A 72,089-nucleotide genomic window follows, 5' to 3' on the forward strand; every position below is an offset into this window, starting at 1 on the left:
GCTGGATGGTGAAATCTATTAATCATACTTCTACAATTTTGTCTGACATGCTATTAGACGCCCAGGGTGTCACGTTGGCCGGAAAATTCTCTCCTCAGGATGACGCTGAAGATAATGGGGTCCACCTCCCATCCGTCCCCAGTCCGGAGAACGTGTAACACACACGGACTATGGAGACAGGTGGGCGAGGGAAGGAAGGGAAGGAACAGCTGGGAGAGGGATCTGGAACGAAACAAGCACACCGTCAGACACCCGTCAAATAGTGACCCACGTGTTGCCTCCCCCCTCCCGCTTTGCAGTGGTTTCTCACCTGTCACCTTCCCACCCGGGGTTTTGAGGGTTCTCTGGCCTGGCCTGCGTGTCGTTCAGTTGAGGTTCGCACTGACGAGTCACCGCAGAGCCAGGGCGGATTCGTGGGATCGAATCCGGAAGGGCAGAGGGACGCTGCCCACTGGGAGCAAAGGCCAGCACTTGAAGGTCAGTGCTTGATGCCCCCCAGAGCGCGTCCTGGATCAGGGTCACTCCTAAAAGAACGAGGAAATCGCCTCCCTGAAGGCTAAAGGAAAGAACAGGAACGGGCGCTGCTACTCTAAGCCCGGAACTCCATGGGCCGAGGAGCGCCCCAGTTCGCGCTTCCACTCTGGACCCGGTTCTCCGTGGGCAGAGGAGCGCAACAGTCCGCGCTACAACTCTGTACCCGGAACTCCGTGGGCAGAGGAGCGCGTGGAATGGATGAGGGAAGAAAACAGGAACGTGGAAGCGTCGGGGCTCACCGACGAGGTTTTCACCTTCGCGCTACCACTCTGGACCCGGTATCCTTGGGCAGAGGAGCGCTGATGTAGTGTTTCCTGGAGACTGGATACAAGGACTAGGGCAAGGCCGAGGATGCAGGGCTGGAACGTTGTTTCTGGAACAAGAGAACGAACAGGACTGGCTGGAATCATCGGCACCGCTTGGTGTTTGTTGGCGGTTTTAACCGCTGTCGCGCTCGGCGCCGAACACGTGGGGCGTGTTCTGCCGGGCGTTCTGGGAAACGTAGTTCCCCCACATGGCGGGGATGCGAGCGGTGTACTACCGGTTCTCGCCACCTGACACAGGGTGAACGTAGGGCCATTTTGCAAAATAGAGCAGCCATTGATTATCTTTTGCTTAAACATGGACATGATTGCTCGGACTTCGAAGGTCTCTGTTGTTTTAACTTGTCTGACCATACACAATCCATTCGTGCTCACATCGACAAGTTGCGTGACTTAACAGAAGAAGTTAGAAAACACATTGACCAGGGCTGGTTTGACTGGCTCTTTAATTGGTTACCTGATATACACATGCTACGCCAAATATTAGGTGGTATTTTGATTGCTGTTGCTGTTTTGATTTCTATCTGTTGCTTTATTCAGTGTATTCCTTCATTACTTCAATTCTGCACACTTGGTACTAGACATAGATCAGTTAGCTTTGTTTCATATTATTCTTCCACAGATGTTAGCTCCATTTAATGAATGTATAATAGACTGAAGTCAAGGGTGAAATGTACTGCTCGATTTTATTGTGTTGAAGGGTGATTTAGGTGACTTCAGTCTCTTTCCATTCAAGTCTAAGGGTTAGAGTAGTGTATAGAGCCTATTTATTAGGCACTTCGACATGATCCTGTGTTCTTCCCCATAGATCAGGGTTTGCATACATATCCTAGGGGATAGATTCGTTAGCATTAGGGGTATCTGTTCTGTAGTGAGGGTATTTCATGGAGCGTGCTGAATTCAGGCCTGGTAGGCCTTAAACGGGAGAGACTCCATCTTTCCTCCTGCTCTGGCAGCTTGGGATGTTTCTAGGTCATAGGCAGTGTTTTAGTTAGGAGGTGTTATTCGCTTGGAGAGAACCGGTTCAGGCCGGCCCTTATCGAAGGATTGTATTTTTCTTCATGCCGAAGACACTACATCAGGCCGGCCGGCTGGGAACGTGTCCTTGGCACGGGGAGGTACAAGAATTTGGTGGGCGGCAGGTTACGGGCTGGAATTTTCCATGAGGAAATGCACATCTATATTAGTAAAAGTTTGAGGCAGATACTGGCACTTGCTTCTAGTCCATAGGCGGCACCTGGCCGTTGGTAGTAAAGCTGCTACTTATTCCAGGGAAGACAGATGACAAACTTGGAGGTGGAGAAAAGCCGAGAAATAGATATTCCAAAGAGAAGAGAGTAGCCGATGAGGAAGAGGTCCCAGTGACTCGGAGAGGAAGACGGGAGTAAACCCGTGATTGCGGAGGTGTGACTTCCAGGCGAAGCCGAGGCGAGACGAGAAGGGAACCTAGATGACCATTGAGTGCAGGCTACATACGACCAAGGTGATGTCAACCCCTTACTATTAGAGTGTACAACTTAATCTTTCACTTTTCTTTGCAGGTTATGTGATATGTATTATGTTCCGTGAGTGTGCATGTAATAACTAAATAAAGTATTCAGTTTGTAGTAAAGCAATATGTGCTACGTGTTCTTGTGTAAGAGGGTAACCTATTCTTCTAGTCAGCTGTGACTTGACATGAACAGATGTTAATCCTGATCAGGTAGGTGGTAACTGAATAAGGGAGAAAGGAGCCCCTCGAACTGGGGAACAAGTTGTGCTCAACTAGCTGTCTTTGTGTGATCTGATATATAGTAACACTGATTCCCTTGTTGTATGTCGTGGTAATTATAGGATGAACTCGTGCTAAGGCTGCCGTCTGGGCAGGAAGTCCTGGGTCCGTTTGGGACTGCGAGGCTGTGGCTGCCGTCTGGGCAGGAAGTCCTGGGTCCGTTTGGGACCGCGAGGCTGTGGCTGCCGTCTGGGCAGGAAGTCCTGGGTCCGTTTGGGACCGCGAGGCTGTGGCTGCCGTCTGGGCAGGAAGTCCTGGGTCCGTTTGGGACCGCGAGGCTGTGGCTGCCGTCTGGGCAGGAAGTCCTGGGTCCGTTTGGGACCGCGAGGCTGTGGCTGCCGTCTGGGCAGGAAGTCCTGGGTCCGTTTGGGACCGCGAGGCTGTGACTTGTATGTCTTGGTATATATAGTAGGAATTCCCTGTCCTTAGGTGGTACATATATGTGGTTATTTAGGTGTAAATAGGCCCTAGGGAGGGGGTAACGTTCTGGTTTGGGTTAGAGAGGCTCTGCTGAGCGGGTTCTATCTGATCCGAAAACCCAAGCAGAACAGGGGCCTCTGACATTGAGGTGTCAGGCCTCCACTTCTCGCTCCTTGCCTGCGGAGTGCCCCGCTCCCGCATACCGTGGTGATCTCTGCTATCTGCACAGGGAGACATCTGTCCGGCATGTGGGAGTCTGAGGGGTCATGACATGCTCTAAGGCTGGGAAGGACACAGCTGCAGCCCCAAAGGACAACCCTGTGACAACCTTGTGGACAAAGCCGGGCTCTACTCCTGGTGTGGATATGGCTTCATAAACTGGGGGCCATCCGACCCTGTCACCCAATCCTTCATGGCCAATTTTATGCAAGAACGTAAATCCGAAATTGGCTCTCTCTGAACGGAGATACAATCCTGTGTTAAGGAGATCAGGAGAGACATCACGGAAATTAGAGGGAGAGTAGATGACCTTGAGAAGACAGCTGATGCTTGCACAGAGGATCAAGAGCAACTTTGGCAGTTCCTGGCCCTCTTGGAGGAACAGCATACGAGCTCCAAATAAAACCGGAGGACTTAGAAAATCGGGGCTGCCATAACAACCTGCACCTGAGAGGGGTCCCAGCTGGGGCAGAGGGCTCTGACATCATGAGCTTCGTTGCAGATCTGTTACACGAAATCAGAGGGGATGGCGATGCCTCCCTGCCTGCGCTCAGTCACGCCCACAGTGTGTCTGGTCCTCCTGGGCACCCCGGTCTTGTCCCCGACATCCTGGTCAGGGTTCACTTTTTCACAGAAAAGAGGCCATCCTCAGGCAGCACGCTCCAAGTCAGAACTAAACTACAAGGGCTCTCCCATACAGTTATTCCAGGACCTTGCTCCAACCACGCTCTGTCACCGCGGGGACTTCAAACCCGTTTGACAAGTGAAGGGAGCTGGGTGTCCTGTACCAATGGGGCCATCCTTTCGTGCTCATCTTCCAATGGGAATCCAAACGCCGGGTGCTGCGATCCTTTCAAGAGGCCGCGCAACTGCTGCACCTCCCAGTCACTCCACCATCCAGCCCTTCAAGACTACCATCTCTGGGCCGCGAGCTTGTGAAGCCACAATGGGCCAGGGTGCCTCGATCCCGGTGCCTGTCTAACCGGGAAAAAAGCGCTTCTCCTCAAGCCAAACAGGACATTATTCAACACCTTCGTTCCTAGGATGGTGGGTAATCTCCATCCTGCTCTCAGCCTAAAGAGAACTAAAGGACTCGACAACTCTTAGCACGCCACTGATCTTCGTTGTCGCCAGCGACCATCTGCAGAGACGGGGTTGGACCTTCATTCTCCTGGTTTGCTCACCCCTTGCCCTGAACATATCGTGGCATCGGTGCCGGTGTGTGCTTCCTGACAGTGGTGCTGATATCCTGAGACCCGCTCCCCTCCTAAACCTTGAAGAGTGACATCTCTGGGACGGCTTATGCCACTGAGCCTAGCTTGCTCCTGGACTGGAATAGGTCATGTTGGCCACTTTTGTCGCTGTTTAATTTGGATATTATACTTCTCTTCTCTTTCTCTCCTTTCTCTTTTCTCCTTCTCTCTTCTTCTCTGTTTGGAGGGAGGGTGGACCTGGCTACTATTGGTTTGCTATTTCTCGAGCAAGGGCTGCTAATTGCTATATCGACCCTCTACTACCTCACGCTGGACTTTGCAAATTACTCCTGCTGTTCTTGCTTCCTATGGGGGCACGCCGGGGGTGGCTGGATGGCGCTGCGTTGTATTCTACTCACCCTGCATGCGATGGCGCCTGTGCGCAGTCTGCCTTTGTCATGACTTCTGTACCCTGTTTGAAACTCCTTTCCCTTAATGTAAACGGTCTCAACTCTCCCAACAAGCGCCGCCAGATATGGCGATATTTACTACAGCAGAGACCCCTCTCATGAAGGCAGACATTTCCCGCATTGCCCACCCTCGCTACAAACTGGGCATCTGCACCTACCAAAATGGCTTGGGTGGCTATTCTTTGCAGGGCAGGTATCCAACCGGGGGACCCCAGGGTGATACGTTGCAAAGACGGTAGATTCATTAAATTGGTGGTCACGATCGGGCAACGGGTATTCACTCTCTGCAACATTTATACTCCTAATCAAGCACAGGACCTTTTCATTAGGGAACTCCTGCAGGAACAGGTAACACATGATGATTCTCATCTCATCCTGGGGGGTGACTTCAACCTGGTCTGGGATGTGGGCCTGGACCACAGCGATGGCTCGTTTCATGGGGCGGGGGCCATATCCTCTTCCTTAAAAAAGCATCTAGCTGATCTTGGCTTAATAGACATTTGGCGCTACCACTCCCCAGCCGCGCGCGACTACTCTTACTATTCCCATGTCCATCGTTCAAGGCTGATTTGCATATGGCCAAGTCTAAACTGGGGTGGCATGGTGAGCAAAAGAATGATGGATTTAACCCAGATCTCTTGACTGGGGGTGAATGTTTTGATTTGTTCAGCATTCCGTCCATCAATTGTGTGTCTTTTGCTTTATCGCCCTAAGTGTGCTGGGTATGCCCAGACGTGGGTCCCGGGCTCACTGTGCCACTGGAATCAAGCTATCCTGGCTGATGAGGGCTGAAAGCCTGAAACCAGTTCTAGGATGCTTGTTTCCGGTGCGGGAAGGCCTGGCTTGTCATTTCAGGCTGGACTGTTCCCATGAGGCACAGGGTCAAGGCTGATTTGCATATGTCCAGGTCTAAACTGGGGTGGCATGGTGAGCAAAAGAATGATGGATTTCACCCAGATCTCTTGACTGGGCTTGAATGTTATGATTTGTTCAGCATTCCGTCCATCAATTGTGTGTCTTTTGCTTTCTCGCCCTAAGTGCGCTAGGTATGCCCAGACGTGAGTCTCAGGCTCACTGTGCCACTGGAATCAATCTATCCTGGCTGATGAGGGCTGAAAGCCCGAAACCGGTCCTAGGATGCTTCTTTCTGATCCAGGGAGGACCTGGCTTGGCAGTTCGTGCTGGACTGTTCCCATGAGGCACAGGGTCAAGGCTGATTTGCATATGGCCAGGTTTAAACTGGGGTAGCATGGTAAACAAAAGAATGATGGATTTAACCCAGATCTCTTGACTGGGGGTGAATGTTTTGATTTGTTCAGCATTCCGTCTATCAATTGTGTGTCTTTTGCATTCTCGCCCTAAGTGAGCTGGGTATGCCCAGACGTGGGTCCCGGGCTCACTGTGCCACTCGAATCAAGCTATCCTGGCTGATGAGGGCTGAAAGCCCGAAACCGGTCCTAGGATGCTTGTTTCCGGTACAGGGAGGATCTGGTTGTCACTTCAGGCTGGACTGTTCCCATGAGGTACAGGGTCAAGGCTGATTTGCATATGGCCAGGTCTAAACTGGGGTGGCATGGTGAGCAAAATAATAGTGGATTTACCCTAGATCTCTTGACTGGGGGTGAATGTTTTGATTTGTTCAGCATTCCGGCCATCAATTGTGTGTATTTTGCTTTCTCGCCCTAAGTGCACTGGGTATGCCCAGATGTGGGTCCCGGGCTCACTGTGCCACTCGAATCAAGCTATCCTGGCTGATGAGGGCTGAAAGCCCGAGACGGGTCCTAGGATGCTTGTTTCCAGTCCAGAGAGGACCTGGCTTGGCAGTTCGGGCTGGACTGATCCCCTGAGGCACAGGGTGAAGGCTGATTTGCATATGGCCAGGTCTAAACTAGGGTGGCATGGTGAGTAAAAGAATGATGGATTTAACCCAGCTCTCTTGACTGGAGGTGAATGTTTTGATTTGTTCAGCCTTCCGTCTATCAATTGTGTGGCTTTTGCATCATTCTTACTCTTGCATCGATTACATATTTGTTCCACACTCCCTGATCAGAGAAACTCTCTTGGCATCTATGTTCGGCATTTCCATCTCAGATCATGCTCATGTGGAGCTTCTGCTGCAGCACCACTCCTCTCACCCACGTTGCTCTCCCCATTGGTTACTCCCTCCCCAGGTTCTTCATGACCCCGTGGATGTTGCAGAGCTCCGAGAAGCTATCACATCCTACTTCGTGTCCAATGATCTCCCTGAAACTCCCTCCCCCGTGGTTTGGGATGCTTTTAGAGCCATGATTCGGGCCGTATCACGTCCAACGCTATAGCTTGGGAAGCCCGTCTCTTTGAAGACAATCTATCTCGCGACATAAAAACACTTGAAAGATTGGATCAGGAACATCCTCATGCCCTCCACCAGCGATGCCTAGCTCTGCTTCGAGGCCAGCTACGTGCCCATAGAACCAACAAAGCAGAACATGCTCTCAAGGCATTGAAGCAATGGTATTATGAAGGGGGGGATAAGGTGGGAATGGTCGTGCTACGTCGCCTCTAAACATGGGCTGCTAAGGTGCACATTGCAAAAATAAAATTGGATGATGGCACGTGAGCTACCACTGAAGCTGCTAAACTGAAAGCCTTTCACGAATACTACTCGTCCCTTTATGCACAGGATCCGCCTAATCCGGAACAGATACAGGCTGTACTGGGGGACTGCACCTGGTCTCATATTAGCCGACACCATGCACAGCTCCTTTAGGATCCGTTCACCCAGGAGGAACTTACCGGCACCCTGAAAGACCTCCCTCTTGGTAAATCTCCAGGACCAGACGGCCTCCCGGTCTCTTTCTATTGTGCTTTTCTCCCACAGGAGAAAAGCACAATAGAAAGAGGCTTAAGGCTCATTTGCTTTGTCTTTTGAACTCTTTCTCGGATTCTGGGGGGCCCTCCGCCTCTATGGCAATGGCCGAAATCGCACTACTTCCCCAACCAGGGAAGGATCCCACACTCGGTTCCTCTTTCTGCCCCATTGAGCTTTTAAAATACCAGCCAAATGACTCGACCAGCATTTACCCGGGCTTATCGAGCCGGATCAGGTTGGCTTCATTCGTCACCGGCATGGGGCGGACAATGTGCGGCACATAGCAGATTTAGTCGGGAAGGCTCATGTGAGAAGTTGGCCTGATATATGCTGTCCACTAGTTATAGTGGACTTCTTGTATCAGTCCAAACAAACCCCTTATGGTGATAGGTTAAAGGCAACCTTTATTGAAAGCTATCCTAGAGGTAGCTATGGAGAGCAGCCTTCAGGTTAAGTCTTGAAGGAATGTAAATCAGCTTGTTTTAACAGTCTATAATCTCTTGAATGACCAAATGAAAGGACAACCACACCAGGTATATATTTAAAATATATGTATTTAAGATAAAACACACCCCTCTAGTCTCTTTATGAGGCTGGAGTTCGAAGTACTTAAGTTACAAGTCAGTATCCAACAGTAAAAGCACAAATACACGTTTGGGCCCTAGGGGCGTACCAAACCATATACAAATAAGGTGGTATAAGAACCACGACTGAACTAGACACAAGGCCTAGAGCCTGTGGAAGTGCTTGGACCACAAGGAACCACCCAAAGTAGTGACACAGGGTACCAACGGGGGATGCGTGCAGTGTGAGAACACAGCCGCAAATCGCCGTTAACTTCTATGGGGAAAGTCGCAGATGGAAATTAAGAGTTTAAGGACACTTAGAGGATGACTACGAGCGAACCCATTTGGACTTAGAGGTGTCTAGGGTCAACACCCACGAGAGCACCGGAGTACTCGAGTTACCTCACCCAGGGAAGCCGGGTGCATAGGTGTCAAATGGTGTTGGGTCGCGCTGCTGTTTTCAATGGAAGCTGCTCAGGAAGTGCTGCTGCCGTGAAGAGGAGAAGTGTCCGAAGAGATCCAAGCCTGGATCTAGTATGGAAGGAATCTGAAAGCAGAGGGGACAGAGTCTGGGTCACTTACCAGTGACCAAGGGCACGATAGTCCAATGCCCACAGATGTTGGGTGCTTCAGGTGAGTTGACGGGTGTCTTGACTCTTCAGCCACGAGGTCCAGGAAGCGTCGACGATGACCAGGAGCTGGATTTGAGCTGTCCCACAAAGTCTGTCAAGTGCTGCGGTGTCGGTGACCAGATTGGAACCAACAAGCCTTGGCAATGGCAAGTTACTTGGAAACAGAGAAAGGATGTCAGTGCAGACCAACAAGGTCTGTCAGACTCACACAGCGAGAGTAAGTCGGGGCACGTCTGGAGCAACCAGGAAAGCCCAATCAGAAGAGGAGTCGCCTTCGTGGGGACCCACTAGCCAACGGGCTAGTGATCGCGAGTGGAAACTGGCCAACGGATCACTCGTGGAGTGGAGGCCAGAAATCTTTGGTGCAGGAGGTGCTCAAGGCTGGGGCTACTCGGAGCCCAAAGCACAACTTCGAGGAAGACCAGGAAGATGATGGATCAGCAAAAGATCACGGTGTCCAGGGGTTCCAGTTCCACATCACCCACGATAGACACGGGCCTCAGCTTTGCTGTGGACTCAGGGTAGCCTCGGGGAAGTCTGGAAATCCACCTCTGGCGGGAGCTTCAGAATTGCAGAATTGCAGACCGGACAGTTGTTCTTTGGTGCCTGCCAAGCAGGGGAGTCACTCCTTGACCTCAAGGGAAATTTCTTCAGTCTTCTAGTTGAAATAGAACATCAAAGGTCCAGGATATATGTTGCAGAGTTTTGTCCAGGGTAATCTAAAGTCTCAAGGACTGGGTTCCCATACTTATACTAAGTTTGGGGGTTGGACATACTCTAGGGACCCACCTATGGGAGGGTTTGGAAAGAGGGGTGGTTGCACCCATTTCCTTTGTCCAGTTTCGCGCCAGAGCAGGGGCAGATAGCCCCTGCAACCGGTTTGAACTGGACTATGCACAGGGACACCAAGTGTGCCCCAAGTGCAGGACTTCAAAGCACTAGAGAGTGCTCCCGCCCAGCCCCAATACACATCTGCCTGTCTGGGGAGGTGGTTACGCCTCCCTGGGACAGGAAACCTATTGTCCAGGCCTTCCCTTTGCCAGAGCAACAGGAGGCCAGACCCGTGTCTGTGGCAGTGGCATCCATTTTGTGATGCCAGGGCTTTAGAAAGTCTTTACCGGGTAGACCAGTGTAAACATGTCCCTCCCTCTAGAAGGGTGGAATGCTACCCCCGCCACCAGAACTGGTGGGGGGTAGTATTCCAAAGTGTTTGACACCAAACACGACATGTTTCCATGCAGACAGTCCAAAGTTAGCATTTACTGCGAGGTTATAATGCACTTAAGAGTATATGGTCAGGCTGCACCGCAAACAGCATCAGAGAAGGCACTACAAATGCTGCAGAGGGGCTCTGCTTATGCAGGGGCACCCTCTCACATAAAAACCAAGCACTCTGACTTCAGGATTGTTAAGGTCTGCCATAGGAGTGACTTATAGGTTTTATATGTGTGTGCAATGGTAGTGATATAGGTAGCCTATACCACAGTAAGGGGTACAGGCACCTTACCCAGGCTGCAGTAGCAAACCTGTGGTGTCATTTTGGAGTGCTTCCCAGGGGTGGCATAATACATGCTTCAGCCCCTGGTAGGCCTCTGAGGTACCTATGCCCTTGGTACATAGTATACCATATAGTAGGGGCTTATAAGGCACACCAGAATCCAATTAGAGATGTACCTAATGTACATGGAAACCATTTTAGAGAGGAAGCAGCTAGGCTGGGGTCCTGATTAGCAGGGCCACAGCCAGACTAAGGTCGAACAACAGTGAAACACCAGCAAAAAGTGGGGGTACCCATGTGAAGCAGATCCTAATCTCCTACAGCTCATCACTGGAATATACCCGCATGCTTGCTGTCACTTGATTTTTTTAGAAGCATTCGACCGGGTGGATTGGGTCTTTTCTGGGCTGTCCTGCATAAAATAGGACTGGGTACTGAGATGATTGCTAGGATCATGGCTCCCTACCTTTCTCCTCTATCCCAGGTACGGGTTAATGTGGCCAACTTACGAGCCCCATCTCTGTCTATAGAGACACCCGCCAGGGTTGCCTTCTCTCCCCCATATTATTTGCCCTTGTTGTAGAGCCCCTCCACGTCATGATACGCCAGTCTCTTGACAATCATGGTATCACCCTCGGCGGTTTGGACCATAAAATAGCCTTGTTTGCGGACAAACTCCTCCTCACGCTATCCCACCCGCTTATCTCCTTGCCCACCCTACATGGGCTGTTTGAATCATTCAAACTGGTTTCAGGCCTTAAAATTAACCATGCTAAATCATGGGCCCTGAATCTCACAATCCCTGAGGCAGAGATCCCTGTGCTCCAGTCTCTTGTCCCATATCAATGAACTTCTCATTCCATCCGGTACTTAGAGCTCAATTTGACTCTCAATCTCACCACATTGCTGTATTCCTCTTTAGGTGTCCATATATAGGTTTTCATGATACATGTCCTTATTTAGGCACAATTCGCATTGCCCTTATATAGGCATAAGATCCTAGTCCTTATTTAGGCATTAGCCATGCTATCCAAATACAGGTATGGTCACCTACATCCTTCCACCTCAACGTCACAACAAGTTCTTAGAAACCAGACCCATAAGCTCTTGGGAGTTACACTAGCACAGGATTATTGATTTCTCCAAGAACTCATTTATAATGCATGATCGGCTATTCCTTAAGGGTTCATACCTGACGTCTTCCTCTGCACGACTTTACGTCAATGCTAACATTCCAAGGCACCTAACTGGGTATAAATATACCTTCCCTTGCCCAATCAAGTAGGAGGAGACCTCGACTTTAGAGGAGTCCGTGTCCCGTTCTAACGCACTGACAAGACACGCTATCATCCCTGCTTGCAGAGAATCCAGCTTCCAGTGTTCTGACTCCCTTTGTGGGGTGTTAGAGTTCGAGACCCGGAAAGAGATTCCCACCTCTCTCATTCTCAAGGTATGGAGCTGACTAGAACCTAGAGGGACTCTTGGCATACTAAAACTTAGCATACCATACTATAGCCTATCGTACTATAGAATACATCACCTACTTCTTACCTTGTACCACACTTAGGTTAGGTACACTGTGGTAGAACTAGTTAGAGAAGCATCTTATGAGTACTCGCATTTTTAGATAATGTTATTTATGTATATGAATATATGTGTCATAGCTAAAAGATAATGCTAGCACAGTATTATATCTTTCTACTGCTTACGCTGTACATAATCTATCTTGCGTACAGTCTTGTGATTGTAATAGCTCATATCTCTTACACGAGAAACAGGACTGTTCAATAAATCCTTTTATTGAAACGCCCGTCTATTCTTTCTGTGTAACTCTGAAGAAACTAAGCATGCACGATTAGCTGAGTGAAACTGTTCTCTGTTGTTTCCACGATTCTGAGACCTTTCCCACAGCACCAGATCCAGAATCTCCAACGTGAACTCACTAATTTCATCTGGGGAGGGCATCGGCCACGCTTCTCCAATAAAATACTCTTGCTACCGCGTGACGAGGGGGATTGGCTTGTCCCAATTTGAAGGAGTATTACTGGGCCTCTCACCTTCGTTTCATTTAGGAATGGATGGCGTGGGAGAGTGAGAAGGTCTGGTTCCACATGGATAGGGCCGTGACCTGTAGACCCATATGGGATCTTGCATGGCTCCCACGGGAGGCTCGCTCACGCACGCTTATATAGCCATCCCCACAAAGAGGGTGCTCGATATCTGGGATAAGTTAGCATTGTCTAGGGGTATTACCTCTTTTCTGTCTCCTCACACTCCTATCGCACGCAACCCACATTTCCCGCCTGCCTTGCACCCACATTCTTTTTTGGCCTGGTCGGATGGGTGGTGTCAGACACTCCGGTACCTCTTTAAAGGAGACTCCTTTAAATCCTTCGACCAATGCAAATGGAACTTTCAGCTTTTTGAGGGGGCTAAGTTACAATATCTTCAAATCCGACATTGGGTCCAGGCGTCATCCTCTGCACAGGGAGCCATCAACCCCTTTAACTCATTTAACCATAACACAGTTGGGGCGCTCCTTTGACAACTCCAGGGGTCTGATCTCTCGCACATATCAAGTCCTCCAACCCTCTCCCTGGGTTGTCCATGTGGCAATCTGACACATCTACTGACATCATGCCCACACAATGGGACCACTTGTAGCGCGACATTCCAACCGCATACAAAGTTATGACGCAGTGGTATTACACCCCCCATAGGTTGCACAAAATGTTTCCTACTTCCTCACCTCTCTGCTGGCGTTGCACGAGCACCACTGGGGACTTTCTCCACATCTGGTGGACTTGCCCGCTCTTGACCACCTACTGGAAGTAGGCCCTTAGTCACATCAAACTGGTAATTGGCTACCCGTTGCCTAAAACTCAGTCCCAGTCATTTTGGGCCTCAAGCCTGTGAACCTGCTTGCCATGACGTGTAGGGATTGGCACCTAAGCCTCCATATGCTTGGCGCCTCCAAGCAAATCATAGCTCTCTACTGGAAGAAGGCTGAAACACCTCCTGTGAATGTCTGGTTCACTCACCTGTGGCATACTATGGCAATGGACTTGCTCACGGCACGTTTGCAACTCCGAGACACCAACTTCACCAAACTCTGGCAACTGTTGATAGACTACTTTTGCTAATTGGAACATGCCCGTCTTCAGCCTCTGAAGCTCCGGTCTCTACGCCTATTCGAAGATAGCATATCCCCCTGGAATGCAGATAGTGTCTGGGGCCCCAATAGAGATGCCGTTTGATCCCCTCATTCGGTGGGGTTATCCCAGCAAGCTATCACACCCCTCCCCCTCTTTGCCCCTTCCCCACAACGGGGGATCAGTATTTAGTTGTGGGATGCCTTGTCCACCATGCCTCCACTTCACACAGCCACCCCCCCTCAGTTGGAACCCTCCACCATACCACCCCCCTCTACTGCTTAGGTAACCTGGCCCTCCCCTTGAGTGGCATCCCTGGCACGCGTTGGCATTGGGGCATGCAGCTGCCTTGCTTTCTAAACCTACATTTACTGACCTTGGGGGACGCTGAATGTCACCCTCCTTTTCCTCTGTCTCATTGACTTTCTCTCTCTCTTTCTCTCTCTCCTCTTTTTCCTCCTCTCCTCCTTTCAGTTTTCCAATGATCTTGATGGCTATATTGTTCCTATTTGAATTGTATTCTCAATAAACAGATTTGAAACAAAAAAGTTACCCAAGTGCTGGAAGTACAGTGCTGGCTTATGCACAATTTTGTCGTCTTTGATTTAGGACAACATGAAATATTGTCCTATTGTTTCATGCCTTGCCCTTTATTCTATTTTATAATATTATGTTGGTACGTTTATTGTTAATTGGAAGTATTTGTAAAATTAGAAACTAATCTCGTTTGGAATTACAACTATTTTGCACCATAAATACACATTGAGAAACCAAAACAGTTCACGATAGAAAGTGCCCAAAGCGGTTTGGAAAACACACAGTAATAGCACACATGCCTAATTAACAATGCGTAATGGGAATCCTTGGATAATTGAGCGCCTCCATCTCTAAATGCATTTGTTTGCTCTTGCATTTCTTAAATTGTAATTGTCTTGCTTCCATTGCCCATTGTGCAATTTATTGCTTGTATCGTTCTAATTAGATAATTAAAAACACTCTCATGCACACATTTTTATTCTGTATTTAAGTGTACTTTTTGATTTCTTTAAGGAGGTTAATTAGTCCTCACCACAAACTGCGATAGAAAGTTCAGTTTACATTTTTGGATAAAGAATACCATTTAAAAAGATAAACTGCATGCATGAGAAATAGATGCTTTTCAATTCGAAAATGCAATTGAAAATACAATTATTCAAGAAAGTCAAATGAAATCTGCATTCCTTTGATGATGGGTAACGAAAAACAACAAAGTGTAAGTTGCTCATTTCATACAAAACCCATGCTTTTTGATCAGTATTATTTTCTATAATCCCATAATTATTGTGTCAAAACTGCTCATCATGCAGTAGCGTTTGTGAAATGAAAAGCTACATAGCACTTACAATGTAGAGACTTATTCACTAGAACTTTTCTAAACTGTAACCTAAGATGTTTTGCCTTTCTGTCCCCATTTTGTGATTTCAGGCTAGAGTTTTTCATTTATAAGTTATACTTACTGTTCTAAAAGGAATTCCAGTAGCCATAGAGTAGATTGTAGAAAAAGGTTTATTAATATTACATGTAAGTGACTAAATAGTATATAGCCCCACCAGGAGCAGCCTCCTAACTGCTCAACCCATATCTCCAACGGACACTCTAAACCTCACCAGACACTCAAGCATTCAATTACATCACCAAGCACTCCAGCATTCCATTACCTCAACAGACACTCCAGCAGTCCATTACATCACCAGACACTCTAGCATTCCATTGCATCACCAAGCACTCCAGCACTCCACTACATCACCAGCCATTCCAGCATTCCATTACATCACCAGCCACTCCAGCATTCCATTACATCACCAGCCTCTCCAGCATTCCGTTACATCACCAAGCACTCCAGCATTTCATTACATCACCAGACACTTCAGCATTCCATTACATCACCATGTACTCCAGCATTCCACTACACCACATTCATACTGGCTGAGAAGCAGGGACTTGGAAAACTGGGGAGGATGCATTAAGAAACAACACATCTTCCCTCTTTAAATATATATATATATATATTATCTACTGGCGGTCGCCAGTAGATAGTTATAGTTATGACCGAGTTCCCATAGGAAATCTGAAAATTCTATTTTGAATAACTTGGCGCCGGTTGACTTATCTTCGTGAAATTTTCAAAACTAATGGGGCGCTCTGCTCAGCTCCTACCCTGAAAGTCTCGGGGTGATTCGTCAAGCGGAGGCTGAGAAAAAAGGGGGGTCCCAAAACGCGTTTTCCCCATGCATTTTCCCATAGGAGCTTTAGTCGAAGGTACAGCCCGAACGGCTGAACAGAATTACTTGAAATTTGGCAAAGAGGTAGTCCTCAGGTCAGGCATGTGCCTTTTGCTTAAATGGTGTAAATCCGTTCAGTAGTTCCTGAGAAAATCAAAAGTAAACTCACATATATATCTGGGCGGAGCCTAACCACACATCTCATCGTGAGATCTGATTGGCTGTCAGCACTTCATCCAAGAAGTGTTGGCAGCCATCTTGGGACCAATATACATGATAGCAACTCATTAAAAAGCATTGCAGTTAATAGAAGGTTTTAAGACTTTAGTTACATTATAAATCATTTGTTGATGGTACCATACTCATTTTAGGAATTGTGGTGTGTTCTAAGGTGATTTTACCATGTGAAAAAGCCTTCTGCTGTGATATCATGAATCATGTTTGAGAGAAAACTATTTTCTCATGCTTTTCACACAGAGGTTTGGAAAGTGATCTATAAGCCAACTGAGATCATATTTTCTGTAAATTCACATTATCTTTCTCAGTCATGTGAGAATGAAGTCTGACATTCTCAGTAAAACATGTACATCCAACAAGGGCAGAGACTGTCAGTTGATTCCTTTGTGTTCTACTGCAGCTTCCCAGAGTGTTCTAAAGAACAACTAGAGCGCTAACAGTCCTACTTATGACAAACGTATGGCACACCTGAAGCCATCTTGGTTGGAATAAAGTGGTAATTATTAAAACATTTAATTCAAAAAGGAACAAAATGAGGGGGTTCATTTTGCCATAGAAAGTATGATTAGTGCTGCAGAAAGAAAAATTAGGGCACATTTTGAGTGACTTCTCAAATCCTCTTCTATTTCATTAGAAAATTCTGACATGCAGACTGAAACATGCACTTTGAATACCAGCAGCAGACTTCCCTGGTGAGCAGTAGCTTTACTACAGTGATCTAATGAGCAACTAGAGTGCTAACATTCAGAATTTATGGCAAATGTGTGACACATCTGAATGTCTTCTTAATGGAACCAAGTAAAAAACTGAAAGTATTTCCTACTGAGGAGACTGCAGTAAATGAGGAAATTAGGAAACTTCATAACAAATAAATCTCCCAAGATGGCCACCAGAGACAAAAGAGCCCAAATGTAGCCCAAATATCACCCAGATGTAACCCAAGTATAGCCCAATGACAGAATGTCCCAGAGTGTTCTAACGAACAACTAGAGCGCTAACAGTCTTACTTATGACAAAAGTATGGCACACCTGAAGCCATCTTGATTGGAATAAACTGGTAACACTTAAAACATTTAATTTACAAAGGAACAAAATGAGGGGGTTCTTTTTGCCGTAGAACTTATGATTAGTTCTGCAGAAAGAAAAATTAGGGCACATTTTGACTTCTCAAATCCTCTTCTATTTCATAAACAAATTCTGACATGCAGACTGAAACATGCACTTTGAATACCAGCAGCAGACTTCCCTGGTGAGCAGTAGTTTTACTACAGTGATCTAATGAGCAACTAGAGTGCTAACATTCAGAATTTATGGCAAATGTGTGACACATCTGAATGCCTTCTTGATGGAACCAAAATAAAAAACTGAAAGTATTCCCACTGAGGAGACTACAGTAAATGAGGAAATTAGGAAACTTCATAACAAATAAATCTCCCACGATGGCCACCAGAGACAAAAGAGCCCAAATGTAGCCCAAATATCACCCAGATGTAACCCAAGTATAGCCTAATGACAGAATGTCCCAGAGTGTTCTTAAGAACAACTAGAGCGCTTACTGTATTACTTATAACAAAAGTATGGCACACCTGAAGCCATCTTGATTGGAATAAACTGGTAACACTTAAAACATTTAATTTAAAAAGGAACACAATGAGGGGGTTCATTTTGCCATAGAAATTATGATTAGTGCTGAAGAAAGAAAAATTAGGGCACATTTTGAGTGACTTCTCAAATCCTCTTCTATTTCATTAAAAAATTCTGATATGCAGACTGAAACATGCACTTTTAATACCAGCAGCAGACTTCCGTGGTGAGCAGTAGCTTTACTACAGTGATCTTATGAGCAACTAGAGTGCTAACATTCAGAATTTATGGCAAATGTGTGACATATCTGAATACCTTCTTGATGGAATCAAAGTAAAAAACTGAAAGCATTTCCTACTGAGGAGACTGCAGTAAATAAGGAAATTAGGAAACTTCATAACAAATAAATCTCCCAAGATGGCCACCAGACTCAAAAGAGCCTAAATGCAGCACAAATATCACCCAGATGTAGCCCACATGTAGCCCAATGACAGAAGTGTGCAAAACACTTATTTTTTGTGTATTTGCAGTTTTATATAGTGCAGACTTGTCAGATATTGGAATGCTTTCCATGAGCATTGGTTACATCACACAAGATCAAATTCATTTTGATTGTAGACATGGGGAGATTAAGTGATTTGACCACAATCACAGAATGTTGAGGTGAAGCAGAAACACCCAACCTGGTTCCCCAGTTGCAAAGTCTGCAGCTCTGGAAGTAACACCACATCCTCTTGCCAAGGTGCAACATTTAATCAAGTGGTCAACTGAATAAAAAAACATAAAGATTACAAATAATTTAAAAGTTCTTTGTCGCTATTTGAAAACTCAGAAAATATGTCCTCATTTTAGTTTTTTAGAGCACTAACCAGAATTTTGATGCAAATAAGACCCTCTCATATATGTAATTTCTAAAGGAAATACTCTAGGTATTACAGTTTTGATTACATCAAGATGACGTCAAGCGTTCCAGACTTTTGTAATAAATATAGAATGTTAACAATCTAGTTGTTCATTGGGATACTGTTGAGAGGCAGAGGCCAGGGGCACGGACTCTGAAAATTGAAGGCAGGTAGGAGAGTGCAGAGGCAACAATTTGACCACACTGGGCAGGCAGGAAGGGCAGTGGCAGCACAACAGACTATGGAGGGCAGTGGAAAGGGGGGCAGGGGCAACAAACCAACAATACAGGACTGGCAAGAGAGGCTGTGGCAATATAATAGACCATTGTGGGCAGAAGGAAGAGGCAGTGGTAGTACAACCATACATGCCAACAGACCCGTTTCCGCCAGGACACGTCCAATGTTTTTAAGCTCAAATGGGCTTTATTTGATCTGTCTCCTGTCTACAATCTCCTCTTTTTCAATGTAACTCAAAGGGGAAAATCAATACCCCAGTTTTTTTTCAAAATCTCCCTCTTACCAAGTTCAAAATTTTCGCAAGTATGGTACATTGAATCATGGTAGGCAGGAGGAATTGGGGTAGGGAAATGGACTCGGATAACAGAGGACAGGAGGGACATGGAGAGGTGCACCAAACTGACCCTACAGGGCAGGCATCAGGGTTTGCAGCAGCACAATGCACCACACAGCGCATGCGGGACGGGAGTGCAGCACAATCATCCATAGAAAGCAATAGGGAGGGGACAGGACCATGCACATGGACAACAGAGAACAGATGGGAAAGAGGCAATGGTAGCTAGCTGACCATAATGGACAGACAGGAGAGAAAGCTGCAGCATAACAGACCATAAAGGGCAGGAGGGATGGATCAGGTGCATTACAATGGAACAGACAAGCCAGGAGGGAGGGAATAGGTGGTCTGCTCATGGAAACAGAGGGCTGGGGGCAAGGTGGCAGGGCAGGAGCAGCAAGATGACCATGGAGGTCAGGCAGGATGTGCACTAGAAACAAGACACCATGGAGAGCAACAATGAGACTAGGGTGGCATACACACAGACCATGGAGGGAAGGTGGGAGGGGGTCAGGGGCAGCTAGCTGACCACACAGGGAAGGTGGGAGGGGCCATGGCAGCACAGAAGACCATGCATGGCATGCAGGAGGGTTAGTGGCAGCACAATGGCTATGATGGGCAAGAAGGAGGGTGCAGGGGCATGCACAAAGGACCATGGAGGATAGAAGGGAGGGTCAGGACCTGGGCACAGACAAGAGAGTTCAGGGGAAGGGGCCTCACAACAGACCGCGCGGGGCAGGCAGGAGGAGCAGTTGCAGCACAACAGATCAGGGAGGGCAGAAGGGTGTGGCAGTAAAATGGACCATGGAAAACAGGAGGAAGGGGATAGGGGCATGGCATGTGGACAGGCAGGGTGGAGGTGGCAGGGACAGGTTACAGTCATCTGACAATGCTAGGCAGGTGGGAGGGGAGTGGCAGCTCAACAGAACACTCAGAGTAGATAGGAGTGGCAGGTCCATGGAACATAGTGGGCAAAAAGGATGGAGCTGGGGCATGCACAAAGACATCGAAGGGCAGGGGGAAGGAGAATAGGGGCAGCAAGCTAAGCACAGAGTTTAAGCAGGAGGTCAATGATGGGGCATAGAATTGGGCAATGGAGGGCAGGAGGAGTGGACTGGTACATCATGCTAAATGGAGGGCAGTGGCAGCACATCAGAACATGCATGGCAGGAGGGAGGAGGCTAGTCCATGGATTCAGACAACAGAGGATAGGGAGGAGGTGGATGGGGCAGCAAGCTAACTGTTCAGAGAAGGTGGGTATTAGGAACTTTATTGTTTTTAAAATGTGTATCTGTGCGAACTACTTAAAATATGAACAAGTATGCAGCATAATCTCACTTTTATTCAGGAAGAAGAGGACGTTTGTGACTGTGACTCCGGGCTCACTTGGCAGAAACACCCCCTGACCCTCTTCCCCCATCGCAAAATGTAATGCCCGTGAAAAAGGTAGGTGGACGCAGTGTTATATAGAACATAGATGTAGTATATGGTATAAACTATGCACCAAAAAGTGTGATATAAGATGAACCGGGGCGTGAAATATAATATACAATACATTGTGCGCAATGACAGATTCATTGGAGAGCACGAGATAGCACAGGCACTAGCGCGTGCTATGCGATATGCGCCTTGGAGTGTAATGTGCACAGGGCAGTGTTGTGTAACATAACTAGTCTCTCAAGTTGTAATATAAAATATGTGCTCTGGAGTGTAACGTTGCATATGCACTGTGACAAAGATATGGATCCCAGTTTGTAATATGTATGGCATAGCGCTGTGCGTTATAACATACACATCGAGGAAGGCACGTTAGATGGGGCAATATAACCAGTGCGAAGGCAAGTGTGGCATGACATATTCACGGGGTGGTGTTACAGTGCACATGGGCTAGAGAGTGTCATAGCATACGCACTAGCTGGTGGAATACAACACAGAGGTGTGAGGCAATCGGCGGGCACTGGTGGGTGTAACACAGCATTGGGCTCAGCCAGGAGCACGCTGTGACTCTCAAGTGAGGTTCGTCTCCTTTCCAGATAGTAAAATAAAAAGTATTACACATCCGGCGGTGGATGTGTTTTTTATTAACCGTGAGGGGGGTTTCTTGCATAGTTTGGTCGAATTTTTGTCGAATTCCCTTTGAATGGCTTGGTGTGCGTGTATATTAAATGTGCCCGTCAATAGCTACCCATGTTTGTATTAATAAACGACAAGGGTGTCTACTTGGAGAGTACCCACCTGCGGGGGCGCCGGGATTAGGCACGGTAGGGCGTCAGACACGTCAGAGCTTCACTAGCGGTGTAAATACATTCCATGTGGATTCATTCTATGCACAGTCGCCTTTTAATGAATATCACGCAAATCGTCATGGTGATAGGTACATACGGTTTGTCCAGCATGTCCTAGGTGTTTCTATAAATATATATATTTTTAAAATATTAAAAAACAAAGGCCGGCCCCTGGGGAAGGGGTCCCCGGAGCCATAAGTGGCCTGAGGAGGGGGCAACGCAGCCCCCCCTAAAGAATTTAAATAAAAAAAAGGCCATGACCCGAGGGGTTGGGGTCCCCGGGGCCGATTAAGGCCTTGGGAGGCCCAAATTTATTTTTTTCAACAAAAAAAATTAGGGTGCAGGCCCTGGGGGATGGGGTCCCCAGGGCCAGTAAATTAGTAAAAGAAGGGGGGCACACAGCCCTCCTTCTTAAAAAAATTAAATAAATAAAAGACCGGCATCGTGCTGGAGGCCACGCCCCCTCCTTGCAGCACTCTGCAAACGCGCCCCCTGGCCAGTTGTAAGTTGGGGAATTAATTCCCCTTCAATACTGAGGGTCCCTGAGGGCCAACTAGCCCAACAGGTATCTCCAGTGTGCGCCAGGGAGCTGCGTTGCAGACAGGTGTAATGAGGCCACGCCCCTTTTTACACCTCTATGCAACGCAGCTCTGTGGCGCTTACTGGAGGTACCTAGTGGGCTAGTTTGACCCTAGGGACCCTTAGGATTCAAGGGGACTTAATCTCTCAACTTAGAACAGCTACAGGGCGCGTTTACACAGTGGTGAAGGGAGGGGACGGGGCCTGAGGTGACGTGTGCAAACACGCCCTGTGGCGCGTTTTAAGTTGGGGAAATAATTCCCTTTCAATCCTGAGGGACCCTGGGGGCCAACTAGCCCGCCAGGTGCTTCCAGTAAGTGCCACTGCTCTGTGTTGCACAGAGGTGGTGCAGGCCGTGCCCCTTTTTAGACCTCTCTGCAATGGCGCTTTGGACGTACCTAGTGGGCTATTTTGCCCCTAGGGATCCTCAGGATTCAAGGGGACTTAATCTCTCAACTTAAAAAACGGCCACAGGGCATGTTTACACATTGGGGAAGGAAGGGGACGGGGCCTGAGGTGACATGTGCAAACACGCCCTATGGCGCGTTTTAAGTTGGGGAAATAATTCCCATTCAATCCTGAGGGCCCCTGGGGGCTAACTAGCCCACCAGGTGCTTCCAGTAAGCGCCATTGAGCTGTGTTGCAGAGAGGTGGTCCAGGCCGTGCCACTTTTTACACCTCTCTTCAACGCAGCTCTGTGGCGCAAACTGGAGGTACCTAGTGGGCTAGTTGGACCCTAGGGACCCTCAGGATTCAAATTAACTTAATCTCCCAACTAAAAATGGCCACAGGGCTTGTTTACACAGTGGTGAAGGGAGGGGATGGGGCCTGAGTTAACGTGTGCAAACAAGCCCTGTGGCGCATTTTAAGTTGGGGAAATAATTCCCCTTCAATCCTGAGGGCCCCTAGGGGCTAACTAGCCCACCAGGTGCTTCCAGTAAGCGCCACTGAGCTGTGTTGCAGAGAGGTGGTCCAGGCCGTGCCACTTTTTACACCTCTCTGCAACACAGCTCTATGGTGCATACTGGAGGTACCTAGTGGGCTAGTTGGACCCTAGGGACCCTCAGGATTCAAATGAACTTAATCTCCCAACTAAAAACAGCCACAGGGCGTGTTTACACAGTGGTGAAGAGAGGGGACGGGGCCTGAGTTAACGTGTGCAAACAAGCCTTGTGGCGCGTTTTAAGTTGGGGAAATAATTCCCCTTCAATCCTGAGGGACCCTGGGGGCCAACTATCCCACCAGGTGCTTCCAGTAAGCACCACTCCGCTGCGTTGCAGAGAGGTGGTCTGGGCCGTGCCCCTTTTTACATCTCTCTGCAACGCAGCTCTGTGGCACTTACTGGAGGTACCTAGTGGTCTAGTTGGACCCTAGGGACCCTCAGGATTCAAGGGGACTTAATCTCCCAACTTAAAACGGCCACAGGGCGTGTTTACACAGTGGGGAAGTGAGGGGACGGGGCCTGAGGTGACTTGTGCAAACACGCCTTGTGGCGCGTTTTAAGAGGTAGTTTTAATCCCCTGCCCTATTATATACTAGGGGCTTACAGAGGAGGTCATGCTGATCACAGGGGGACCCAACGCATAGTGTTCCCTAGTGTATGTAGGTGTTTTCACTGTATTCTGAGTGTCTTTTAACATAGCACTGGCTCTAGGACTGGTTAGTCAGACTCAGTTACCACCAGTATCCGTCTGGAAAAGTTGAGGGTACAGGATGATTTTGCAACAAGGCTTCTTTCTGCTCTTCTATTTGTTCTTTCTGCACGTTATCCTTCTTCCTGCACTTTTCTTCGTCTTTGAGGACTTCTTTCTGCATTTCTTTTTTTTCTTTCTGTGCGTTTTTTCTTCTTTCTTCACATGTCCTATCTCTGTAGGCATAGTTAGAAATTAGCATTTAAAAAACCTTTGAAATTCACTGAAAAAACCATAGGTTTCAGGCACGTTATAGTTAGGAATTAGCATTTAAAAAACCTTAGACATTCACTGAAAAAAACCATAGGTTTCAGGGGTGTTATAGTTAGCTGGACTTTTCACTCATACAAAACCATTGAAATTCCCCCGTTATAGTTAGTTCAGCTAACTATAACTCGCGCGCCCGCAATGCACTGCTGATGACGTCACGTATTCACTAAGATACACTTAATCAGTCAGTTATACAATCAATTTTTCAAAAACAAATCATCCATTTAGACACTTATATACCCATTTATTTTTCCATCGGCCTTGAGATATACATATATAAAACATATGTAATTTTCAGAAAAACACACATTCACTGGATGATGTCATCAGTGATGTCATTTGAGATGTCATCAGTGATGTCATGAGTGGTGTCACTGACCATGTCATGAGTGATGTAATATGTGATGTCATCAGCAGTGCATTGCGGGCGTGCGAGTTAGAGTTAGCCGAACTAACTATAACGGGGGAATTTCAATGGTTTTGTACGAGTGAAAAGTCCAGGGGCCCGATTCACAGAACTAACTTAAGACAAAATCCTAAACTTACTACCATTTTGGTATTCACAGAAGGCACTTACTCATTTTGGTATTCACAGAAGGCACTTACTCATTTCGGTATTCACAGAAGTTAGGAGTCCTAACTTTAGGACTCCTAAATGCCTTCTGTGAATACCGAAAGTCTTAAAATTAGGATTTTTCTCAGTTTAGTAGTAGTATAGTTAGGACTCCTAACTTTAGGACTCCTAAATGCCTTCTGTGAATACCGAAAGTCTTAAAATTAGGATTTTTCTCAATTTAGTAGTCCTAAGTTTAGGACTCCTAACTTTAGGACTCCTAAATTCCTTCTGTGAATACCGAAAGCCTTAAAATTAGGATTTTTCTCAGTTTAGTAGTAGTATAGTTAGGACTCCTAACTTTAGGACTCCTAAATGCCGTCTGTGAATACCGAAAGTCTTAAAATTAGGATTTTTCTCAATTTAGTAGTCCTAAGTTTAGACTTAGGACTACTAAATTGAGAAAAATCCTAATTTTAAGACTTTCGGTATTCACAGAAGGCATTTAGGAGTCCTAAAGTTAGGAGTCCTAACTATACTACTACTAAACTGAGAAAAATCCTAATTTTAAGACTTTCGGTATTCACAGAAGGCATTTAGGAGTCCTAAAGTTAGGACTCCTAACTTCTGTGAATACCGAAATGAGTAAGTGCCTTCTGTGAATACCAAAATGAGTAAGTGCCTTCTGTGAATACCAAAATGGTAGTAAGTTTAGGATTTTGTCTTAAGTTAGTTCTGTGAATCGGGCCCCAGGTAACTATAACGCCCCTGAAACCTATGTTTTTTTCAGTGAATATCTATATATATATTCACTGAAAAAACCATAGGTTTCACACATGTTATAGTTAGCTGTACATTTTACTGATAAAAAACCAATGAAATTCCCCCGTTATAGTTACTGTAGGCAACTATAACTCACGCGACCGTAATCCTCTGCTGATGCTAATACTGTATTTAGACACTTATTTGCCCATGTCTTCTTCCATTAAATTTTAGCTATACATATATTACAAATATTCTTTTTTCATAAAGACACATATGTCATCAGCAGAGGATTACGGTCGCGTGAGTTATAGTTGCCTACAGTAACTATAACGGGGGAATTTCATTGGTTTTTTATCAGTAAAATGTACAGCTAACTATAACATGTGTGAAACCTGTGGTTTTTTCAGTGAATTTGCAAGGTTTTTTAAATGCTAATTCCTAACTATAACGTGTGTGAAACCTATGGTTTTTTCAGTGAATTTGTACGGTTTTTTAAATGCTAACTTACTTTACGCCATTTGTGGCGTGCGCGCCCAGTTAACGCAGTTTGTTCCGTGCGCGCACGGTGCGCTTCGCGCACCGTGAGCGCACAGTGAGCACGCGGTGCGCTTCGCGCACCGCGCGCCCACTTTACGCAGTTAGTGCCATGCACGCACGGTGGTCACGCGGTGCGCTGCGCGCACCGCGTGCCCACATTATGCGGGATGGGCCATGTACGCACGATGCGCTTCGCGCACCGTGCGCACATGGGGGACATATTATGCGCATCGTTGTGAAATGTTTTGTTTATTATTTTCATTGCTTTGATATGCCATGCACAAAGGGTGCCCTTCGGGCACCATTTGCACATGGGGTGGGGAGAGTGTGGATAATTTTTTTTTTTTTTAATTTTTTTACCGTACACGTACGGTAAGCGTAATCGGCGATTTTTCGAAAAAAAATACAATTTTCTTTTGGCCTTGGGGGTTGTTTGGGGGCCCGTATATCACTGCTGGGTGATTATTATCTCAATATACTGCCCCTTTACACATTTTTGGGCTTCATTTATGCTGCCCCACTCAGAGTGCGAGAGAGAAAATGGCGGCCGCCGCTGCCTGGTTTCGGCCGATTCGAATGTTTACTAAGATCTAAGAGCCAATCAGAATCGCGCTCGCGCACGTCACCGTACGCGTACGGTAAGCGCACCGGAAGCTGGCTCAGATATAAATATTGATTTAAAGGCTATTTTCTCAGAATCTACTGAACAGATTTACACCAAACCTACAAAAGGCACTTCCTTGACCTGAGGACTACCTCTCTGCCAAATTTCAAGTAATTCTGTTCAGCCGTTCGGGCTGTAGCTGTGTCTAAAGGTCCTATGGAAAAATGCATGGGAAAAACGCGTTTTGGAACCCCCCTTTTATCTCAGCCCCCGCTTGACGAATCCCCCCGAGACTTTCAGGGTAGGAGCGGAGCGTAGCGCCCCACCTATTTTGAAAAATTTGCGAGGATTCGTCGACCGGCGCAAAAGTTATTCAAAATAGAATGTTGCGGATTTCCTATGGAAACGTGGTCCTAACTATAACTACCTACTGGCGACCGCCAGTAGGTAATATATATATATATATATATATATATATATATATATATATATATATATATTTGAATATATATATACAATATAAGTTACAATTGAAAATATCATAGGATGTATGATGGTAAAAGAGGAAACAGTCCTTTGACATGAGATTCCATAAAAATCACAGCACTTAAAGATCCCAATAAAATATAATCCTGCAAATAAATTCACAAAGATATAATCCTGTGCAGGCTCTGGAGGACAAATGTCAACACTAAGGTGCAACACCCTCACTCACCCCATACCTCAATATACCCAGAGGCCATACCTGTGAGGACTGAAACTCCACTTGCACCAGATAAGGTTCTAATGGGGATTATCACCAGAATGGGTTTCCCAAAAAAAGTGGTTTCGGACAGTAAGACTAAATTCATATCTGCTTATATGCAGTCAATGTGGAAGGAGTGTGTAGTGACTTATAAGTTTTCTACCCCCTACCATCAACAAATCATGTTCACAGACCTGCCTAAGGCCGTGAGGCATAAGTAGGATGTCCTCTTGCCATGCCTTCTTTTTGCTAACAGTGGGGTGCCACAGAAGGGGGTTGGCTTTTGCCCCTTTGAGCTTCTCTATGGATACCATGTAAGAGGGCATCTTAGTTTGGTGAAAGAGGGGTGGGAGCAAGCTCCCAGGAAAACTTCCCAGGATGTAGTTAGTTACATGCTGGCCTTCAGAAGCCAAATGGCCAAATTGTGGAAGCAGGCTTCTGAGAACTTAGAGGCAGCAAGGAAGTAATTAAGCAGTGGTATGACCAAATAGGTACCCCTGTCGAATTACAACCTGGGCAGAGAATGTGGAGGATGGAACTCCATTGGACAGGGCCCTATTAGATAGTAAAAAGAAAGGATGAGGTCACCTACCTGGTGGTCCTCAAGACTCCCAGGTACCCTCACAGGTTGCTCCATATCAACCATCTCAAACCACACTTTGAGGGGTCTGAGCTCAACATGCTCTTGGTGACAGATAGAGGGGAGGAAGAGGAGAGTGACAACAAGGAGAAGGATGGGTAAGTGGAAGGTATGAACGTTTCCCCTACTCTGACTTCTGAATAGCAAACAGACTGCCACCAATTTTGGACCAGTAGTCCTCTCTGTTTTCTCTCATCTCTGGGACAACCTACCTGTGTATCCAGGATGTGGACACAGAAGTCATCCTCCCTGTCTAGAATAAAACTTACAGGCTGCATTACATGGTCAGGGCCAGCATCAAGTATGAGATTTCTAAGATGTTAGAGTTGAGGGTGAATGAATGCTCCAGCAACCACTGGTCCAGCCCATGTGGTGCTGGCACCAAAAGCTGTCCCACTGGGCACCACACCAGAAATCAGGTTCTGTGTGGATTACAGGGAGCTCAATTCAGCCACCAAGGCTGATGTTCATCCCATTCCCTAGGCTACTGAGCTGATCAATAGGTTAGGGGCTGCCCAGTTCCTTTGTACCTTTGATCTTACATGGGGGTACTGGCATATTGCCCCAAATAAAGGAGCAAAGGAGAGGTCAGTCTTATCCACTCTAGAGGGTCACTATCAGTTTAGAGTGATGCCCTTTGAACTCCTCAAGAATGCTCCTGCCGCCTTCCAGAGGCTGGTGAACCAGGTTTTGGCTGGAATGGTGGCCTTCTGTGCAGCTTACTTGGATGACATTGCTGTCTTTCATATAGGTACCCCGATATAGGTCCTGGTAACATCATAACTCTTCACCTACATTCACTCCTATGCTACATACATAACGGATTTGAAGGACTGACCTTTTACCTAGTTACAATGCTTCACAAAGTAAGTAGGGTTTTGCCCTGTACACTGGCCTCATAAAATACGCATGAGGATTTTTAGTTTCTTGGAAACACAGCTGGACCATCGTCTATTGCATAATAACTAGACCAGGCAGTTCGCTCCCCCCATCCGCCACGCAGCCCCCTGTGGGTTGAACCTCTGTTGCCGCTTTTGCCGCCTGACTGCTCGCTCCCTTTTTTATTCTGTACCCCTGCGCTTGGCTTTCTGTGTCACTTTGTTTTTTCATTCTGTGCCCCTGTGTTTTGCTTTCTATACCCCTGTGCTCTGTTGTCCCTCGCCCGCCCTCTTTTCCCGCTGTTTTTTCCCCGGGTTTTCCCCCGCCGCTGAGCCCCGCCCCCTTCACTCCCATTGGCTGCCCCGCTCCCACCTCCCAGCTGCTCCTCCCTCCCTCTGCCCTCATATGGAGGCCGCGCGCAGCGGGCGTGCCGCTGGCGCGCCCAAGGCAAGCCCGTCTGCGCCCGTCCGCGCCTGGACCGCACCCAGCACCAGAACCCCTGGACCCTGCACCCCCCGCAACGCCAGACTGCACTACGACGCAAGCACCCTCCACGCACTCAACACCAGACGAGACAACCCCTGCTACCGGGCCACCCCGAAACGCACCCAGGGGCCTTTCACCTGCCGGAACGGCAGATTCACCAGCATCTAATCCTCCACACCACCAGCCAGAGAACCCAACCACCTCTGCTGCATCCTCCTCAACACCCGCTCCTCTCGCAAGCACGCCATCGAACTCTGGGACCTCCTAGACTCCACCGCCCCCGACGTCGCCTTCCTGGCGGAGACCTGGCTGAACGCCACCTCAGCACCAGACATCGCCATAGCCATCCCACAGGGCTACAAGATCTCCCGCAGAGACGGCACCAACGGAGTGGGAGGAGGAATCACCATCATCCACAAAGACTCCATCAAAATCTCAACGAACACCGATGACACCCTCACCACCGCCGAGCACATGCACTTCCAGATCCATACCGACCCCAACACCACCCTCAGAGGAACTCTCATCCACAGTCCTCCCGGACCCAGCCCACAGTTCAGTGACACCATCGCCGACCTCATCAGCACCCACGCCCTCGCTTCCACGGACTACATCCTCCTCGGGGACCTGAACTTCCACCTCGAGAACAACAACAACGCCAACTCCACCGCCCTGATCGCCAACCTCGCCAACCTCGGACTCAAACAGCTCGTAACGACACCTACTCACGCCGCTGGACACACGCTTGACCCCATCTTCTCCGCAAGCCCCCACGTCTCCTTCAACCACACCACCGAACCACACTGGACCGACCACAGATGCATCCACTTCACCTTCAGAAAACCCACCACACACCACCGCACCCAACAGCTACCACGCCGCTGCTGGGGCAAGGTCACCGAGGACCAACTGACTACCGCCCTTGCCCTGAGACCACCCACCGACCCCACCGACCCAGACACCACCGCAACCAACCTTACACAGTGGATCAACGACTGCGCCAACACCTTTGCCCCTCTCAAGACCTCTACAACCAACCACACCAACAAGAAAGCCGCCTGGTTCACCGAGGACCTCCGGATCTCCAAGCACACCTGTCAGAAGCTGGAGAAGAAATGGCTCCACGACCGAACACCAGACAACCACACAGCCCTCAAGAGCGCCACCCGCAGACACCACCAACTCATCAGGACCGCCAAGAAGACCGCCTTCAAGGACCGCCTAGACAACAACGCACACAACACCAAAGAGCTCTTTAGCATCGTGAAAGAACTCTCCAACCCCAGCTCCAACACCAACGACATCCCGCCATCTCAAGACCTGTGCGACTCCCTGGCCACCTTCTTCCGCCGCAAGATCACCGACATCCATGACAGCTTCAACTCCGACCCCCCCGCACCCACCACCGAGTCCACCACCCCTGCGACTACCACTCGCACCAGTCGCCTGACCGTTTGGTCCAGCGTCAGCGACGAAGACACCATCAAAACCATGAACTCCATCCACTCCGGATCCCCATTGGACCCCTGCCCTCACCACGTCTTCAACAAAGCCAGAGCAACCATTGCGTCCTACCTCCAAAAAACAATCAACTGTACCTTCGAGACAGCAACCTTCCCAGAAAGCTGGAAGCACGCTGAGATCAACGCCCTTCTGAAGAAGCCCAAGGCGGACCCCAAGGACCTCAAGAACTTCTGGCCCATCTCCCTGCTCCCTTTCCCGGCAAAAGTGACCGAGTAGATTGTCAACAAACAGCTGACCCGCTACCTCGAAGTTAACAACATCCTGGACCCTTCCCAATCCGGTTTTCGCAGCAACCACAGCACCGAGACCGCCTTAATCGCCGCCACTGATGACATCCGGACCCTGATGGACAAAGGAGAAACAGCTGCACTCATCCTCCTGCACCTATCAGCAGCCTTTGACACGGTCTGCCACCGCACCCTATCAGCATGCCTCCATGACGCCGGTATCCAAGAGAAGGCCCTGACCTGGACCACATCCTTCCTCTCCGGCAGAACCCAGAGCGTCCGCCTCCCACCCTTCCGCTCCAAAACCACCGAGATCATCTGCGGCATCCCACAGGGATCCTCCCTCAGCCTGACGCTGTTCAATATCTACATGGCCCCCCTCGCCCATGTCGCACGACAACACAACCTCAACATCATCTCCTACGCCGACGACATCCAGCTGATCATATCTCTCACCGAAGATCCCCACACCGCCAAAGCTTACCTCCACAGAGGAATGAAGGCCGTAGCCAACTGGATGAAGGACAGCAGACTGAAGCTGAACTCAGACAAGACAGAGGCCCTCATTCTCGGACCCACCCCATCAGCCTGGGACGACTCTTGGTGGCCCACGTCACTAGGCACAGCCCCGGAACCCACGGACCACGCACGCAACCTGGGGGTCATCCTCGACTCCACTCTCTCCATGACCAGGCAAGTCAACGCGTCCTGCTTCAACACCCGCCGCATGCTCCGCAGGATCTTCAAATGGATCCTCCTCGACACAAGAAAAACCGTTACCCAGGCCCTCATGACCAACAGAATCGACTACGGGAACGCCCTCTACTCATGAACTACAAACAAGCTCCTGAGACGACTCCAACGCATCAGAACGCCTCGGCCCGACTCATCCTCGACGTCCCCCGCCGCTGCCACATCACACTCCACCTGAGAGGCCTGCACTGGCTCCCCATCAACAAAAGGATCACCTTCAAGCTCCTGATCCACGCACACAAAGCACTGCACAACACCGGACCCACCTACCTCAACAACCGACTCAGCTTCCACCCCCCCACCCGAAGCCTCCGCTCAGCCAACCTCACCCTCGCCACAGTCCCTCACATCCAAAAACCGGCGGCAGCACCTTCTCCTACCTCGCCGCCAAGACCTGGAACACTCTCCCCACCATCCTACAACAGACCCAGGACCTGCTGGCCTTCAGAAGACTCCTCAAGACCTGGCTCTTCGACCAGTAGCACACCCCCCCCCCCCCGCCCCCCAGCGCCTTGAGACCCTCGCGGATATTAGCACGCTTTACAAATGCAGTGATTGATTGATTGATTGATTGATTGATTGATAAAGTTCGTCCCCGACGTCATCCCAAGTCCGACACTGGCACAGCAAGGTAGAACCTCTAGGGATACCTTAGGGTATATAAACATCACTTCTTGCTGAGATAGTCAGAGGAGATCAGGAATTTCTGATCGACTGAGGCAAGATGCTGCGGTTCCTGCATGCAGATACTCCAGCTTGCAGTGGTCAGCCATCCCTTCCGGGGTGTTCAGCTCGAGACCAGAACAGGGTCCCACAGCCTCACATCAGGTAATGGGGTTGGCTTTATCCTAGAGGGATTGTTGGCTTTACACATACTCTCATGCTAGGTACACTTAGGCACAACTAGTTAGGGTTACATCTTAGGAGTACGCATTTTATTGCCATGTATTTTATATACTTGCCTGTAGTTATGATTTTAGCAAAATGGTAGAAACCTACCATCTGTTTACTTTCTTAGTACTTCTACTCATTTATCTATGCTACTGTCTACTGGTGATTTTAGTACACTTATTTTACGCAAGAATAACGACTGTTCAATAAATGCTTATTGAAAACGTCCCAACTGTTTATTCTGTGTAGCTCTCTGAGAAAAAGTGAGCACTAGTGACTGAGCGAAAAGTAAGTTACTGTTTCCACGGTCCTGAGGGATCAGGATTGTCATGTTCGATAGTTCCTATTCGCTCCTTAGTAAGAGGAGGTTATAGTGGCATTGCGAGCTAGCTGGTAGACAGGCTTACATACCCAGTGGGTAGTGTCTAGAATCAGTCTGGACACCAGTCTTGCAGTGTATTTTGTCTGAACGCGCAGATCCTATATAGGTTTCATAGGAACGACACGACAGTAGCAGCTGGAAGGCCCACCATTTTCACCTACAAAAAGTGCTTCAGGCCCTGCAACGGGCAAATCTGACTTTCAAGGCCAGTAAGTGCAAGATAGAGCAGGGGCCTGTGGTGTACGTAGGACACCTGGTGGGCAGGGGTAATGTGCAGCTCCCCCAGGCCATGATAGAGACTATCATGGCCATGGAGCCCCCCAAAACCCAGACTGAGATGGGAGCCTTCTTAGGCATGACAGGGTATTACAGAAGATTTGTCAAGGGATATTGCACAGTCGTTGCCGCGTTAAAAGAGGTGACTTTAAAGAAGCAACCCAGGGATGTGATTTGGACAGAGGCATGCCAAAAAGCATTTGACTCTCTAAAGCAGGTCATGTGCAAAGCCCATGTGCTCAAGCCCCTTGACTTTTCCAAATAATTTCTTGTTCAGACAGATGCCACATAGCATGGCAAAGGGGCAGTTTTTTTATTTACAACTTAATGAAGATGGCCTAGATAAACCTGTAGCCTTAATCTCTTGGATGTTACTTCCCAGGGAACAGAGGTGGGGTGCTATTGAAAGGGAAGCCTTTGCTGTGGTCAGGGCACTGACGAAGTTGACACCATACCTGTTTGGGACTCACTTCCTGATTCAGACAGACCACAGGACCCCTCAGGTGGCTAATGCAAATGAGGGGTGAGAATCTAAAATTGTTGAGGTGGTCCATCTCCCTACAGAAAATAGATTTTAGGGTGGAACACAGACCTGGGGTACACCACACCAATACTGATGGTCTTTCCAGGTTCTCCTGCCTTAGTGATGTGAACTCCCTAAAGGTTGGTAACTCTCCCCATTTTCAGCTGGGGGGACATGTACTAGACCTGACAGCTGGTCTTCGCCCAAACGTTATGCCTGCTTACCTTCCAATTTTTGCTGAATTCTTTTTGTTGGCCTTAGGACTTTGAACACTTTACCACTGCTAACCAGTGCTAGAGTGCCTGTGTTTCTCCCCTAAACTGGTGTGGAGTCTTTTTTGTGGTGTTTTCACTGTGTTACTGTTTGAAGTGTTGCACAAATGCTTTACATTTGCCTCTTAAATTAAGCCTGCCTGTTCTGTGCCAAGCCACCAAAGGGTGCACACAAGTTAATTTATGGTGTGTATCTGACTTACCCTGACTGTGATTGTGGTACCTGCTTGGACAGGGTGCATACATTGGGCAACTAAAAACCCAAATTCTAACAGCTACCATTTAAAGAATGGTGTCATCATTTATTGGGGGCCAGATAAACCATTTCCATATACTTACCACAGGAACCTGCTGTTCTTTCATATGACAAGGGCCCTTACTCCTAGACAACTACATTGGCTCCAGTTCTTCAACGAGTTTGATTCAGGAATCCTGTACCGGTCAGGGGCTTCTCAGCTCAAGGCAGATACACTTCCACGCATTAGGATTCGGGTTAACCCTATATTTTCTTGGTATGTGGTATCCAATAATATACAGAAAGCAGGAAGATTATGGGCCCGATTCACAGAACTAACTTAAGACAAAATCCTAAACTTACTACCATTTTGGTATTCACAGAAGGCACTTACTCATTTCGGTATTCACAGAAGTTAGGAGTCCTAACTTTAGGATTCCTAAATGCCTTCTGTGAATACCGAAAGTCTTAAAGTTAGGATTTTTCTCAGTTTAGGAGTAGTAAAGTTAGTACTCCTAACTTTAGGAGTCCTAAAGTTAGACTTTACTACTCCTAAACTGAGAAAAAAATGAGTAAGTGCCTTCTGTGAATACCAAAATGAGTACGTGCCTTCTGTGAATACCAAAATGGCAGTAAGTTTAGGATTTTGTCTTAAGTTAGTTCTGTGAATCGGACCACTGTGTATGGGCCTTAATCAGGAAATGTTTAAATGTCCACATTTTATTGTCATTTTCTTTATAGTAGAGAGAGGCAGAATTTTAAAACCAAGTTTGACTAAGTATAGCATGACCGCTTGTCAGAAAGAATGATTCCCTATTAGCTATGTATTCCCTTGGTGCAATAACTGCTGTTGGAAAGATTGTACAGATGGTAGCACGGAAACAGATTATTTTTAGCTCGTTTTTATAAAAAATGTAAAGTTGGACTATTGGTTGTTAATTTTGTATTTTTAATTTTAGATTTTATGATATAATATGAAATACATGTTATCTTTATAATTGTTGATTTTACTAAATGCTAAGCAATTAATGGTAATTTATTCCATTTTGGTTGTCCGCTATAATTTAAGGGACTTTGGGCCAGATGTACGACCCTAGTAAATTATGAGTAACAATTTGCGCTTGATTGCGAGTCGCAAATTGCGAGTCACAGTTAACTATGCACAGCAGTGTCAGAGACACTGATTGCGATTCCCAATGGGAACTCCCAAAATGCGAGGCTCATTAATATTAATGGGGCAGTCGCATTTTGCGACCCCATTGGGAATGGCTGGCCCTCCCAGGGATGGTGGTCTGCTGGGCTCAGCAGACCACCATGTCTGGGACTGCTTTGAAATAAAGCTACTTTGTTTTTTTAATGCAGCCCGTTTTCCTTAAAAATGAAATGTTTTCGTTTGTGCTCAATCACTGTAAATATCCATTTTTGCTGAACAAATGATCCTTGTATATATTCTTCATCACTTTGTCACATTGCGCCTTTTGTTTGTTTGTTTCACTTGTCACTTGCGCCATCACATTTCATGTCCCGAGTACAACGTGCACCAATGCCTTTTGGCTTGCCTTTGCACTTTATGCTCACAGTGCTGATGCAACTGTTGTGTATAAACAGCGATTTCAAATATATGATGCCATGAGCACCTTTGAACAAACTACCAGGAGTCTCCCTCTTTCCTTTCTTTAATGTTGTGTACATACATGTGTATTTCCATTCTTCATTGAATCCGGTTGAGACATTTTTGCTTATTTTTGCTTACTTACCCAGATCTCAACCTGGTCTATGGGTTATACTCCTGTTGTCATTTACTACAGTGCATCAACCGCACTGAAAGGGTTGCAACAAGATATTGTGGTTGAGTTACAATATTTGGTCAAAACATCATGTTGCCACTTGATCCCAATAGAATTCAGGTGAAATACAAGGAGATCATGATCAATTAGCAGCACATGTGCACACAAAAACAGCACTTTCAGAAGGAAGCTCCTTTTTACAGCCAATGCCATCAGAAGATCACATAACAATGGAAAAACAAACATGGGTGTCAAGAAGTACAACAATTTGACACTGATGGGGATCAGAATTTTCTTAGTGAACTGACCCAAAGATCCAAATTGGACCAGGGTTCAAGTACGCACTTGCAACTTTCAAGTCAGAAATGAAGGGTCAAGAAAAATGCTGTAGGATATCAGTTTGTGATTGATGATTACATTGTTTGTGGTATTAATGGCACTGCACAAAGCAAGAACACAAGTATAGTTGTGCCAACTATTTCGAGTACATCAATAACTTTGGCTTTGTTAATTACCATCATTTGTTCCAAAATATGTTTGTTCAATAGGGAATCAGAGGACAATTCCAGGGAAGTGAATGCTTTAAACAGAGGTAGTTAATTCATACCACCATCAATATAAATCGATCCTTTGAGGCATGAACAGAGGAAGTAACCATGGCCATTAATAATTAGAGGTTTCTAACATCATTGCTATTCATGAACATATCCATGTTTAGTGGATCCCAGCCTCTATCTAAGTACGTCTTTCCAGAGGTTAATTTCTTAAAAACAGTATTATAGTCCATACATATATCTAAGACTGTATATGTTGTAGATTATAAAAAAGGTTACTTTTTTCATATCTCAAATCTAAGAGTTTTACGTTTGCTTTCATACCAAGATAAATTTGCTCTGGCTTTAACTAACTTGATTACACTTTCATATACATGTTTATTTGACTGATGACTGCCATCCTATATAGCAATATTGCAGTCTTCCTCTAAATATATTTGTTGTCTGCAGATTTACAGTTGCTTCACTTTCATAGTTGATACTGCTCTTAATGTTTATTTAACCTTCATCCTCATTTCTATACCAGAAGACTCTTGATAGTGAGTTCAAAACCATACAACAATGGGAAGGTGGTCACTGACATACCAAGGCAAAACCTTAAAGTAAATTCAATCGATAAACAATAGAAAATTAATTGTAATAGATGCAACTCTAACATCATTTAAATAGGGAACATAATTGCACTTGGTATGCACATCATCAGGGATTCTACTATTTAAGATGCACATGCTTAATTTGTGAAATATTTTTTCCAACTGCTTTCACTATAAGCAGTAGGAGATAAGTGAAAAAATTCCTTCAGGAAATACAATGAATGTTAAAAGTATCATCAATTATTCACTTATTTGAGTACCCTTGTATGGAAAGGGTCCAATCAAAGTAAGTCTGCATAATTAACTATATAGGTGTTTAAAAAAAATAATCATTCCCAGTTGCTAATTTTTATGTACAGTGAGATAGAAGTGTACACTAGAAAAATATTTGTAATTTCTATTTCTGGTTGGGCGCCGATATTAAAAATAATAATGCTCATTCAATTGTTCAAGTCGGAAGTTTTACAAAAGGGCATTCCTAATTTATGAGTTTAATCACAATATCTCAGCTGTCAAACTCACTTTAATAATGGTCGTAACCCCACCTGAAAGATGACCACCAATGCCAAGATGTGCGCTCTCAGTAAAAGGAGAAAATCCATATATAGCAAGGGAATCAACAATCTAATCATCCTGTACAAAAATTGCTATTCAAGAAGTTACATTTATATATGCAGCACAATACCCTTGTCAGCCTCTGAAACCATATCCATTCCAGGAGACTATCGGCCTGTCTGAAATACCCTCCTTCTCTTAGGAATAAGTAGAGAGCACTCCCTCAGAACTATTCAAATGGCTCTCAGATAGAGAAGGCAATTCTTGCCCAGGTGCATGGAGTCAATAGTTTTGGCAATAGCTCTCTCCAAATCCTGAATTAAAGTGGTGTACTCCATCTCCTCTTTGTTAGGTTGTGTAGTCAGTGTGACCAATAATCGAGTCTTGATGCAGACAAAAGCTCGGCAAATGTTTTCAAAGGTGAATGGAGCAAAATAAACAACAGTTCTTTGCTTAGTCAATTATAAGTTCAGATTTAGACATCCTCAAATACGACAGTCAAATACAGTTGCAAAGTTGTATCAGTCTTTGATTGCTTTTTTCAAAACATCCTGAACAAAAGTGCCCCAAGACAAAAAGGAATTGCAGATTTGATCAGCTGATAACGTTTGGCCAACATTTGGTGAAAGTCCATCTAGCAGTTTTACATACGATTTGGTGAAACATTCCATGTGGAAATTTTAATGGGTAAAGTAACTTTTTGGAACTTCTAATACATTTCTTCTGTGTGATGAAACTGAGTAAAACCTTGCACGATCATCCAAAAGTGAATAGTAATAGGGTGTTGATTTATCTAGGTCTGTAGAAGATTTTGAGGTACTGGCTATATTATTAGCAACACAAAAAAGTTTTTTTCAGGTTGTAGACCTACATAATCATATCCATAACTAAAGAATTGTTATTCTAGACATATGTAATCGAACCTCAAATTATGAAAAATGTTTAATACTTAACCGAGAAGACTATGAATATAAGTGCATATAGGTCTACAAGTAGTCACTTTCAAAGTCAGATATTTATTAGATTGGTTTAATTTTCTAGATTTGCTGGGTTCTAAATTGCTTGGTCCTCAGATGAAATACCTGAAGGATCTAGCGCCACATGTACTGCCAAATCCTTTTGCGCGTCCCTAATTGCAATTATTTTGTTATGTTATGTTATTGGCATTTGTATTGTGCACGGCTACTCAAGAGTGTCCCGGCGCAGAGGCCATCAGTAGCGCAGCTTAACTAAAAAACAGGGTCTTTAGTTGCTTCTTAAACAGCCTGAGGTCTTGGGTGTTCCGTAATTCAAAAAGAAGGGCGTTTCAGGCTTCTACGCAGCAGCGTCACTATGGGGTTGCGGGGGGTGCGGACCGCACCGGGTGACACCCTCACATGGGGTGACACCAACAGGGCCGGTGTGCACAGAGCAACCAAACTTTTTAGGAGGAGGAGGTGCCTGGGTGCAGTCCTCTCCTTTCTTTTGTTTGCTTCCCTGTGAAATGGATCCAAAAAAGAAAATCACTTTTGCTGGAAATCAATGTTGTATTTTTCTGACATTTAATTCCAAAATGCAGCATCGGGAATAAAAGTTTAAAAATATGAGAATAAATAACTAAATAAAGTAAGACAGAGTGGTAGCAAACTGTCCAAATTGATTTTATTCACACCCAAACACATTAGCGCCACTTTTACAGAGTTTGCCAGTGAAGCGCTATTTTTGTTGTCTTGGCTTTGTTTTCCCTGGGCTTGGAACTAGTGCACCAATCCTGGAGGTACTGCAATGTGAGGATTGAAAAACAAAATTTGTACTACTGCTCTGTATCTAGGGATGTTGTCTTTTTTTACCATACTGCTTACGTTTTGTAAGGATATAAGCAATGGACATTGAAATGGGTCCATTCAGGGCCCTGTTGTCATGTCCTTAACTTTTCAGGCAAAAGCACTCACTCATTTCTGAACAGTGAGTGTAAAAGTGTTAAGGTAACCATGTTGTTCCTGCTTACATTTCACATGGTTTGCAAAATGTTGCATTCCCTATGATTGTTTGCTTTTTCCAGGATGCTGTCACTTTTTTTTGTAGGCCACATATTGCTCTTGCCCAGTGCGTAATTTAAATTGAGCCGCATCCAGGTGTTTATAGCTGTCAACAATTGGGTTGCAGTTGAAGGCAGTCTGAGTTTTTCTCAGTGGGGCCGTATGGTGTTCAGTGGGGGAGAGGATGTGGCACTATGGCCAGAGCTGCTGAATTTGGAACTGGGGAGCCAGGTTCAGCCTTAATAACCAGTCCGCCAGACCACTCTCCTGAGAGAGCACTATCTCATGCTAGACCTTAGAAGGCTTCGCAAGACATTAGAAGCCCCGGTGTCGTAGCACCAGCAGGTGGACCCTAGCAGGACAAGTGTAGGTTAACCTTCAAGGCTTGTCCACCACTATTCATACTGAAGTTCACCTCCCGTCTTTCGGCAGGCCTATGAAGCAGTACACCCTAGAATAGTGACCCTGTCACTGAGATCACAGGACCCTTGAGAAGGGCCAGCTCTAGGGCAGTGCAACCGGTGTGACCGCACCAGGTGCTCACTTTAGGTGGAGGCATCATTTTTGCAAGTATATTATGGTTTTAAAAGCGCTTGCTGCCTCCTTCCTGGCCGCCAGTAATTTTCGGTAACAATAAAAATGTCATGATGACTCTGGTGATTAATGTTCTTCCTAGAGAGAGATCGGAATTTTGTCTAATGGAAGATTTGACTCATGGAAAGGTAGCTCAGAGGGTTAATGTACCTGCTGCAAAGAACATGTACCATGCAGATCACAAAGTGCACATAATGTAAATAGGCCAGTGGGCTACTGCTTTTGTCAGAGAGATCCTTTTGTTACTTGCAGTTTATAAGTTAAAATCCTAACATAGAACAGTGAGCTATTAACTGTCATCTACTCCGCAGCAACACAAGTCACATTTTTTATTAACTTTTGATACGGTTGAGCTACAAACAATTTATTAGTTTAAATGGTCAGATCATGCTGCAGATCTTGCATTATGAGGCAAATATGGCAGAGCCATTATTATTTAGAAAACATTTGCAAACTAGGATTTTTAGCCATTCATGTTTGAACTGCTGTTTTGGAAAAGGGAGAAGTGCTGATGACAGAAACTCCATGGCTCGGCGACAAATGGCTTGTGCTTCCACATTTTATCGTATGTGGGGACATTCTGTGATTAGAAGCATATCCCACTTTGTGAACACATTTTACTGTCAATAACTCATTATAACCTTAAATAATCATGTGTATCCATTGGTTGATAAAACTGGGCAGTGAAACCAAACAAATACAAAAAATTGGGATGTTTGCGCATTCTGGCCACGCCTCTGGCTCTGCCCACTGATCCAATCCTTGGGTTATTCCCGCCCTCTGATATTCCCCCCACAGTTCCCCTACTTTTTTTCCCCCACTTCGACCACTGATATATCGTGTTGCTGGATAGTAGGAACACCACACCAGTAAAAAGTACCATACCTGTGATATTATAAGTTCCAATAAACTGTTGACTAGCAGGTAGCCCACTGTACAACCTGATTAATGAATCATTATCACACTGTTGTTAACAGGCACATTTTGTAAATATAGGACCTACATTTACAAACGTTACTAAGGATTCTGTATGGTCCCCTTATTTGCCAACTGTGTCCACTGGCGGACTCATGGCGGAGGAGGTCCATGCGGTAAGTCGTGAGGGGGTGACACCATGAGTTACCCGCACCGGGTGACACCAACCCTAGTGACGCCACTGCTTCTACGGCCTTGAAAGATAGAGAACTGCCCCCCATTCGAGTGAGGCAAAAGCGGGTAACCACTGCTAGATGCTGCTCAGCTGAATGCTGTTGTCTTCTGTCGACGTAAAAGCTAAAGCATCTCCTAAGAAAGGGTGGCCAAGATCGATGCAGAGCGAGAATGAGGGCTTTAAACTGGACACATCAGGCCACAGGAAGCCAATGTAGGTCCCGTAGGTGTTGTTTCATACTAGATCTTCCAGGGATGCCGAGCAGAACTCTAGCTGCAGCATTTTGTATTGCTTGCAGTTTTTTTAGCTGGTATCCAGGCAAGCCAATATACAATGCATTGGCATAATCAATGCGTGACAGAATAAGGGCACGTATCCCCATTTCCTTAGGTGGCCTGGGTAACTGAGGAAAGAACTTTCTGGGCAATTTCAGTGTGCCCAAGCACACGCCAGCAAGTCTTTTTAACTTCATGGAGGACCAGAGGTCCTCCATAAACCAGACCCCCAAATTCTTAGCAGGATTGCCGATAGAATTGGGCATGGGGTACTCTGTGGGCCAAAGTGCCTCCCTAAAGTGAGGGGGAAAGGATCCATACAGAAGTATCTCCAACTTGTCCTCATTGCACTTAAGCTGCGATAGTGCAAGCCATTTAAAAACGGCGGAAAGACAGTTTTTAGCTCAGTCCGGAGACAAGTCATTTTCCTTCCAGGTAAGGTGGGGCTGAGTGTCATCAACATAAGCTATGATCTTAGCTCCCAATTCCTCTGCTAGATAGATCAGCGGAGTAACGTAAAGATTAAAAAGAAGAGGACTCAGGGTGGGGCCCTGTGGAACTCCCGTGGTGACCTTTCTGGGGGCCGAGGAGAACGGAGACAGCCATACCTGCTGGGTTCTATTCTCAAGAAATGATTTGAGCCAGCCCCGTGCCAGACCAGATACGCCAATACTTGAAAGACGAGCAAGTAATTGATGGTGGGGCACCGTATCGAAAGCGGCAGAGAGATCCAGAAAAATCAGGGCCGTTCTGCCACCAGCATCCAAACATTCTCTTATCACCTACAATATTTCAAAAGGGCAGTCTCAGTGCTACACGTTGTCTTAAACCCCAATTGGGCAGGGTGGAGGGAGCCAGATGTCTCAACAAAGGTGACCAACTGTTTATAACCTGCTTTCTCGCACACCTTTGCCACGGCCAGGAGAAGAGAAATAGTTTGGTAGCTAGCTGGCGTGGCAGGGTCTAGGGAAGCCTTCCTTAATGCTGTTTTGGCCAAGGGGCAGTAGTCCAGTCTCCTGCTACGCTCCTGTTTTTTACAAAACTGTTTTAGCTCCTTAAGCTTACTAGAGTACCAAGGTTTCGAAGGGGCATTTCTTACTCGCGAGGGGCAGAGAAAAGTATTCAACTGCCTGGGAAATCCAGTTAGTGAAGCTCTCTATAGCTCTGTCCAGATGTATGGCAGCAGTGGGGCATGTGTCTAACAGAACCCTACACAAATCAGATACACAAATCAGAAGGGTCCATTCTTTGAGAGGTCTGCTTTGAGGATGTTCCTTGGTAAAATATGGCATCTGAAAGGTCCATGAGAACTTGATCAAAAAATTATCCGACCAAGATACTTGAAGGGGTTCTTTGACACGTAAAGGGAAATTTGAACAGACCAGGTCTAAGATATGCCCCCCACTGTGTGACGGAGAGCTAATCCATTGGGTAAGTTGGGCCAGGTTAAGTGAGTCACATAAGTCCCTAGTATCACTTGCCTCCACTCGATCCAAATGGATATTAAAGTCTCCAAGGAGTAAGAAGTTCGAGAAGCGCAAAACCCTAGGGACAATTACCTCATCTAGAGCTTTCAAAAAGGCTCCAGTGGGGCCGGGGGGAATGTACACCAAAGTGCCACCCAGCGGAAAGTGGGGGGATATGATGATAGAAAAATCAAGTGCCTCACCGTCACCAATATCCCGAGACTCCAAAGGTAGAGACCCACATGTCCCTAAACACCACCGCTATACCTCCACCTCTTCCCACTTTGCGGTCTGCCCTGGCTATTTTGAACTCCCTAGGTATAGCTAACTCAAGAGCTGGGGTAGAAAACTCATTAAACCATGTCTCAGTCACAAAAATAAATCGAGCGGCTCATCTGAGAGTAGCTCAAAAATATCCAGGGCATGTTTTACTAGCGAGCGGGTATTGATTAAAGCCGCCCGAATGCAGTGCCCTTTCGAGGTGGCTGTAGGGGAGGGATCAGGAGGAATACAAACTGCCAATTCAGTGCAGAAGCTAAAATTACAATTATCGCAGCTCTTGTGAAAATTGTCTAAGACGGCCCAATGACGTTCACACTTACCCCAGTATGAGTCGATTGATAGCAATTCAGTGCGACTATAAGATATGCGACCATCTGGTGTCTTCGTCTTGAAACGGGCAGCGTGGCTGGCGCTGGCCACTTCCGGGATGCTGACAGCACAGACGGGCTTGCCTTAGGCATGCCCACTGCGCACGACCGCGCAGTGCACATCTTTATGTGGAGTGCCCCAAAACAACTAGAGCGCTTCCTGCCCAAAAAGGCGACCTGAGTTGTCAACCCGGGTTACACCGTGATGCGTGGAGAGTGCAGCAATGCGGTCATTCGTTCTGTTTCTAATCAAATTTAAAAGTCAAGTATAGCTGACAAAGTTAAAAGCAATTACGAATGTATTGGAACTTAGGCTTGGGTAGAATGCGGGAAAACCAGCGCAGCGAGTAATCACTTTCAGTTCACTGCTCAAGTGGCCCTCGCAATTAGGAACTCGCAAAATGTGATATACAAACGTGTCTCAGACACATTTAGCGACTTCTAATGGGTCGCTATTGACCTACCATATCAATTTTGATGAGGTAGGTCGCATTTGCGACCCATTGGGAATCGCAAAAAACACAGGGATGGTGCCCTGCTCTGATTGCTTTTAAATAAAGTAACTTGTATTTTTTAATGCAGCCCTTTTTCCTTAAAAGTGCCTGCTCCTAAAAAAGGTTTTCGCTGTCATTCAGAAAGGGGAAAGGGTCCCCAGGGGACCCATTCCCATTTGTGACTGGCGTACCACCTACTTGAAGTAGGCGGTAAACTACAAAGGTTTTGTGGTCACAAAATATTCTTACATCCACCTGCGACTTGCTATTAGGAAGGGACACCCTTAACATGCCCCTTCCTAATAACGACTCAGGAACCCTATTTTGGGAGCTGGTGATAGGTTACCAACTCGCAAAATAGGTTTAGTACATGCCAAACTGCTCTTTAGCAGTCGCAAACGGCCCAATTATCTGTTTGCAACCCCTAAAACGTGTCGTACATGTGGCCCTTAGTCCTTGCAATATCTCCTCCACCAATAGAAAGACGAACAAGTGCATATGATCACTATTCATTTTTGTAATGTATTTCAGTAGTTCCAATGAATACGTAAACCTCACCAGGAAACAATAGCAGTGTGATGGTTCTCACAGTGGAATTGCAGGGACGTACATTCACAGAGTGGGTTGTGGGCAAAACAACATAACATAGTAATTATTGCGGTGTTCATCCATTTCCAAGCCTAGCTCAAGGAAGTTCTGTGAAATGCAAAATGAGTGTAAATCTACCACAATTCCATGTCCAGTCTTTTTATGTGAATCCGGCCCTCTATTTTAATATAGGAACAATTTTCTCGCTGCAATCTTTGAGTGTTGAGCATTCACATTGCAACAGTAGTTTCTTCCCTGTTAATCTCAAGGATCATGTTATGTTAGTGTAAATGTGCCTTACATAATGTTAATCTCTGCTGCGCGTGGGTAAAAGTTGTTTTTTAAATCTTTATTTTTGCAATTTCCCCCCAAAAAAACCCAGAAAATAAAACAAAAAACACACAGTAGTATTACAGCATACAATCGACACACCATTCCTTCCTTCCTTTCTATAGCCCATGAGCAAAAGTTAGAAAATTCCCTGCCCGTTGGCTCTGATAGAATCAATGTTATTCTTTATTGCTAGCTGTATATTGCATCTGTATTTTGCAGCTCACACCGTGCGAAGCAGCTGCATTTTTCACTGCCAACAGCATATTATTGTAAACTCCCAGCGCTTCATGAGGATTATTAGAAGAATCACATTTCATGTGGAATAGTTATTGAATATGGAATTTCATCCTAAATCCCTCTACTTCCAAGCTTTTTGCTCATGCTTAGCCCAAATTGTCAGCATCAACAGAGTCTTGTTCAGTTTCTGCAGCACAGGCTTTTTTAAAACGTTGCTGTTTTTCATCACCCCTGAAAATGAATTAAGGATGCCTCACACGAGCAAGGTTGACAAGCAGCATGTGACTTCAACCAATAGCCTAGAGGAACATTGCATGTTACAAATCCCATTAAACCGGATAGCAAGGCGTCAAATGAAAATGTACAAAAGGTATGAACACATTTTAATATTTGAACTCGATTATAAATGAGAATAGGTCTCTAACAGCCGCGGTCCGAGCTGGTAGCAGGTGTAAGGTGGGATTCCGGGGGACGATGCCGTGGAGATCTCCCTTTGCATCGTCCCGCGGAATCCCCACCTACACAGCCCCACCACCCCACTGCTGTTACCAGCTCGGACCGCGGCTGGTCTCTAATATCAGACACTTGAATTTTCTAAATGTTGAGTTTTTTACTCAGCGCACTGTTGGTGTGTTGAGTGAGGAACCAATTAGCCCGAATGCTCTCTTTCACCATGAAATTCTTCTTTACCATGTATCACACAGGGAGAGATGGATGTATACTACCACAAACCCTCCAGTTTAATCACACCAAACACCAAACAGATGCAATGGCAAAAAACTGAAATCCTACTAGAAGTATCCAGAAAATTCCATGGAACTTTCTGACAATCCAACTTTGGCATCCCCTACTCCCCAGAAGCCTCACCCCTCCCTAGTAAGATGATACTACCAGGGCGGACTCAATCTGATTAAGAGTGAGTTCATGATCACAGTAACTGGAAAGGAAGAAATTCAGAATGACTAACAATTCCGTATGGTAAACCCAGGATAATTCCTTTAATGGTGAGTACCTTAGGGATGGCTAACACCATTAAGGGGTGTGGTAATGAGGTATAAAGAGCAACTCATCCATGCTGGGCCAACATGTTCTGCCCACATGCTTGCCTATATAGGTAAGGCTATGGGATCCCTATCTCAACACCGTCCCTAAGTAGAGGAGTAAAGTGAAATGTTGTCACAAGCCAATTCCTACCTTAGCAACCAAATTGAATTTAGAAGGCTGGGTAGTTTCCCCCACTTCCAGCTGTTAAACCTGTCAGTCTTAGGGTGCTCTTCCCCCAAACCTTTTGCCTTCCACCTCCTCTTAAGGTGGAAGAACCTGGAGAGAACAATAGCATTGGTGTGGTCTGACCCAGGATGGTTTTCCACCACAAAGTCTATTCCCTGTAGGTAGATGGCCACCTCAGCAGCTTGGGATTCACACCCCCGTCATTTGTATGAGCAATCTGGGGGGATTTGGGTCTATCTAAGCACAGATGTTTCTCACAAGCAGATTCTTCAGTGCTCAGACCACAGTAACAGCCTCCTTCTCAATAGCACTTCACCGCTGTTCCCAGGGAAATAACCTCCTTCTAATGAAAGCTACAGGTGGACCCCTGCCCTCCTAAGTTTACTGTGCTAAGACCCTTCACTATGCTCTGAAGAGTCTTTCTGCACATGGCTTTCTTCAGAGAGTCGAAGGATGATAGGCCTCTGTCCAGATCACCTTTTTGGGCTTATGAGTCAGCTCAGTTAAGGGGGCAACAATGGTACCATAACCATAAACAAACCTCCTTTAATACTTGGAGAGATCCTCTAAGGCCTTCACTTCACTCTGTTTGGGAGGGGTATTCGGGCCAGGATAGTCTCAACTTGGCCTGCAGGAGCTGCACTTTGCTCCCTCCCACCATGTACCCCAGATACACCACAGAACCCTGACCTATCTAGCACTTACTGGCCTAGTAGTCAGGTCAGCCTGTGGCTGGGTCTGAAGCACCTCCTTGTCAGAATGTCATGTTTTCCAGTTCGGCCTGGAGGGAAACATATTCACGGATCTTTCGTATAGTTCCCTTCACTTTTACATTATGACTTCTGATACACATTTGCATCCATAACAGTCTGGATTCGATTTTTAGAAATTATACTTGCTACCTTGACACCATGTACATGGTTTATACATATGTTGTGTAAATGTGCTTGTTGTTTTCGTACATATGGCAACATAGCTATCTATAACACACAAATAATGGCAGCCTGATCAGGATCTCGACCCAAGGCAAGGATGCCTTTTGTTATAAATAAAGATCCATTTTCACGTGTTGGCAGAGGAGCACTTTGCTGTCATGCGCGAGGTCTCTTCATGCTGATGCTTTAGCCCAGTAGCTTGCTGATATCTCTATGATGGATGTCCAGCTCGTGACCATGACAGGGACCTACATTGTTTCCCTTCAGGTAACAAGCATGGGATCATCCAGTGCGGGGATTCTTGCATAACACATACACACACCCTAAACACTTAGGTTAGGGAATGTAAAGTAGGAGTATGCCAGATTTCTATATTGTTTTATATGCTTGCATATTATACATTGTTTCAGCACGATGGTGAAACTTTTCATTCTGTTCACTGACCTAGTACTTCTAATAAATTTAATTTGCTTCAGTCTATTGATCAATGCAGCACATATATTTTATACAAGAATCACATTGTTTCAATAAATATTGAAAATACCCCACTATGTGTTTCTTGTACATTTCTCTGAGAGAAGGAGAGCACGAATGACTGAGTGAAAGGGTTCTAGATCTTTTGCCATAATTCCTGTGGATCAGGGTTGAAATGTTCAGTGATTGCCAGAACCATTTGCTACCCACCTAGGGTTAGTGGGGCTTATGGTGGCACTGTGAACTAGCTGGCAGGTAGGCCGAAATATCCAGAGGGGGTGCATAGAATCAGTCAGGCACCATCCCAGAGGTTATGCTTCCACAATAACACAGTTCCTAACATAAGGTAGAAACAACACGACATGGCGCAAACCAGCGTTGGTTGGATTATTATTTTGATGGTTTGCCTGAGTAGTTTAGTTGTGTCTTGCCAGAGACTCCTACTTGCCTCTTAACTGGAGATGTCCATGGTAGTAGGGAAAATCCGCCTCCGCTGAATAGGTAAATCCTATGTACTGGCTGTAGGCTGTTCAAGCTTAAGTCTTAAAGGACCTACATCCCATTGTGTTACCCACTCTGTAATACAGTTTTATTATGTCTGAAGATGAAGCAGATCAGGCCTTGAACATTACAGAGAACTGGAGGCATGTGGTTACTCTGAAACTATTTACGCCATAGTCTCACATCCAGGGGTGGGGATGTTACCTATGTGGTTGAGGCACATAAAGCAAAGCATTTAGGACAGAGGTGTTCTACTCTTAGGTTAACTTCCCAGCGGCAGACATTACACAGCAACTTCAGACCTACACTTAGGATAAAATGCCAGATAACTATACTCCATATGAAGAGATAGAGATTCCTTTCTCTTACCTAGAACACATGAATTGGTTTGAAGTTGCCCTCCCTCGCAAACATTAGACTCAATCCTCTCAGCAACAAGAGAGCTACATGGACAGTCTTAGCCAGCTATACACCGCCTCCTAATGTTGATAATTTACCAGGTGTGGAGGTGCGAAGACAATAAAAATATTTAGTAATGATCTATAGATGTCGTACATAGTTTGTTATGTGAACATTAACACTAAACCCCGAGCAGATTGCTCAAGCTGCACAACCACAATTGACTACCCCGGCATCAGCTCACAAATGCTAAATGCAGTCTTACAAAGAAGCGACGGGAAGTTTAGGCGTGACCCTGCATTTCTCATCTCCATACCATCACCAGGGATTTGCGGTTCTGGAGAGGAACACAACGTGACTTAAAGCAGTCTTTAACGGTGAGGGTACTGGGTTCAGGTCACAGTTGTGTCCATCAACTATATGGGGTCCAGAGCACACTCAATACCATACTGAGAAAATACCTTGGTGGTTGGACTCCCTATGAAATCCTTTTTGGGGGTAAAGATGTGGGTACCAGACCTCGACAATCCCAGCACAGTGCAGCGGAAACACCATTTGACATCAATGAATGTTTGGCCCTGTTTCAGAAACTGAACAACTTCCAGGACAAACAAAGCAACGTCCAAGTAAAACGCACCATCACTGGGAAGAGAAGGTAGTCCCGATGAGGCCTGGCTGGATCCCAAATGTTGGTCAGGGAAACAATTGTACACAAGAAAGAGTTTGGGCCATCCTACAGAGTGCCTGTACCTATCCTGGATGTTGAAAATGCCAGAGCAGTACTTATTCTGCCCCTTGCCCATCAACAAAGACAAAATATTTGTCTCCATTGCTCTGATCAAACTAAATTATGTGGCTGATTCTAAGCAGTAACTACCTGCCTCCTCTTGCTACCGTACAGGAAGTTCAGATGGAAGCCTCAATACCTAAAGAAGCATCCTCTCTCCAACGGGAGTCAACAATCAACAACAACAACCTGTTGCAGCTACAACTGTACAGGCAACTAGTACAGAAACACAGATTTGAATTCAGAAGCCTGAGAAGAACATGGTCTACATCAATGTACCACAGACTGAGTTATCTCCCAGTTCTACACAACCTGTTGAGCTGCCTAAAATAGATCGTATGACCTCTGGCTACTTCATCGACTTTGATGACTTCTCATCAGATTCAATTAATCCACCACCACCTCCTCTTACTTTCAGGTTGAAAGTGAGTGTTTTCTATCTTTGGCTGAACAGAACATATTTATTTTCTCTGTGGATAAACCTTTGGATTACAATTCCACTACTTTTCCTATTTCTTTGGATTGGTCTTGTGACAGTATTTCCTGCTTCTTGTTGGACATTTCCTCCCAGAACGTTCTGCAGTACAACTGGTGAACTTGGTTCTTAAACCACATTTGTCATCACACTGAGAGCAAAGAGACCTTTCCTTGGTGAACATTACAGCTGTTTCAGTTCCTGATGGCATTGTTTGGTATAGGGTATCATATGATGTGTATGGCCCCACAGAGCTTTTATAACTTCCACATTTGTTCAGAATTTCTTTGAATTATGACATTACCACTAGTACTGGTTCTGATGATTGGAACATGGATACAGTCCATGAACTGGTAGAAGATCTAGAACATTCAACTGTGTTTTCTTCTGATGCATTATATGATCATTATGACGATAAGTTTTGTTTTCAACATTATATTAATCATTTTTTGCATAAAGCAAGTATTCCACATGTTGTTTACAATTAAACCCAATAGGAACATTGTGCTATGCCACCATGGGGCAGTTCAAAAACATTTGCACAGAAGTTTGCTTATTTTTTTAGTTATGATGCATCTGACCCTGCCTCATATTTGTATAGGCTTGCACCATCATCTGCAAAGAAAAATATGCTGACTTCAAGCTGATATATTCTGCTTCTTTTCTTTCCCAGCAGTCTGTACAGGTTTTCAACTTTTGGAAGGACACTTTAGATGTAAAGTCTAATTGGAGGACAAAAGACTAGCAGGTTCAGGGGACTGAGGCATTGTTTAGAGAATGCCGGATTCCACAACAAATGAATTTCATGTACAAAACTGTGCAACAAACAACGGGGCATATTTACAAGAATTTAACGCTGCCATTGCATAAATGTTTTGATGTTATGGTGGCTTTTTTTTATAGTCGTATTTACAAGTTGCCACCAACTGCAGTTAGAAGCCCTTTTCCAGCGTAGATGTTCATTTTCAAAATCGCCACTTCTGTTAGCAGAACTTAACGAAAATGAGATGCAAGATGGGCATTCCCATGCAAAAACTGCTGCTAACCCCACTTCGTGATATTTACAATGAAATTCCTTTATGGCGATACCCCTCAAAAACTGCTGCTAAGTCCAGTTAGAGGCAGTTTTGTAAGACCAGAAAATAGCTGGTCTTAAAATTGGTGCAAACACTTGGGTCCACACATGAGATGTTTGGGTGCTGGACAGCGCTACAAGGAACATTGCTGCGCTGCCCTGCCCCACAACAAAAGCTCAAGGATGTGCCCTATCAATAAGATAGGGCGCATTCATGGGCACCATTCATGAAAAGTGTTGCATTGCTGCGACAAAAGAGTGTTGCGACAATTTTCACTGCACCCTCCTAGCGACACCATGGGTGCGCCATATTCAATGTACAGTGCTCAGTGTTGCAATCAATGACAGATACATCTGGAATCCTGACATATTTAGCAGTATTAAAGTCACGCATTGCTACAGTTGTGTCGCAAGCATGATGCAACTCCAGCAATGCATGGGGCCAGCCTATCCCTATGGAACTCCACCATGAGGCTGGTCTAAGGTTTTAACGCTGTGGCATCCTAGAATTGTTGCAGTGAAATCTGAAAGACTTTACTGTGCCAATCCTACAAGGCTTTGTTGCATTGTAACACACACCCTGCATACATCATACCTGACGCAGATATAATGTGGCGCAGGGCTTCACAAGGTCACGCATATGCCTAGATGCGTCACTTTGTAAATACGACGCAACGTGGAACAAGATTCATGCTGCAAGTACGTCAAGAAAATGATGAACCGGTGGCATTAAACTGCTGGAAGGGGATCAGGATTAAGCCCCCATGTCTTTTTCCCCTACGATGGCACACAATGGCTGCCATGCGCCAATACAGACATCCTTGTGCCATGGTGCAAGGGTGACTGTGTTGCGCAGTTGATTGATGTTGTGGCTCCATCTCTGCTCAAGACGTCTGCTGGTGCATCTAGACTAGTGGAGGGTGGGAGAGAACCAGTTGGTCTTCTTGTAGTCTTGTTTGCCCGGTTTATCCTTGAGGGGTGCCAGTGCGTCAGTGCAGTTAGAGATCCATTGTTGAAAGTTGTGCGCTGAGGTGTTGGTGTCTGTGAGCGTTTGCGGAGTAGTGGTACTCAGGGAGTTGTCAAGAAGTTCTTCTGTAGCCTTGATTCATCTGCGATGGGGAAGGGGCAATGCTGGCGGTGGTGTACGGTGGGCGTGGTAAAGGCGTGATGTATACAATGATGGTTGTTCCAGCAGAGTTTGGTGGTGTGGCTGTAGTTGAATGTTCCCGCTGGCAGAGAAGACGGGGTTGAGCGTATGTGTGTCTATGTAGGTTGGTGCGGTGACAAGCTGCTTGAGTCCGATTTTGGTGAGTTTCTTCCGGGGGGGGTGGTGTTCTGGTCACTGGGGTTGTCCAGGTGTATGTTGAGGTCTTTGAGTAGGATGTACTCAGTGTACTGGAGAGCCTGGGGTGCAATGAGGTATACAATGGCATTGGTGAATGTGGGGTCATTGGCCAGAGGGCCTGTAAACAAGAGTGCCTGCTGAGGGTGGTGTTGGGCTTGGTCCGGATCTGGAGATGGTGGTGTTCTATGGTCTCTGTTGAGTCATTAGACTTCTTGATGAGTTGGAGTGTGTTTTTGTAGAGGATGGCAATGCCTCCTCCTGGGCAGTCGTGGTGGTCCTTACAGGTGATGTTGTAACCATCAGAGATGGCGATATTCAATCCAAAGCAGAGGTTGGTTCAGGTTTACGTGATGAAGGAGATGTCTTAAGAGTTGGTGTCAAGGAGGTCCCATATTTCTGTGACATGTTTGAGGAGGGACCATACGTTGAGGATGATGCAGTTGCGATGGTCGGGTCCGCTGTTGGTCAGCTGGGCGGCGAGAATTGCTGGGGTGTTGATGCGGCTGAAGGTGTGTTTTCAGTTTTGGCAGGCAAAGGGTGCAAGGGTATTCTTTTCGGTGGTGCTAGATGGCAGGCGGAGTGGCATCCAGGGTTGTGGGTGAGGAAAATGCTGGTGTCACAGTGGTGGATTGTCCGGGTGGCAGTGCCCCTTGCACTGAATGCGGTCCATGTGCAGACAGCGCAGACAGTCTTGCCTTTGGTGCACATTTGGCGCACAAGTGGCACACCCGCTGTGCATGGCTGCACATCGGCCGCCATTAATTAGTGCTGAGGGGGATGGACAGCTGGGAGGCAGAAAATATGGGAAGGGACACTGGAGGGGGTGGGGCTGCAGGGGATCACGGCATCAACAAATGAGCAGACTGGGAAAAAGGAACTGTACATAAGTACAGGAAAGACAGAGCCAATCAAAGCAAAGAAATAAAAATACAGAGCCAAAGGTAGAAAGCAACGGAGAAGAGCAGAAATAGGGACAGAAGTAGCAGTAAAGAGGGACAGGAGGGTAGTAAAGCAGCAGAGTAGTGACACTCTACTTCTGGACCACCAACAATGAGGCACTGGCAGGAGCCTGTGGGGGAGGAGGGCCTGGAACATCTGACCTGCGGGTCAGAAGAACCAGCAGCAGCAGATGGGGACAGCAGTGGCAGCTACCAGACGGTGCTGCACTGTGGGAAGAGCAAGTCCACTAAGGGATAGTCCCCCGTACACCCAAGAGCTCAATACCAGGAGGCGAGTAAGGCAGCACCACCCGGTTGCCACTTCTGATCGAACAGTGGTGACAACATTCCATGTTCCCCAGTTCCCTTGCAAGTAATAGCAGATCAAGCTGCATACCCAAGGGCCTGGGCCCAAACTGGCCCTCGTGCTCCTGGCAGCAGATGCCACCAATGGCCTCTCTCAGTGACTTGAGCCAGTTAGTGGAGTCCCCCACCAGTCATGAGCGATGTCCTCGGCAATGTGCATCCGCCGCATCACAGGGATTGCTCAGGGCACAGTGTGCGCCACCCACTGGTGCCAGGCCTGGGCCCAAACCGACCCCCAGGCCTCCTCCACTTCCCATCCCAACTTCTCCTCCCCTGGACATCGACACCGGTGCTCAATCCATCGTGCTCTCTCCATATCTGTGACTCCAGCATGAGCCTCAGCCAGGTGGGATTTCACAAGCCTGTGTCACAGCCAAGTCCTTTAGGAAACCTCCGGATGCAGGTGATGCAACAGGGCCCCCTTAGGTGTGATGTTGCAGTGCTCCCACCACATTAGTTTGCCTCACCCTTCACAGCGTCCGGGCAGCGCCACATCCTCTGGCCTGTGGTGCAGAGAGGCGGCGCCCACCATTGGCAATCTCCTCTGTGCACCCCGGTGTAGTGATGTCGTGTGTTCTGCTATGCAGACCTCCCTACGTTGGTGCTCAGGAGTGCCTCTACCAATCACAGCTCCAAGGGGCACTAGGCAGTCTTCTCAGACAGGTCAGCAACATGTCTATATGTGACCTTCAGACTTTACCACCAGGTAAGGGCCATCGTCGATGCCTCAATGTCTACCGCCACAGCCCAAAGGCTTGGTCCCAACACAGCCTGCCTCCACCGTCAGGCCGAAGCAACTCCACAGCTCCCCTGCCTCCCACTCTGGGTTTTAGATGCAGGCCCAGCGAGGCCTCCAGGACCAGGGGAATGTACACGCTTCCAGCCTGCAGCTGCCATGGTGTTGCAAGGGAAGCGCTATGAAAAGTGATTCATCACTGGTTTTCCCCAGGGATGCATCTCTTTACATATATGGAGCCCTGAATCTGCATTTCCTTTTCCCCTCGGACTCTGGCTGATCATCCTGGATGTTGGGGACTGGGGGTGTTGGTTACATGTACTGAACTTGCCCTGGCTTCTCCATTCTGCATTCCATTGTTTTTATTTTATCATTGGTGGTGGACTTATGGGCTATTTTTGCCTCTAGAGGCAGAAAAGTGACATTGGGCTGACTAAAGTGAGATTTTAATGCCTCTAATTGGCAGGTCAACACCTTTCTCTTGCTAGTGGCAACATTTTTATCACCTGGATGTTAGTGTTAGCGGCAGTTTTCGCCACTGCAAGCAGATCTTATTGCCATGTAGCAACATATTGATACGTCCGTACCATGGCGATAGCTTTTGACGATGCGCGGCGGAAAGAAAATTGCCACTAACTAACGTTAGCATTAGTTAGCGGCAGTACTTGTAAATATACCCCAACATGTCTTGCAATAGCCAAGATGAAAGATTTGAACATACCTCAAATTCCCACACTTGCACGTTTTGAAAACTAGCAACGATTTAGACACTACAGTGAGGATACATTAGATACTATGCTGCATAATGGCACATACAATTCAACTGATCTCAATTTGGAAGGCATGGTTAGTTTGGCCACTAGACGCGAATGGATGTCAGGCATGCTTACTCAATAATACTGAAGGTTTTAAAACAAGTAGACATGATATGCGATATGTGCAGTCTGATCAATCGGTGACAACTTACAGTGTTGAGAAGTTGTACCTTGATTGGCTTAAAACCTCAACACTGTCTCAGGTGAAACAGCACTTGTCCCTTTTATCTGATGAACTGGAACTCAGGGGATTTTTTTAGGTGCATGGAAACCACATCAATAGCGCTTCTTGTATGCCATACACAATGAAATTAGGAAGGTCTCTCAACAGCAGACTGCTGAAAGTTTGCAAGAAATTAATAGGGCTAATTTAGGACACGTTCTTGCAGTGGTTGGCAAAGTTATGACCACCTTATCATCTAGGATATACTCTTTGCGAAACATATTATCCTCAGCTGTAGACATTGTGCACCCAGACATGTCTGTGTTCCAAAATGGGCAGTCACAACTTAGGTATATTATGCTATTGAGCTGGACTTTATAAACACTACATTCTTGCATGTGCGATGGCGACATATCAATATCACAAGTCTGTTTCCCACATACCATCTTACAGAACAACACTTATTTATGGCACACAATGATGCTTAATACACTATGTTACATATAGAGAAGCTAAAGAAGTTACCTTTCACCGTTGCTGAAATTGCATCAGTGGATTGGATAATCCATGGGTATATTACACTGCCAATCCTGAAATTTAATTTTCAGTACTGGCTTCAACATAACCAATTTGGCAGATATGAAGCGTTAGAAGAAGGTTCAGTACACAAGTCTTAGGAACTTCCTTTTAAGTTTTGGTCTAAAAATAAGGGAACTGAGGTATTTTACAGTGGTTCAACCTGCGAGAGTTCTTTAAGTGGATCCTCGGTTTGCAAGGACATTTCATTGCACTGGGCTTGTAATGCTTCTGTGGCGAACCTGTCCTGCTACTTGATATGTTCCCAGGTGGCCACAATGCATCCAACTTTCAGATTACTCTCTAATGGGAGTTACCTAATGTTGAAGGGTCAAGGTTGCTGTGGAATGAAGCCGGGGGTTGCCTATCTGGTGACGGTTTCTTCCATTGTTACCTGTTGTACACAAGTAATGTTTCCACCTGCCTTCACAGTTAGGGAGGTGATGCTTTGGCCTTCAATGAATCTCACCACCATGCATTTTGATGCACTTAGCAAACTGAAATGCTTACTGTTTCAGAAAGATGTGGCATGCTAAGAAGTCGTTTGATCTTCAGGTGACATGGTCCTCTTCAGAAATACAGGCACTACTCTGAACTAATTTCCCATGACATTTTGGGAAATTGGTGCATTGTATTTTTAGCATGTCTAATAAAAATGGAATAGCAATTTTTTTCGAAAGTATAGGGTCTGGGTTAGTTGGCACCTTCCAGACCATTTTTGGAGTCATACCATCTTTTATTCACTCCATCCTCTGGAGCATCTTTGGAGGTCTTCTGCTGGTCCTCTTCTTGATTGCTGGGACAGTAGTTTTAATATATTTGCTTCGCAATGGATGTCTCATTTCAAGTTCAAATGATGCTGGAACTACCTCCCATGCTACAGTGCCGTGAGCACATGGTGCATTGCTTTGGTGCACTCTTGCTTTGAGAAATGAATGAGCATTGGTTCTTATCATTTCGGCCTGTGTGGCTTCACTGCGTGCAGCCTGTATTCCACTGTCTGCTGTGCACTTTCGAGTGTGCCTTGGCTTTATGCCTGGGATCACAACTGGGTGAGCTTTCAGACATAATCGCACTGGTGGATCCCTTAAAGACCCATATGTATAGTTGTCCACTGAGTATTCCATTGCTCCTGGCTGCATTTTATGAGCCTCCATGGGATGTTTCTGCCCCTCATGGATTGGATATGGGCTTTAATTCGGCAGGACCCCAACCGGCTGATTTTACTCCTTCAGCGGATGCTGTGGGGATTGGATTGGCACATGCTTGCTCTATAAACTTATTCCGAGGTGTGCCTCTGGCATCATCGTCTGCAGATGCTGGGAACAGCAATGTTTCGTCTGCCACTTGCAACACATACACATTTTGCTATTCCGTTTGGTGGGAACTTTTATTTGGCCAGTTTTTAACTTTTTTATTCTTTTACGTTTTTAAAGTTGGCTTTCTTTGTGCTTTGGGCTTCTAAATCACATGATTGCCTTTTAAACAGTTTTTACTTCGATTTTGAAGTATGAGTTTTAAGATTTTCTTCTCATATGCGACTGCATTTTTTGGCAAGAACGTATTTTCCATTTGGATAGCTTCTTAGTCAACTTATGTCCTAGGAGTTGGTGTCATGTATTTCAGTTACGCCTGGAGGGAAACACTGCCATTATACATATACACGGGTCTTTCCCAAAGTTTCCTTCACTTTTACACATTGACTTCTGCCACACATTTGCATCAGCGACAGTCTGGATTAGTTTCCTGGATTTCATTGTGAGTGCTGAAACGCATTTGGCATTTCAGCGCGCACAATGAAATTAGTTTTATTAATTTATTTAGTTACATTATCCAGTCGGCCATGTGCCGGAGTTTACTACCCCCCCTTGCCCCTCCCCCGCCCCACCGCCCTGCGGCACTCCCTCCATGAGCAGCTACTAGACATTTGGGGATACAAGGGGTCAGTAGACTTCCAAATATTTGAGAGTGGGTTTTTGAGAAACCTGCTTTCTGTCCCTTAAGATGTATCATCCTACATTGTTCATCAGTAATTAGGGGTAGGATACATATCTGATTTGGTTGCAGTGGCTCCTTTATGGCACTGGATAAGGATATGGACCAGCTGAACTAACCCAAAAAATAGTTAAAGATTGCCTATGTTTTGAGATGGCAAATAGTATCCCTTGGCTCTTGTACATTAAAGCGTCTGCAAAGACCAAACGGACTAGTTAAATAAAATCTGATAAGGGTCAAAAAACAATATTTGTCCAATGTGAATGCGGAAAGAGAAGCAAGGGAGATTCTTAAACCTACTGTATGGACCCATATTCTAATAAAAACATCTCCGCAATTACAGCCATATCCAACTGTAATTGCAATTCCCTTTCATTGTTTCCTTTTAACAAGGCTTCGATTAAATCTTTTACATCTTTTACTTGCAGAACCTCAAGGGAGGCACAAGGTTAATGAATTGGGCCCTTGTACCTTTGATAATTTTTCTATCCAAGATACACTGCATTTTATGATGTTTTGTGACCGGTATTGCTCTCTTTACCAACGTTTTATATTGCCATTACTAAAAGATAAAGGTTTTTTGTAAGTAAGACCAGCACTAGTTTATCTTCAGATGTTAATAAGTCCCTTGGACTGTTTTAGTATTGCTATTTTTTTTGTTTCGGCCGTCTGAGAGAAGAAGAGAGGGGCTGTTTAATATGTTGGCAAATAATGTTTAAATGTGTTTTTTCTATTGTTATTGATATGCCTGGATACTTTTAGCAATGAGGTTTTAAGAATGATTTTTTTTTGTGAATGATTTTATATCAGCTTTCGATTTTTTAAAGTGTGTACTTTTATCTGATTAAAGTATTTGGACTGACTGAGTCCCTAGTAGACCATACAGAACCTAAGTCCTGGGGTGGCTCCCAGTGGGGTAGCCTTGGGTACCAGCACCACAGGTCTGGACCAGGGACTGCTGGAGCACTCATTCACTTCTAGTTCCAGCATCTTGGAGACATCCTTTTTGATGCTAGCTCTCACTTTATCTGACAACCTCTAAATGTTGTTCTTAATAGGACACCAGATGACACCTCACAGTAGTAATGCTTTCTCCTGTGTCTCTCAGGGCCTCCAATCTATGCCCATTGATGGTGACCTAGTGCCTATACTTTTTATGTATTGAAAGGCATATAGGCTTTTGGCACCATTGTTCTATCCCCTAGGGATTTTAAGGTAACCTCTGTTCTTGCCCCCATGAAAACTGGGACCAACTCCTCCCCAAGCACTGCATTTGCCAACCCAGGTGTCTGCTCACCATTGGGGATTGTGTCTTCTTGGGACATTTGGAGACTCCCTTGGAGTGCCCAAACATGTAGCTCTTAGTACCCTGGGGGATAAACCTCCCTTTCTGTTTATTAAAGAACCCCTTCTTCTTTGGTTCAGATTGGGACTGGTTACTGTTCCCTTGGGAATTATTTTTGCCGTCTGTAGAGAACTCCTTATTTTTAAGTTTTTCTCCCCACTCTTTCTTCAGTTGGGACCCCTGACCACCTTTATGATGAACCACCTCCCAGATACCTTTTTGGGCACTCTGGCACTGAACCAGTTGTCCACCTCCTTAGCAAGCTCCCTGGGTCAGTGAGCTCACTATCAACTAGGTGCTGGTGCAGCTCTGTAAAACATATATTCAAAATGTGTGACTTACAAGAAAAGACTGACGCAATAGAAACGCACTTATCACTATAGTGGGTTTTAAGGATGGAGAACAGTGGTGCACTAGTCTGAAAGAGCAGCCACTTACTCTTCCTCACAGGAGAAAAACTCTGTAAATTGAGTCAGGAAAAATGACTCAGCATCTGAGTCACTTTTCCTGATTTAGATATTGAACATGTGAATTCTTAGTATCAGATTTAACAACCCAGTAAAATCTTCAACGTTGCTGCCCTGCACTCAACCATTCAATGCCTTGCCGGCATAATCAAGAAAACCCACCACAGACTGGTTCTGCATCTTTTATATATCCTCTAACCTAATGCTATACTTCTCTGCGGGTGTGTCAAAACTTGATGACAAGGAGGGTTTTCACTGAAATATACTTCACCGTGTACCCCACCTCCAGTGTAAGCAAGGCACCCCTCCCCATTATAGGCATGTGTTTCCAGAGTGACACTCCTATAACTCTTCTGGAACTCTGTGCACCTTAAGGGCCACCTCATAGGCAGAAAATCACCTATCTATGTCATCCTCTACCACATGGCTGGGCACCATACCTTTAGGTATGTGAACTTTCTTTTGCCCGGATATGCCTCCACCATTTTTGCTGGACTCCACTTGATTACCTCTTATGTCCAGCTCTTTGAAAATTAACTCAAGGGCCGATTTTCTCTCCTCCATTGCCAATTTCTTCTCCTCCAGGACTCTCTCAGCCTTCTTTAGCTTGTACTCTATCTTTAGTTTGGTCATCTGCAGCCTAAACTCCCCCTCTGCCTTCCTGTCTACCAGCTCCTCTGGGGACAGGCCTTGTGAAGAAACACTGCCATTCCCTCTGACAGGGAGCTCCAATTCCGGAGGCGAGTCAGCCCCCTCCTCTGAGTGCTGCATCTCAGAGCTTGCATCCAAGCACTGCTCATTCATATCATCCTCCTCATCTCCACCCTCCGTTGTCGGCAACTGGTGAATTTTCGCCCAGACCCTCAGAGATTTCTGAAGCTCCAAAGACTTGGTGTATTTCTTGGCTGGCAGTCCTTTTTACTAGCAGAACAGTTTGAGCTCAACCATGGTGCAGCTATCCTGGTTGGCTAGATCAAATTCCATTACTGCAGGTATGGTCACAAACAGTCAGGTAGAATCAGAGCGGATATGAAAAAACCAAAAGAGCCAATCAAGTAAAATGAAAAACAACTCAAATTAGTTTTAACTTATTTATCTGGGATTTTTAGTGTAACACATACTCACTGTCTGGCACTACACAAACAAGCCTCCCACTACTATATAAATGTTACCCTTAGCTCTTAGGATTACACCACCTAAAAATGTCACAAAGAAATTAAATGAATAAATAGATCTGAACTGTCTTTGTTCTTACCGAGGAGAGATACACCATATTATGTAGCTCAAAAACCCAGAAGAGCAGTGCATTTCTGCTAGCAGGAAGAGAATAGGACTACAAAACTAGTGTCTGTCTTTCTTGTGGCCCAAAGTATTCTTGGTCGATGTCAAGGCAACACATTTATACAGCCGCAGCCTGTCCATATGAGCTGAGGGGCCACACCCCCTTACCTTTTGATCATAAAGAAGAGTACTTGTCAGGCTAAACAAAGGTCAGTCTGACAGACACTCTTTTTTTCCAGGTCAGGCAGCCAGGAGCTACACATGCGCTAAATGCACAGGCTCCTGGATGCTTGAGTCTAACTTTGCTGGGCCGAGTGTGTCACAGCTCCTGTGGGTATGACCTCCTCAGCTCAGCAAAGGTTTTCAAGGCCCTCCCCCTCATGATGCCTCGGACCTGGGCGATTCAGACTTAAGCCCTGAAGTGCCCAGTGCCGAGTGTGAATCAGTGACACCTCATCACAGAGTGGGGTGGGGTCAGCAACTCTCACTGACCCTATCCCACTCTGTGATGAGTAATGACTGCTGCCTCCTTTCATTGGCTGAGCTTACGTCAGCTAATGAGAGAAAGCAGCAGTCCCACCCTCCTGGGACCTCCGAGGCAGAGCTGCAGGTAAGTGTGATTTTTTTTCAATTAATGTTTGGTGAGTGTGTATGTATGAATATTTAGTTGTTGTGAATGTATGTGTGTGTGTGTATGCACGTGTGTGAATGCATGGATGTGAGTGAGAGTGTATGTGTGCTTGTATGTCCTGTCCATCCGTCCCTCCTAAAATGACCGTCCACCATTGCATTTATAGATCATTTAACAGCTTGAAACAACTCTTCATATCAAAACACCAACTGTGTGCCACCAGTTTTGTCATTCTAGGGTGATTCTCTCCCTTTGCCAGTCTTTTGACAAAGACTATTTAGAAGGACTAGAAGTAGTTCAGAAAAATAATTGGTGCTCAACCGGGATAGTGTGGCCAACTCTGCAGCATTATTGTATCTGTGTGAATGATCTATCAATTTAAAGCTTTCATGCCACCCTTGAAAGCTTTGCACCTGAGTGGTGAATAAGCCGCTTTATCTAGGGCTGAAATCATAAACCAACAAACAGTGGAAACTAGCCAGAGTTTTAGAATGACCAACAAACATGTAAATAAGCACACCCAGAATTCATTGGACGCGGACTGGCCTCGTACATAGGAATTGTCAATATTTAAAACTTGAATGAGTTTTACTGTTTGGGACCCCAACAACACCATCACAGCTGAGAGATGTAGTGGGGTTTGCCATATAAGAGGTATAGTTTTTGCTGAAGATATGCCACAGTGTGACAAACAGCAATGAGAGGGTTACAACAAGATACTGTGGTGTGAATACAGAATTACATAATTGTAGCACCAATGATTACTGGAACTAGAAAAGTACTGTGCGGCGCTTTATCATTTGCTACTATTAGCTACTTAAAATCTATATCAGCTCGACCTTGATACACACCAACAAGAAAACTACACTTCGGCAGTGCCCTTATGAATAAACTGATGAGAAGAAGATATGATTTTATTATGATGGATTCCTACATCAAACCCCAGATTGCACTAATTGTCATTGATCTTTCATTTTAATTTGCCTAAGAATTCTATAACTAGCTCTCATTGGGGCAATTTCTGTTTCTGGTTTTTTTTTCTATCTTCCCTTTACTACTTTCAGGAGGCAATTTTTGCTCACTCACTCACTTTCTAAATAGAACCCTATAGTAGGATATTTGAATTACTGATGCTACTAGGCTTGCTCAAGCTTCTACATTAATTTAGTCAATTGGTCAAACTTTCATAATTATTAATTAAACAAAAAATGGGCAAAATCACAGCAAAGGACATAATCTACCAACTTTAATGTTTGGAGTCTCATCTCCATAACTACAACTCTGCCAACATCATTACAGTTAAGATGTAGATATCACAGATATAGATCTAAGCAAGGCTGTAATAGAGTAAACATGTATTTATTGGAAAGTTAACACAGTGTGCGCTTTTCTTCTTTAATTTTTTCTGTGCGGGGTTCATGCATCCCTTCTATTTCCAAACGTCCGCGTTTATAATGCAGGTTCTGTAGAGCAGTTATGCCACGGTGCCCACAGAGACGCCGTCTCCGGCTCACAACCTTTTAACGTGCCTTGGCGGGAAAGAGCGTGTGGCTTTTCCCACCGGTTGGCGACTCTCAATGCTCGTTCAGCCATGGCATAAAATGAAGTGAAAGAACCCAGTCAAATGATTAAATAGACATTTCCTCTTTCACACACCACCAGTTTGTTTACTTGAAAGCTCGTGTTTGCTTGGTTAGGCTTCTTGGCCGTTAGAGGGTTTCCCACTTTTATCTTTTATCGTCTGTGAACTCCGTTTGGTCCAACTTTTTTTTTTTGCTTTCCTATAAATAATATAGCAAATGGCCGCAGGGATGTTGTGCAAAATGCAGATAGAAGCAAAATGTCCTCGGAAGGCGGGTAAAGCAGAGAGAGCCGGTATTGACTCAGTTGATAGGATTTTGGATTAATGTGGAGAGCTTTCATCATTGAAAGGGCTGCTTCCTGCAAGTGACTTTAGAGAAAGGCAAGACTCCCCTCCTTTCAGGCCGAATACAAACATGCATTCTAATCCAGAATAATGGTCTTGCACTTTCTCTGCAAACTATATCTCAGTGTCAAAAACAGGATAACAATTCTGCTGTTTAGATAAAAAAATGTCGAGAGGGAAAATGCAGGAAGATAATATTTTAGGATAAATATTGTACTTAGTGACTATCCCCCATTACTGTTTAATTCACCTAGTCATGCGCAGTCTTGAGTGTATTTTCTCTTCTCATTTCTTTAATTTGATATAAATGTTGGTCAATTTGCTGCCCTTGATTGCATAAACGAAATCAGTTATGTTGCCAAATTTGTAAATTTGATCCTAATAGTCCCTTTTAGTTGAAAGGCATGTGTTGATTTGCTGTCTAGTCCAGGCAAGTTTCTTCAGACAGAATGCGCAAAAAATTTAACAAACTCTGGGGCATATCATCAAAGGGCAGCGATAATTATCGCTGGCCGTGTTTAGCGTGCAGAAAAATAACGCCACCTATCGCCGGATTCTATGGCCCGGTGAGCGCTCTATCAGCAACGCACATCGCCGAGGCGATAGAAATCCCGGCAATAGCAGCGATAAGGGGCAATATCGCAGGATTACCTGCGATTAAAAAATGGCAAAAAGCAAAAACATTGGTGATAGAGAGATGTGGACTCAGCATGACGATCCACCGCCCATGTTAAACATGCCTAAGTCAAAAAATGAACAGGCGTAAGGAACCGGCGATATAGCCGGTTAGCGCTCCAATAAATGTTGCTAGGCCGGTTAGCGCTTCCCTTGGTGATAGGGAGATCCTTAGATAGCGATCATTATCGCTGTATTTCTCACGAGAACGCCTACCTCGCATCTCATTAGCGATGCAACGCGAGGCGGAACAAAAAGGGAGCTGAAGCATGGATTCACGCGTTAGCGTGTCCATGCTGATAGGGCGATCAAATTATCGACGCTTTTCGTCCAAAAATGGACGCAAAAGCGGCGATAATTTTAACGCCGGCCCTTGATGATATGCCCCCAGATTTTTGCATTTTTGAAAAAATGCAGATCTTTTCCTTCAGATCTGCAAATCAATTCCGCAAGGGAAATTTCTCTGTAGATGAAATCCGCGTATATCTCTAGAAGGTTGTGCCCAACTCTAGTTTGGAATTAGGGGGCATATTATCAAGCACGGCGTTAAAATTATCGCCGCTTTAGCGGCAGAAAACTGCCTCTAAAACGGCGATAATGGGCTTGATAATATGCCCTTGAGAATTCCAATAGAAGCCCATATTGTCACCAAAACATGGGCTTCTATTGGAACACTCAAGGGCATATTATCAAGCACATTATAATTTTAACTCTGTTTCTTGATAATATGCCCCTTGGTTCTGCATGAAAATCTGATTCAATAATTACTGCATTGTATTGCCTGCTGATAACATATGTTAAGTACTGCAAAGTCAATGTAGTATTTATGTATGTTTACTTTTTTGTGCATAGATATAGCTACTCTGTAGAGTTGCATAACACAAACCCTTTCGATACCTACTTGCCTTTGTTAGACTAAGAATACTATGCAAAAAGATTCCTTCAAACATCCACATTGGTATGGTCAATAAAACAAGAGCCTCGAGTGTGAAAGTAACAGTTTTGTGGTCACGAAGCATGGAGCTTGCAAAATCGCAGTGTGTCACAATTTACTAAAGACAAATTGCAAGTCAAGAGGCATGGCCTCCAATTTTGATTGGCAGCCAGTCTCATCAATCATTTTATATCTCCACTTCAGTCTGTTGGTCTTTGGCCATGCAGTTAGTCGTTTCCCAAAGCACAGCTGCCTAAATCAAGGTTTACAAAGGCATCTACTAGTTGATAATATGACCGTCTTTGGTTACTTTTTTAGTCTTTTTCGGCGTAGGGGAATTAGACAGTGGTATTTTGAGGCAAATTTTGTATTCCATTCTTTGCAAGATGGCTTAAATTTGAGCTTGTTCACCTCTTTTTTGGGGCCTTATTGGAGCCTTGTGGGGGCATTCAAACAGATGTACTGTACCGCCTAAACATTTCGGGGCAGATTTACAAGCCCCTTGCGCCTCATTTACGCCGCCGTTGCGTCACTTTTGTGACGCAGTGGCGGCGCAAATCCTGCGCCATGGTGCGGGGTACTTACAACGTGACGCATCTGGGAGATGCGTCACGTTGTAAAGCCCTGCGCCAGAAGTAGGCGTTCCTGCGCAGGGGGGGGCGTTCCGTCGCAGGAACGCCTCTTAAAAGTGGCTGAGTGAAATCTACAAGATTTCACTCAGTCACTTTTGAGCCCATGCTGCGTCAAAACCCTGCGCCTGCTTGAAGCAGGCGTAAGGATTGACGCAGCATTGTGAAGATAGGTCCCCCCAAAGCATTGCTGGAGCTGCGTCGCGCTTGCGACGCAAGTCCAGCAATGCGCCACTTTTACGGCACAGATGCGTCACGCATCTGTGCCGTATTTGCCCCATGGTGCGCCGCATTGTAAATGCGGCGCATCCATGGTGGCGGAGCTGTGGCGCACAATAACTGGCGCATCCCTGCTGATATGCTGGGATGCGCCAGGGATTGTAAATATGCCCCTTCTTTTTTTTATTTAACGAAGGTTTCCATATTCCTGAATCCTGCTTGGCATCTAATGCTAGTACGCTCTGTCCTTCAAGTCATAGTCTTTTAAAACTACTTGATGCATGGACATTACTTTTTTAGTAGCAGCTATGTCAGCAAGGCAGCATTGAAAGTTAGACATTTTGCAGACACAATTTATCTTAAAGAAGGCACTGCTTCAGTGCTTGGATTGAAGTACCTTACATGGGAGGGTCGATGTTGGGTTATATTTCATTACTAAGAGTGTCAATTTCTAGTGCTTGCTATCGTTTTTAGATCTTTGCTAGAAGCCTTGAACAAATGCCTAATGCTGCCACTGACATGTTGGACAATAGGATACAAAACTATATAGGTCTCTTTACTAAACTGTTTACAGATTGTGCGCTGAAGAATGAGATAGCTCAGAGCTAAACAAGCATCCTTCAGCTTGTTAATTGTAGGTGTGGGCAGAATTCACAGAGATTTCCTCCGTGGAATTCCAATGAGTTATATCTAAATTCTGCGATGTTGTTCTCTAGGACGCTTTTTGTTGGGGGCTGTCTTTACCTCGCCCCGCATATCATCCTGGTGGGACTTCCTGCCCCAGGGTGCATTGAGGCTAGAACTTGCCACAGCTGCTTGGAGGGAGACGTGGTCACTGCACACATAGCGCTGCCTCTACCCCCGTAGCGCGGGACGCTATTCTTGTTGGGGGCTGTCTTTCCCTCACCCTGCACATTACCCTGGTGGGACTTCCTGTTATATTTGGAATTGATCAACCTGCATCATTGGTGCAAGATACTGTTGTAGCAGACTCAAATTTTGATCCTTTTCCTAGATTTTGTTTGCTGTATTGTTTTGTTCTTCCCGTTTGAGCTCCCCTTTTGTTCCAAATATTTTGGATTAGGGCCTGTCTCTTAACGTTATTCTTTGCTACGCTGGAAACATCTTTTGTGCTAAGAATTTATTTGGACTGTGTGACTCTCTCTTCATTGTTTTATTGTGTGTGCTGTAAAAGTTTCTTTCCCTGTTGTGCAAATATGGGCAAAAAGAAAGCTCAGGTTGGAGTCTCTGGGAAGTCTCATAATAAAAACTGGTCTCCCGATATAACTGGTAACAATGTTATGGACAAGATTGACACTCTGTTATTTGAATGCCAAGAAAATGTAAACCCCCACCCTCCCCCACATCTAATGTTCCAAATGCACCATCTCCTAATCCCCTTGGGGAACCCCCTTAAAGCCCTCTAAAAAAGAAAACTACAAAGCCCATTCCACAAATGTTTAACAAATCTTGCCGGAACACCCGTTCTGGCGTGCACCCTATTGAAGGTAGTAGCTGCGTAGGATGGAGTGCTGTAACAGATACACCATCCTAGCTATAAAAGAAAACCTAGCAGAAGGGGAATGTGCAACGATGTTGGATGTCGCTAATGGAGAAGTTCTATCTTTGCTCCAAAGCCTAAGATGCACAATCAAGGGTCTCATTCATTTGCACATTTGAACCCTTTGCAGCTACTTCTTTAGATTTGATCTTAGAACAGGACAGATTATGGAATATCCCTGAGCTAGAGCTACCTGTTGCTAGGTAGACAGATAAAGCTGTCCAGGTGTTGGCTTTAACTCTGCAATATGAGCTGAGGTCTGCAAATGACAGGACCAACTGTGACCGAAAAGGCAAATAGACCTATAACAGACCAGGTCATGCAAGTCGTTTTGACTACTGTGTAGTGGATTGCAAACTATGGCCAGCTGTCCATTATATGGAGTTGGTTGAAAGAATTGATAGCAACCACACCGCTTTAAGTTTAACTCTAGGCGACTCCAAAGCCCCGGAAGTAGCTCATGTGGGTTTTAGGGACTTGGGAGTATTGTCTCAAATCAACAACTTAAGGACAATAAGTTGGGAAAGGGTGGAAAAGAATCCTGTGGCTCTCGAAATTTTTAAGAGTAGACTAAGAAAGGAGGTGACGTTTCTGTTCTCCCTTCCACAAGAAGCCAGAATAGAGCAGATTAATTTTATACACAATGCATTATATTTGTTGATCAGGGAAACCTTGGGAGAAGGAAAACGGGTCGAGAGAAACACAACAAAAGTAGCAGCTTGGTATAATCAAGATTGCCGTAAGGTGAAGGAGATGCTTTTATCAGCAACCAAGTCCAATTAACGCCGGGATTTAGCGAAGTGTAAAGCTATATATAGATTGTCATTGGACAGTCCCAAAAGGCAATGGGAATTTTCGCTATGGTCCACTCTTCACAAAGCCATGGTCAAAAAAGATAATAAAGGCTTCTGGAAGAAAGCAGCAATATGCCTAAATAGCCCAATACTTTCCACCAAAGAAACCTGTGCAGCAATTAATATGTCTATTCCACTTAGAGCCCCAGCCCTTCTGTTTACTGATGATATTTTATTAATTTCAAAATCTTCCCAAGGGCTCCAACAACTATTAATTGATTTTAACTTTATGTGCACAAAGCGTGGGCTGGAATTAAACAACGCAAAGACAGCGTTTATGTTCTTTTCTCATGGTGTTTCTAAACCTTTTAAAAAGAGTATGTTAGTTGGGAGCAATCCGATCAAACTGGTTTCCACCTTTGATTACATAGACATTTGACTTTCCTCATCTCTGCTATGGGCCTCCCAACAGGAGAAAGCACACCTTGCATGAATCCAGCAAAGCCCACAAATAAATAGGATTCATAGAGGAACTATGTCTACAAAAGTGGCCCCAGCACTTGAAATTTATAACACCAAGGCCCTAGGTTCAGTCTTGTATGGAGCAGAACTGTGGGGAAGTGGGAATATTGACAGTCTATCAGTGACAGAGAATCATTTTTTAGATCCCTATTTAATCTTCCTGTAAGCACTCCCCTAACCCCAGTTTTTGTAGATTTGTCTCAAAGGAAGATTGCTCATAAAATAGAGTGCAGACTTTTAATTTTTGGGCATCTGTTATGGTCCACAGAAGCTCTTGCACCTTATCGTGTAGGCATCATGGATCTTATTCAATGCCTATTTGTCAGTAAAATACCCTGGTTGCGATTCCCTTAGGGCACTTTTAAGGAAATTGGGGGTAGAAATAAATTGGATGGACCCAGGCAAGATGTCTCTGATTTTAAGAGCCAGGATTAAAGAAATCTACTGGGAATTCATTCAGGTGGAATGTGTGACCAAAGCTGAGGAATCACTTACTCTAGTATTTATAGATTTTAAACCTTATTCCCAATATGAATCTACTAGTGATGAGATAGTCCCAGCCATGGTGCGGAAATTGTTTCTCCAATTCCGATATAGGAATAAGACTCTTTCGACCAGGGCATTTTACAGTAGATGGCAATCCCAAGCATTACTCGGTGATCAGTGTCCAGAATACAAAGGAAGATCTGAATCCCTGCCTCATTTATTATTTTTATGTCCTTTTTTCAAAAATCTAAGGTCTAAGTGGTATGTCCACTTATGTAGGTGCATTGGTTGTTAGACACTATCTTGAGGTCCTTTGTATCATTAGTACTGATTCTAGGAGAGTTGTGCTGTTTGGCCTAGCCAAAGTTTTGTTGTCCCTATGGATTAGGCACAATAGGTGTACTGAGTGATCTTTTTAATGGACTTGGAATTGCATCTTGGATTTTCGCACCATTTCTAGATGTGTGTATTGAGCAACCCTTTTCTCTTGTCCAATATTGAATGATGGTTTTTACATCATTTTATTCCTTACAATTTATGGATATAGGTGCTGGGACTTAGTTTTAATATTTATGTAAGAATTATCTAAAATTGCTACTATCCTTTAAAATGTAGTTCTTGTTAAATAGGCCTCTTGTATTAGTTTTTTATTTTCAAATAACTATTGTTGTGTTTTATTCTGATTTATTCTTAACTCTATTTAAACTATAACTGTTATATTTATAATAATATTGTGATGTGTCCTTTATAATATCTAAGTGATTGAAATAAAGATGATGATAAACACTGCAAGATTCCATGGAGTTCCACCAATGGGTGGAAAATATGCATGCCATGCTGTTCGTCATGCAATTTAGAGGCAGTAGTTGGAGCAACGATTAAAAGTCAAGGTAAATGGCACCATTTGGTGCAGAAGGGCATGCAGTCATTTGAGTTGATTTTGCTGCTGCTCAAGTAACAAATCTACTTGAGTGGCAGCAAATCTCCTCATGAAGCAGCTTCTGATAGTGATCGCTCATTACTGCTCACGACAATCATATTGGGGGATGCCAAATCTTGCATTTCTGGAACCTTGAAGGACAAAATCCACCACGTAGCAATTTGCAGAATTTGGACGGAACTCTGTGTTACATGCCTAGTTGCTTCATATAGTTTTTACCTAACTGTATCTTCCATGGGACTCTTCATGGGAAACATAAATTAAATCGACAACCAATTCCAGCATTGCTAATGTAAGAAATAGGGTAAATAATTGGATTGGATGGTATACCACCACAAAGAGTAAGACCACAAACTTGTCGGGGCAAAACACTGTTTCAATAATGTAAACCTGCGCTTAACCTGCTGGCTTATGTGGCATAGAGCAAATAGGCTTAACTTAGCAGGAAGTGTGTACATAATTTAGCAGTAACATAACAGTTAAAATGTTAAAACACAGCACACCAAAAATCCCTCTACTAATTTAGAAAAAAGAGAGAACAATGTAATGAGTAAAATGAAACAAAAATGATAAAAACTCAAAAAGGAGAACCAGACATTTTTTTTTTTAGATTTAAGGCAAAAGGCACTGAAAAAAAGTAAAGCACTGATCAGTAGTCACTGTTTATTGTTGGCTGGGACCTAGGTGTAAAATCAGCTGACTGCGGTGAAGTGTGGGTCAGATACACCAAGTGGGTTTATCCCATTCAAATATTTTACATTCTGAGTATGTGAAATTTTAAGTTAAAATCCTCCAGTCGCGCCAGGATGCACGCTGAATCCGTTGAAGTCCTCTTGAAGCCACAAAGCTGCTAGTCAAGGTCCAGTTGAACCATTGTAAATAACAATTGATGCATTGAAAGTAACTTTTGTGTGAACCTTTTATCTTGTATATATCTTCTGTATTATTCTCTGCGCCACAAGCGGTGGTTTTCTTTCACGTTGTCACATGCGCTGTCACTTTCTTATCATGAGCACTATGTACACTGTTCTTTTGGGTTGCCGTGGCATTTATGCCTAAACAGTGCTGTTACAACTGTTGTGTATATACAAAAAAAATGTTGTCTTCTTGAAATATATGATGCTCAAGGGCACATTCAACAAATATTTTGAAGCCTCTCGTTCCTTTCTTCGTTGTAATATTTTGTATATATAAAATGTAATCAGTTTCAATGAATCCAGCTGAGATATTGTTGCATTTACATTGCATTCACCCAGATCTCGGCTTGGTTTAT

Source organism: Triturus cristatus, chromosome 6 (assembly GCF_964204655.1).
Source record: "Triturus cristatus chromosome 6, aTriCri1.1, whole genome shotgun sequence".
Lineage (NCBI taxonomy): Eukaryota > Metazoa > Chordata > Amphibia > Caudata > Salamandridae > Triturus > Triturus cristatus.